The following is a 72089-nucleotide window of genomic DNA, read 5'->3' as shown; positions in this document are numbered from 1 at the left end:
TAAAAACAACAAACAGAAAAAACTAATTATATTTATTATCTAACCTCTATTAGGCAAGCAGTACTATAAACAAGATAAGTAGAATAAGTTTGATCATTTTTACCGGCCCCCGAACATCAATTAATAAGTAGGTTTTCATATTATCGCGTGAACTGCAATTCACACAAAACTCCATGAAACACAAAAGGATTTTTAACGGCCCCCGAAAGGGGAAAAGACGCTATTAGTTTTGTGCGAAATGTCTGTCCGTCTGTCCGTCCGCCCCGTTTAGATCTCGTAAACTAGAAAAGAAAAAATCCGACATCACAATATTTTAGACCATTCAAAGTTCTGATGCAACTGCTACTTTTTTTTTTCTGAAAGCGAAAAATCTAATTTTTAAAATCAGTTATCCAAGCAGTTTTTTAAAGAGAAAAAGCTAATTAGAATGCATTATAAGTTAGACCTAATTTAAAACGAATAGTAATCTTGTAAACTTCATTTTCCCGAATTTTTTTCTTACACGATAGTGTTACGGATAAAAGATTGGACATTTTCAAAACAATTATATCAATTATAATACATCAGTTAGGCCAGGGGAGGCGCGGTGGCTGAGCGGTAAAGCGCTTGGCTTCTGAACCGGTGGTCCTGGGTTCGAAACCTGGTGAAGACTGGGATTTTCAACTTTGGAATCCTTGGGCGCCTCTAAGTCCACTCAGCTCTAATGGGTACCTGACATTAGTTGGGGAAAAGTAAAGGCGGTTGGTCGTTGTGCTGGCTACATGACACCCTCGTTAACCGTAGGCCATAAAAACAAATGAACTTTACATCTGCCCTATAGACCACAAGGTCTATAAAAGGGGAACTAGTTAGGCCAGGTTCACATCTAACTTTACATTCACTTTCATCTATCCTTTGATGTGCGCGAAAGTCGGGGCACTACACAAGATCTGTCAACCTTCTTTCTCCATTCTTATCTCTCATTTGTCTTTGACATAATTTCATTCGGATGTTCTTTCTGAAAACATTGAAGCCTGCCTGGGTGGGCCACTTCGGGGGCCGATTTTGAGTTTGTGTTTCCACACAAACTGTCTTTTGTAACCTTGTTGATTATGCGATCTCGTTGGAGTTTCGGATAACTTTAATTCCACATAAGTATTCCATAATGATACGAACAGTGATTTCTAGCGCCCCCCAAAAGAGGAAATGACGCTATTAGTTTTGTTTGGTCTGTCTGTTTGTCCGTCCCGTTTAGATATAAGAAACTAGAAGAAAAAATGAAAATTGGACATCATGATATTTTAAAACATTCAAAGTTCTGATGCAAAGGCTACTTTTTTTCTAACAGTGATCAATTTAATTTAAAAAAAATTATCTATGCAAGCAGATTTTTCAACAAAAAAAATACACCACTTTTAAATGAAAAACTTCATTTAAAAAAAAAAAAAAGTCACAGACTTCTTCATTAATAACTCAGACTTCATTCATAGATTCGCGCATTGGTACAAAAAAATTGCATCTAGATCACAATGGAAAAAGTATCAATGGATTATTCAAAAATACATTTTCGATTTATTAACTAACTCATGTTGTGAAATACTGATTGAAATATTGTTTCAAAAAACGAATTTAGATACCAACTTCGCTTTAGTTGTAAGTTAAAAAAACGAGCTACTTTTATAGCGAGCAGTTTTGACATATCCTCATTATACACTTGACAAATTTTAATTATCAAGGCAATAGTTTATCTTCTGACAGCGTAGAGTGTAGATTTATTTATTATGTAAACAGAAGTATCACATTAAGAAATGAATCTTATTCGAATAGCATAGTGCACTAGAACCCACTAGTAGGCATTTTTAAAGCATTTTGTAAACTTCATTAGGGCTTTAAGTCCGGCACTATTGTGTAAGAACAGATCAAAGAAAGAACAAGATTACAAAGAGAGTTTGTTTTATCACACTAACTGAGAGGCGGCCCCCGTCAAAAACATATCTGATCCGCTTATTTGCAAGCAATATTCAAGACTTTTCTTTTGTGATTTTGTTTTGATTGTCAAAAGTAATAATGTTATACTAAAACATTTGGCGTTGTAAAAATGTAGTTGTTTTTGCTGTAAAATATTTTACATGTTTCGGATGTTTCTTTAAAGTTAAAGATAATTTTTCGTAGTCCAAACCTCCCGCTGGACGACGGGAGATGGCAGCGAACAGCTATGAGCCCTGGACCGTCGAGATAATCAGTCTAATCGCAAACCGCACGACCAGGCATTGTTGTTAACTTAATAACAAACTAATAGCCAAAAGACCCTTCCTTTATGCTCTCTCTCCATGTGGATCTATCCAGTCACATTCCAGTGCCACTTTTTCCCAGCTGATAGTGTCGATTTTGAAGAGTTTCATGTCGCGTTTGCACATCCGTATAGTGGGCGAACAGCGGCTCTCCTGCCTTCTATTAGATCGCCATACAGAATGTCTTGTGGAAGTCGACCTACTGGCATTCTACGAACGTGGCCAAGCCTGCAAAGGCATCTGCTGCTGATAACAGAGTGGATGTCCTGGCACTCTGCTCTTCGTAGCACTTTCTCATTGGTTATTTTATCTTCCCATATTATTTTAAAGATCTGCCTTAGGCATCGGAGGTGGAAGACATTCAGCTTTTTTACTGACCTAAGTAGGTTGACCATATTTCACTTCCTTATAGCAAAGTGCTCATCACACAGGTCCGGTAGACTCATACTTTAGTATTATTAGTCAGCAATATCAATATATTGTCCCACACTATTTTCTGCAACCGTGACATGGTGCCCATTGCTTTGGCTATCTTGTTGCTAATGTCTTTATCCAGTAGAGCATTGTTGGATATGATGGAGCCAAGATAGCAAAAGTGATCAACAATTTCTAGTGGTTGGTCTTTAATGTTTACTTGAGGTGCATTATTTGTGTTCTGATCTAGTATCTTAGTCTTGCTTTGACTAATAGTTACGCCGAACCTCTGGCAAGCAGCAGATAGTTTGTCAACCAGGGACTGAAGCTGAATATCAGAATCATCCACAATAGCTGCATCATCAGCATACCGGAGTTCCCTGATAAGTATCTTCCTAACCTTGGTTTTTCGCTCGCAGACTTGATATATTAAATATTTTTCCAGATGATCTTGTATGGAGAAATACATCTTCGTTGATGTAGTTATACGCATAACAGGAGAAGAGTAGGTTCGAGAACACATCCCTGCTTGACACCACTTCTAACCTCAAAAGGTGCTGATTGGGCTCCATTGAATTTTACAGTACATTTCGTTTCCTCATGAAAGCACTCAATGAACTTCAGTAGTTTTGGAGAGCAACCTATTTTCCTCAGGAGTTTGAAAAGTCCACTTCTGCTGACCATGTCAAAGGCTTTAGTCAGATCAACAAAAAGGGTTTGTCTGTCTAGTCTATATTAGTCTACATAACTCTAAATTGGAACTAGAAATTCTACATCTAGAATCTACAATGACTTTTATTAGAATATAAATTTAGATCTAAGGTAAACAATCTAGATCTAATGTGAAAAATCTAGATCTAATGTAAAAAAATCTAGATTAGATCTAAATCTAGCTAATGTCTTTTTTTAAATAGATTAGCTTGGCGAGGTTTATTAAACATTGATGCATCGAGTTATAGTAGCTTTCCTTTAAAGAATTCATTACATATGACGTCAAAGAAAAAAATCGTTTACGTCACACGGCCTAGATACTAAAAATGTGCACCGAGTTTTTAGAGCATTTCATTTAAAGATATACCACACATCGCAAAAGATTATATATTAAGATAAAAGCCGCATTTTTTTTTTTTTTGCATTTTGTCCGTCAGTCTGTCTGTCCCTCATGTTAATAGCGAAAAAAATTCGTTGGCATCGATTTGTTTTTCACAAAAGCATCCGGGATTATCAATTATATATACTTAAAACTATTGCAATGTTTCATAAGGAACATTATTGGTTAAATCAGGTTTTCAATAGCTTTTAGTTTATATCTTAACGTAACGGACAGGTCGACCAACAAGACTAAACGCACAAAAACAAGCATCTTTTATCCTGATGGGGGCACTAAACAAAAAATAAATAACATCTGATTATTTAAAACTTTTTGAGGGAACTAGTTTGGTACCATGTCTTGCCACTGTTTGTCACGCTACTGCACGAAAGTAGCTGCATAAAAAGTCCATTAAAAATTGTGCGTGCATTCTTTGCCTTTATAAAGAAACATAAATGTTTTCTTTTAATTTTAACAGCTAGTTGACCACAAAAAAAAACACCTTTAACTAATATTTATATTTGTTGTTAACATTTGTTTGTACAATTTATAAATATATTTGACTTAGTGATACTGAAAATACACAAAAGATTGTCTGTCTTTGTTAACTTATTGAAACATTACCTCCCATACATTTATGTAAATTTTTTAGAATTGGTGTATTTTAATGAAAAATTCGCTTGCATAATTAATTTTATAAACTAAACGGTTTGCTTTTAGAAAACGAAAAGAAGCCGTTGCACCTAAACTTTGCAAGCCGCATCGCATGGTGAAATAATAGTTGTCATTTTTCTTCTAGTTTTCGAGATCTGAGTGTGACAAACGGACATTTTGCACAAACCTAATAGCGGCTTTTCCCCTTTACGGGGCATGCTAAAAAAGACACACAAACAATTGAAGTCTTGTTTTTATTATACATATAAAAACAAAATGTCAATGTTCCAATATTAGTACATGTTATACTTTGTGTAAGATACATATTTATACAGGTTAAAGTGACTGATATCTTTGTACTGAATATTTGTGTACTGACTACATCAGTGTCTTTGATAAATCTTGATACAGCATACATCTGTGTGAGAAATAAATTAAAACCAAAATAAATACGTTTCTTGCAGTCTTGCAGTAATATCCTCAATATTTTAGCTTGTAATTTGTTTGGTAAATATAGTAATAAATCATGTCTTCTAATGTATAATATAAACTCAGTCGCCATTTTGCCCTGATTGGCATAGAGGAAAGTAAATGGCTGTTAGAGAGCTTTCACAAAAGCCGCGGGACACACATTTGAGATCCAAATTAAAGTTCTTGTAGAAGAAGGGTGAGACGACGAACATAAGACTTACATAGACCCCCAGCTGACAACGGCTTTGCATCACCTGTGGAAAAACTGAGTCTGCATAGTCATGTGAAACACTGGACTCATCCACAATATTTGAAATCAAAGACATTGCCAATATAATTGATACTATCAAACCTAGTAGCTGTAAGCAATATATTTAACTAAATTTCCACACAAAAAAATTATCGAAAAGCGTCTCTGTAGAGCTGAACAAAACAAACATCAGCAATTCAATTAGGTTTGAAAGTTCAGATCGAAAAAGACGATTAGAAAAATTTGCTCTTTAAGTAAAATAAATGTCGGATACAGATCAACATCTTTCAAAATATTTCAATATTTAAACTTGAAATTTAATATGAGACGAAGTATATATATAGTTCGTCCATCGTGGTTCGATGATGACCACTTTTGTCACTTTTGGACTTTTGAACAGGTAAAGGTACTTATTTCAGACCTTGAAATCTATTTATATGGCTGTCTGTTAACTGAATAGCCATGTGACAGCAAATGTCAGGTACCCGTTAGAGTTGGGTAGACTCAATCAGAAACTCAAAATCTTAGTCTTCACCGGGATTCAAACTCGAGGTCCCTCGGTTCGTAAGCCATGCGCTTCACCACTCGGCCATCCTCTATCTCAAGTGAAAAGAATAAATAAATTGTGAATGAGTTTTATCACATCAGAGTTGGAACATCTCTCGAGACAAAGTATTCTTGTTCTCGAGATATGTATTTATATATTTATTACCAAAATATTGTATTAATATTTGTTTTTACCATGCCTATACAGTGGGTGACTGTGGCCTAGTATTTAATAGACTTTATTGCCGTTATTGTCTTTGCGTGTCTGGTAACCATTACCGCTGCTGCTACCTTGATAGTTGTTGTTGTAAGGATTGCCCTGATAACCATTGGTGTAACTGTAGCCTGGGTAGCCGCCGTTACCTTGACAACCATTAATGTTACCGTAACCATTGTTGTTGCCTTAGCCATTTTTGCCTTTATGAAAATTATATTCTGTATCGATTGTCGTTCTTATGTTTACATGTGCTTGTAACTCGTCCGTGAGAATGTGTTCACGAAATGTGTGTTGTGTAGTCATTCAGTGTATTATAGCCATACTATACAGACATGGTTTTTGGACTCTCTTATCTTTATGTTCATAACAATTTAATACCAATTCTTCAATTTAATACACTGAATCCAAAACTGTGAAGTTGTTAGAATTTCGAAATGGATAGGATATTTCGCCCAGAGAAGTTTGACATCGAGCCCACAGCACCTCAAGCAGCAGAGCATTGGCAGCACTGGTATGAAACGTTTAAAAATTGTATATCGGTAGTATCAGTAGACAATCTTGATACTAAGAAACTACTGATAAACTATATCTCTCCTGCTGTATATCAAATGATACTTGATAAAGAGACATTTGATGAAGCTATCCAGACTCTAAATGGCATCTACATTCAACCAAAGAATGAGGTGTTTGCTAGGCACAGGTTAACTACTTACCATTATAGATGAATTCTCTAGATTCCCATTTGCATTTGCATGTCCCGATATGTCTTCCTCTACGGTCGTTAAATGTCTCAATGAACTATTTGCCCTATTCGGATTTCCAGCGTACGTCCACATTGACAGGGGAACTTCGTTTATGTCTACAGAGGTGCAGCATTTCCTCCACGAGAGAGGAATTGCAACCAGTAGAACGACCCCTTACAGCCAGGGAGGGAACGGACAAATAGAGAAACTTAACGGGACTTTATGGAAAGCCATCACCTTGGCTCTACATTCTATGGAATTGGACGTAGCTAAATGGGAACTAGTACTAAATGATGCTCTGCAATCCATCCGGTCATTACTATGCACTGCAACTAACAGGACACCACATGAACGACTTCTTGGGTTCAACCGAAGAAGTGGTTCCGGGACATCCTTGCCAACATGGTTGACCAGTCCAGGTCCTGTCCTGCTGAAGAAGAACGTTAGATCATCTAAATACGATCCCATAACAGAGAGAGTAGATTTGGTAACATGCAACCCTCAGTACGCTGTTATCCGAACACCAAACGGTCGAGAGGAAACTGTCTCATTACGAATGTTAGCCCCTAGGGAGGAACAAAAAGTTATAGAAAATGATAATCAGAGTAGAACAGAGCTTGATATTGGCTGCCCCGTCCAAAGCTCACCTCCCAGGAATCAACCGACTGATTCTATCATGCCTGAAGAAACCACCAGCACCACCGAAGACATAGCCAGACCGTCCGTAACTCAAGCAGGTGAAACTACACATACATACAATCTTAGAGTAAGGAGAACTAGGCCCAACTACAAAGTGTAAAAGCTCATCAGCTTACTAGAGCTCTTACTTTGACATTTAGTTTTGTCTCCAAAATGACATTTGTTTATTTCATTACTTTCATTTGGTTTTGTTGACTTGACTTTAATGTGATATTTGATCTATCATGATATATTTTAATAAGCTATTTGATTTACCATGTTATATAACATATTACATTATGTCATGCTATTCTACATTGTTTGTTTACTTGAATCTCTATTATTACTCTACACTTACTTATATTAACATGTTACATTATGACGTCCTATTCTACATTGTTTGTTTACTTGAATCTCTATTATTACTCTACACTTACTTATATTAACATGTTACATTATGACGTCCTATTCTACATTGTTTGTTTACTTGAATCTCTATTATTACTCTACACTTACTTATATTAACATGTTACATTATGTCATGCTATTCTACATTGTTTGTTTACTTGAATCTCTATTATTACTCTACACTTACTTATATTAACATGTTACATTATGACGTTCTATTCTACATTGTTTGTTTACTTAAATCTCTATTATTACTCTACACTTACTTATATCAACATGTTACATTGTTTCATGCTATTCTACATTGTTTGTTTACTTGAATCTCTATTATTATTCTACACTTACTTAATTCTTTCATTGTTGATAATACTAGTTAGCATTATTTGAACCGGGGGTGAATGTTATGAAAATTATATTCTGTATCGGTTGTCGTTCTTATGTTTACATGTGCTTGTAACTCGTCCGTGAGAATGTGTTCACGAAATGTGTGTTGTGTAGTCATTCAGTTTATTATAGCCATACTATACAGACATGGTTTTTGGACTCTCTTATCTTTATGTTCATAACACCATTGTTGTTACCTTAGTTACTGCTGTCTTTGTTGCTTGAGTAGCCATTGTTGCATTGGCAATGGCGTAACTAGGGATTTGGGGGCCCGGGGGGATTAACCTCTTTAGGGGCCCCTTGCATTTTGACAATCGATATATGAAATGAGATAATGTACTCTAAAATATATCAGTAAACTTAACAAAAAATATTCATTAAGACTCTTTTAATGAATAATACCGTTGTTTATTAGTTAAATAATGCACAAGTGACAAATCTCAATTAATATCGCTTCACGTCATGAATTATGTGCAGCAAAGAAATCTATAACATCATCTACATCGATACTTTCTAGTATTTGTGACTTCACTGACATTAAAGCCGTGATAAGCCTTTCTTGCGTCATTGTGCTCCTGATATAGTTTTTGATGAACTTGAGCTTTTAGAATGATCTCTCACATGACGTAATGGAAGTGGCCTGAGGTAGCGGTATTCGGAGGAGGTTGCAAAGTTTGAGCACACGTAATTCCCATATGAAGCCTGTTTCCTCAATATGTCTATTGGTGATTGTATTACTGGTTTGTTGATGAAAAGTGCTCGTGCATCAATGACAACATTGAAAAAGCGATTTGCCATTTATTTCATCATATAAACAGGAAAAGTAGCACAGTTTGTCATAAGCGTGTATTCATCCATCAGGTGTCTTGGTTCAAGAAGAAACCCAAAGGTATCCATTTTCTTTCCAGCCTTTGGAATCTGCCCTTCATCTCCATATGAAATCTGTCCAGCACTTCTGTCGCGTTTGAATTGCAGTTCTATTGACAGTCCTACATTAGAACTCAACTTACCATCAAGTCTTTTCTTTCTTCTAGTTGTTTTGATTACAGGGTTTCCATAGTATTAACTACATTCTTTTGCTATTTCGATGGATTGGGTTTTTGTTAGTTTCTCATCATTTTGCAGAAAGCAGGAAAGGGTACTAATTTCTTTAGCAGCTTCCCGTATATGAAGTCCAGACTTTCTTCTGAACTATATTAATTGGGAGCAGGAGCTTTGACCAGAATTCCAAATAGGCAAAAATTCTTAATTTTCCACCTCATGAAAAAGATTCTGTGCTATTATTATATGATATTACGTCAGTGTTGGTTGTTAATGTTTTGTGCGAAAGCAAAAGTATTCAAAGCATACAAAAGTGGGAAAGATCCATATCTCGTTATGCTCGAGTATAGAAATACTCCGATAAGCGAACTGTAGTATTCACCATCACAACTGCTGACGAGTAGAAGACTCAGGGAGTCATTCCAGCTGATCCCAAACTATTGAAACCATCGGTAGCTGAAAATGCAGAGACATTACATAACGAACGACAGATAAAAAGCAAAGTGAAATACGATGCAAAACCAAGACTACCTAAAGATTATTCTGTCGGAGAGTTCGTCTAAGTCAAACATGGCAGAAAGCAGTTGTCATAAAAAAAAAACATTTAACACCCAGATCTTACATCATAAAGACAAACGATGGAAAAACATACAGAAGAAATCAACGCTTTTTGAATAAGAGTTTCCATGAAGACATCTCTGGTTACTATGATACCGATGAAGACAATGAACTGCAAATTGTTGGAAAAAAAGGAAACAGACAATTATAGACCAACGTCTAGAGAACTTGTTGTGCCAGACAAGACAACCAGAAGTGGACGAATTGTTAAAGTTCCTAGTAGACAGGGCCGGCCTTAGGCCACTGCAGCCTATGTGGTCGCAGTGGGCCCCGCGCTATCATACGCCCCGCGATAATTCTAAGTGTACATTATTTAATTAAACCATTATAACGTATTGTTATAAACTTGGTGGTGGCACAGATGGGGGTAGTGGTGTGAGTGTAGTCAGCCGACGCAATTCGCCCCAGGCCAGCTCTAGACGAGCGGTCAACCGTGACGAGCTCCGACGGTCAACCGAGTCGAGTATCAACAGGACGGTTCGGGAAGGATCGCCGTCGTGAACAGAGCTCATGAGCGTCACGAGAGTTCTAGTCATATGACCACCTAGAAACGTCGAGCGGCGTTCTGTCCGGTTCGAGAAGGCCAGTAGGGACCCTATATAAAGAGCGGAGGTGTCGCAGTCAAGACAGTCGAGAAAAGAGGCTCAATACAGCAAGGTTCACGGCAGGGGTTCAGAGCCCGGTTCACTACAGTCCGGTCGACTACAGCACAGTTCAGCGGTGTGGTTCTGTACGGAGCATTACGACGGTTCAGTGCGGAGTACTATCAAGTACAGTTGAGACGAACGGCGTCTTGATCTTGGTCTGTGATCGAGTCCGACACAACGAGCCTAGTGTGTGAAGTCAGTCCTGAACTGTTGAACCCAGTGAAAGCCCGGAACGAGACGGAGAGGCCAGTGCAAGAGTTGATACGGCGGAACGGTGTTATCGAAGAGGTATTTGTACGGTCTTGTGTTACGTGCTGCCAATTGTACAGTATTGGCTGTTATTTCTTCAACTATTAAAGTGTTACGTTACTTTGGAGCCCTGAGTTGTCAAGTTCTTTAAGTTGGTGGTGTATGGTGCAGTTTGCAGAGAGCCTGGATAGTGAGATTCGTAACAGTATATAAAATAGCATGGTTTTCGTGACCTCCTGATTTTCCAGGGCCTCCAGGAAATCTCATGAAAATATACGATAAAGTCCTGAACTTTTTTTTGAATTTATTCAAATCTCCTGAAGAATAGACAAAATTGACATTTTGGTTTGCTAATAAATAAAAAGTGGCATTGCGAGCTTTCATTTGATAAAAATTTATTGCAAAGACGAAAGTAGGCCTATTTTCTAATTCAAAAAAATAATTTTGACATTATGCTTATCCCTACCCAGACTAGGCCCCGCGCGATCCGTTTCGCAAAGGGCCCCGCAAATGCTAGGGCCGGCCCTGCTAATAGATATCACTCTTAATAACTTCAAAAGGAAGGTTGTGTTAATATTATATGATGTTACGTCATTGTTTTTTGTGTATGTTTTGTGCGAAAGCAAAAGGATTAGACGGATAAAAAGAGAGTTTCCATTGGATTGGGGAAAGATTAATAGAGGGGTAATAACTCGAGTGTGAAGTTTAATTCTGAAATTATAGACGCCAAACCCGAATAATGGACTATTCTAGCATTATTAACAATAACTTTTAGATCTGTTATACTCGATTCTTAAAATTTTGCTTCAAGGTTAGTTAGTGTAGCCATAAAATACTCGCCATTTAGATCTATTATTAGTAAAGGTAACAAGATACCTGGAATTCGCTGTATATCATGCAGTTTTATTCGTGGCAACAAAGTTTAAAATGTAAAACCAACTTAAAAAAAAAATTTGATCTCTGTGGGAAAAAATATTTTTAAAATGTCAACAAAGTCAACTTACTGATAGACCTAGATCTAGGTTTAGCCCTTGTGATAATTTTAATCCTTAAATGTTGAAAAAAAAAAGACACCCGTTGACAGTATTTGTCAATCAAATATATTAATTTATGTATTTAAAAATAAATTTCGGACACCCATTTGGGTCCCCCCCCCAGGTGGGGGCCCGGGGGGATTTTAAAATTCTCCCCCCCCCTTAGGTACGCCACTGTGCATTGGTAACCATTGTTGTTACCGTAGCCATCGCTGCCCTTGTTACTGTTTCTGTTGCTATATCCTGAGTAGCCATTGTTGCCTTGGTAACCATAGCTTGGCTGCTGGCCGCTGTAGTGGTTGTTGTACTTGCTAGTCTGGTAGTTAGGATAACTTGCTTGTTCATAGTTCTAAATGAAACGTCAAAAAGACAAAGTCTCACTAAAGAATGAACGTGATAATATTTGTGTTTCATGTCTTAAAAAAAAAAGATCAAGCCTTAGTTTACAACATGGTACAATAACAGCGCAGACTACAAGGGCGTGTTGGCTGAATGGCGAGGCAATTAATATGTCTTTGTTTTTAAGTTAGAAGAGGGCTGTGATGTGTAATTTACAACACGTCCAAGAGCTGTGCTTCCTATCTGGTTTCTTTTTCAAGAAGACCAAGGCGTTGTAAAGACGCCAAGAGCTGTTGAAAATAATTGATAAAATAACCTTTTTTTTAAATTTGTAACTTATTTTTTCTAATTTTTATTAAGCTGACTACGTTATTTTTACGTAATTAAAATCTTATAGGAACCGGTTTATTTTCTTGAATGTCTGCTAACTAGATATTGGGGTCTTAATTTGCATATCACTTATATAGTCAATGATATAGTGTATTAGAAACAAGTAAACTGCAATCCTAATGTTATAAATAAAGCGAATGCGTGAATTTATAAAAACTTAATAGATGAAGCTAATAATAGCTAATCCTAAATCCAATTTTTTAAATCAAAATATTTCCTTGTAATATTTAGACAAAGTGGAAGGTTGACATGATTGAAATATGAAACAAATGGTCTATATTCTGTATGTTCATGTTCATAGTTAAAACTATCTTTGCGAATCTATCATCTTAGAATTAGAGTTAGATCTAAACCCATGCTTCGAGAGATTTTCTGTCCCTTCATGCGTGACCTAAAGTAAAAAAAAACTATCTTTGCAAAGTGTAGTTTTATAGGCCAACTGAGTTAGGGATATTTTTAGCAGCCCACTTAGGAAAAAGACGCTACTGTTTTTGTGCCGTCTCTGTCAAATTGAGAGTTCCAAAAATATTAAGAATTGAAAATTCGTCATGCTTGAAATACAGTAGAACGTCCATAATCCGGAACTGGGAACAGGGTCTGTCTGAATAATCGCTCGCCCGGATAACCGAAAGCGGAATATTATATATGCGCTGATCTTTCGATGCACATTAGCAAGACCACTGAGATACCTTACAGTAAAAAAAAGCAGCTTGGATATTTGACGTTCCGGATAACTGATGTCCGGATAAAAAGCTTTTACTGTGGGTGCAATGTCTAATATTAATTTTTTTAAACATGTATATTGCATAATTGTATGCATATGCATTAAGATTATTTTATAAACAAGATTAATGGTAATTTCCGAGGTCATTTCTTCCAAATATTTTGTCTTCGAATAGAGAAACATCAATGAAAAAGACATAAATTATCTTAGTAGGTCTTATGACATTTAAAACTTGAAAATACAAGATATACACTTGTCAACTAAAAGAGACTTACTTAAAAGGAATTTACAAGATTCAGTTTGACATTTGCTTCATGGTCCAATCTTGCAGCCTCAGGCTGTAAAACAATCAATTATAATCCGTCATGCTTGGGTTCACATTGTCGTCTGCTTACCAGGTAGCCAGTGTTTACTGATAAAAACATTATACGATTTCTAATGTCTATAATATTCATCTATGTTTCGATTTTTATTTTTTTCTTACATAAAAAGTAAGTGTCTATTTAGGCTACAAAGTAAAACGGGAAAACAAAGTAATCTGTAGATATAAAAACTGTGTCAATGCAAATAATCTCAAGACGAAATAATTGTAAAGTGAGTTTCCGGGAGGTCATTGGTTCTTGTGGGAGATAATATCCAAGAGGTCGAGTTGCTCTTGTGGGAGATGATATCCAGGAGGTCGAGTGGTTCTTGTGGTACATAATGTCCAGGAGGTCGAGTGGTTCTTGTGGTAGATGATGTCCAGGAGGTCGAGTTGTTATTGTGGTAGATGATGTCCAGGAGATCGAGTAGTTATTGTGGTAGATGATGTCCAGGAGATCGAGTAGTTCTTGTGGTAGATGATGTCCAGGAGGTCGAGTTGTTCTAGTGGTAGATGATGTCCAGGAGATGGAGTAGTTCTTGTGGTAGATGATGTCCAGGAGGTCAAGTGGTCCTTGTGGACATGTATCGCTCCCACCCCACTCTCCAGGATAAGCTAATGCTAGTATCACATTCACTATTTAGTCATGAGGAGACGCTTTAAGAAGAACCGACCCCTCCACTATATAGTGACTATAATTTACGAAATGTTTAATCTTTTATTGGCCTTCTAGACATGATTACTTCAATACAAGTGGTGGAGGAAGCTGCTATAATAAATTCAAATATTAAAAAGAAGCATACATTAATTAAGTTGCTAATTATTTACACAATTTCTATATAAATGTGTGATGAGGCAGAGGCCCATCCATCATACTTCCCTTTCCTACTGATACGCCTTTGTAAATATCCTAAATCAGTTCGATTGAAACAAACATTTTATTTAATTGTAATAGTTTTAAACTCCACTTTGGGTTTCTCCTGTTTTAAACAAATGACTCTAACAATAGCCGTAAGATAGAACTTCTAAGTTGTCTGTTTCTCTAATTTCACTAGCAAGATAATTCGCTGTCCGTTTTACTAATTGCACTATCAAAGTAATAAGATGTCTGTTTCATTCATTTAACTATCAAAGATCAGCCAGGTAATTATAGACAGACATATTTTTATTGATTTCCTTTGGATGAGAAAACTGTGTTTCATTGTTTGTTTAGTTCAATACACTTCCACTAAACCTCTAGGCTGTGTGTTTAAACAGTATTTATGCTGCCTGTTTATTCTGTATAAATTATTTTTTCCCCAAATAAATGCCGGACAACTGATCACAGCTCAGACAGTTTCTACGTGAGTACTCCCAGATTTAGTTCCACTCTCAAAGGACAGTCTTTATTTGTTTTGTTCTATGCTACACATTACATTATTAATACCCAGAATTCCTTGAAGCAAAGCACGCAGCGATGGAATGTACATATTCGGTCTATACATGTATAATTATAAAGACATAGAGCCCTAGGCTAAATGAAAGTATTGAGTGACATCACAGGGCAAGATTGATAAATCATTAATCGTTAAATGACACGCAATATAAAGCTACTGCAACAAATGATGGTTCAGGTCTCGTTCTAGTAATCTAAGAGAAGAAATTGTTTTCCAATAGACAGCTCCTACTACTAATTATTTGCTTTTATATTTTAAAAATGAATTCAAAATCTTATCAAGAGTTTATGTTTATAAAACTCAAATTTAGATTTTTTTTTCCTACATAAGATGTGTGATATAGTGTTGGGTATTGGTCATCTTATGAAAATACATGTACTTTAAATCTTTTGGGAAAAAGTTTATCAGAATGTCAAATATGTGCTTTCATTTGGTTCAAATCATTTTATTCTTCATAGGAGTTGTCAACTATTCAGCGCCCTATGAAGCGTACAACGTAACAAATGCAAGAGACAGTACCAAAGAAGTGACTCAAAGTGCTTCAGAAACTTTGGTGTCCAAAGAAGTGACTCAAAGTGCTTCAGAAACTTTGGTGTCCAAAGAAGTGACTCAAAGTGCTTCAGAAACTTTGGTGTCCAAAGACGTCATCCGAACAGAGTTAGTTCAACAGAATGCTACGGACTGTAACGAGAGTTTTCCAGCTTTGAACAAGCCAGAAACTGCCACAACCTTGTCAAAAGTATCAGCAACATTCTCATCAGGGGTCAAAACTAATTTACCCATTAAAAACCTCACGACCTTAACGGTTGTTATGACGTCATCACAACACACATACGATATTACAACGGCTTTTCTCATGACGCCACCAGCAGAGGTCCCCCCAACGTTAACCATGACCTCTGGCAAGTACACCTTCACCTGGGACAAGACTACTATGTCACCAAGAGTCTATCAGAACAGTTGGTGCCCCAGAAGATGTCTCAACGGAAAGATTGTCTATATCAACAACTTAGAAAAACTTTGTATCAGCCCGCGTTGTTTTCCCTGCGAATGCAGAAGACCAGCTTGTGCAATTTTCGGCATTTGCTGTCCCGACTTGACCAGCCAAACGTACCCACCCCAACACATTAGTGTTAAAGTTGGACTCTACTCCGAGGAGGAAGTTATGACCTCCAAATCTTTGAAACACATGCCAGAAATATTCCAATTCTTCAACAAACATTTTAACAAAACATCTGACCAAGTCTCGACATACATCGTGCACAGGCCGACATTAGGCTGTGATATAAAGTCTTCATTCATGAAGTTTTTGTATATTCGATCCTGTCCACCGGACTATTTAGGACATGAGAAAACAATGTGTGAGATCGAGCTAGAGTTAGAGAATATAACCATGTCTTGGTATACACGAGTTATCGATAGTGCGACAGGTGTGGCCTATAAAAACATTTATTGTGCAACATGTAATGGAGTAAACAAGGTATCGCTCATTTTCTTTCTTTCTTTCTCTCTCTCTCTCTCTCTCTCTCTCTCTCTCTATATATATATATATATATATATATATATATATATATATATATATATATATATATATATATATATTCTTGTTCTTCTAGAATAAAAGAAAACAAAAAAAGATTAATTTAATTTTTTCCTAATTTTTACATTTTCTTGATTTGTTGGAAGATAGCTATAGACACATCAATAAATCAATGAATTGTGAAATGAATTGTGCATAAATGAGCCACTGTCATCGTAGTAGTAAACATGTATCTAGAAACATTGATCCAAACAATATTTAATATTAAAATGTACATTTTAAAACCTCAACGATTACACAAACCTCATGGCAGAGGCGTATTGAGGGTGGAGCAAGAGGGGCATGATACCTAGGGCGTGACCCTCAGGGGGGTTACCACACGCTGCCTAAATTTGTATGTAATGTTCATGTAAAATGGGGGGGGGCGCCAATAATGTACCTTGCCCTGGGCGCGCGTTTAGCTCACTAAGCCTTTTAAGTATTTTTGAATATTTTTCATGATATTGTTAAATTTATTGTTGCTTTTTTTTTAAGCTGGTAAAAGAATATTTTTTAGTTTAACTTAAAAAGAGCTAAAAAAAACAACAACCTACATATTTATTGTTCATTTCAAAGTTTTAACAAAGACACCTTCCTAATTAAAAATATTCCAACTTGTTTATCTGCCAACTAAAGCAGACTTGGGAAACAATTGGACTAGTAGAAAGTACAAGAGTAAATATCGAACAAAACTCACATTCTACAGATCAATGTTCTGTTGTTTTTAAATGATAAAATATTTAATGGACTTTTTTCTTTAATTGAACGATATCAATTTATAGCAGAAAATCAGAAAGGTAAAATTAATTTGTGTCCACGCCACAGTAAGTCTTTATCTTTATAAAATATACAGTAGCAAAAGACCTAAAGTATTACTACTCCATAGATTAGGCATTTCATACACTGCGTTCGCGGGCCGCATCCGGCCCGCCGCCACTTTGTCACTTTGATTTAATAATCAGATTTTGGAAAAAAAAAATACTTTTGGAAAATTTATTTTAATCATATCCTAAATAAGCCAATATGTCAGGCCATAGTAAGTTTTTATGTGGTCCATACACCTTAATGAGTTTGACATGCCTGCCTATATTATTTGATGAAGATGGTAAACTTAAAAAGACTTCGTAATGAAATGCACAGTTTTCCAGTAACATGAAGATCGTAACTACACTCTTTCTTATTCTGTGACTTTCCTGGGTTTTTTTCATGGACTGTATAAACACTTTAAAATCAGTTTCGTAATTTATAAAAGATATTTGGTAAAGAAAGTTTGCAGTAATTTCCTAGAAATGTCGAGGTTTTAACAGCTAATTGCATTGTAATTATTAATTTCATTTATTAGTTCTTTCTATCGGGTTTTTAGCTGGTCGTGACAGTCTGTTCACATGGTAGATATAGTTATTCAGTGGCGTCTTTTGGGGTGGTGCGGGTGGGCACCGCACCATGAAATATTCAATTTAATTTTTTTTTAAACGCTCACATTTTCTTTTTATAAAAAAAAAAATAGATTGATATAGATTTGCTGTGATGCTAGTATAGTATTAGCCAAATGAATTGTAATATACACAAGAGATTATTGCATGATTAACACTAGAAAGGAAACATTTCATTCTTTGACGTACTTTTTTAACATAAGTATTTCTTCCACAACTTCAACTGTAAATGTATCTGTCATCTTTCAGAAATTGAATTCTAACCCATTAGCCTAGTTATATGATAACTATTGATTCTATTTTCAGACTTTGGAGATGTCTATTACAATACAATGTACAACTTATATGTATGTCTACAATGCCCTTGATTCTACACACTTTCTAAAACTGGCCCTGATGGATAACTCTACATGTGTCGTGAAGCAAGATTTCCCGACTAATATATCCTTACTTACTTGCAACGAGAAATTTTTCCCGTAAATATTTGCTTTCTAACACTATTTCATTCTGAATTTTGTTTCTAGGATGTAAGAAATATTTAAGTTTATAATTTCAGAAATGTAACAAACATTTGTGAGTTAGAGAACATAAAATGACAGCTTTTGAAAGTCTTACAATAAGAGAAAAGTAAGTAGAATACAAGTAGAAAATATACAATAAAATCACCCCAGCATTTGAGTTCATTTTCAAACGATCAAATTATAACAGTCAAACTAGAGCAGCGGCTCTCAATCTTTTTAGTTGTGCGACCCTCTAATATGATTTCCCACCGTAATTTATTTGTTTACAAATAAATGTGAGTTTGCTAATTTAACAAAATCGTAACAGTATATGATTTATACGTTAGAATCTACCGAAAAAAAAAGAAAAAAAAAGATCAACAGACGAAATACCCACATTTTTTGAGGTCTTTGGCGGCCCCTAGCAATTAGTCATTTGATCGCCAAGGGGGTCGCGAACAACATGTTGAGAACCCCTGAACTAGAGTAATGCCAATGTATCTAAATATCTAGTAGTTTATTTCTTAAAGATATAAATCATTTGTCAAATTTCTAGGATAATCTTTGGAGAGGTTTTCGAGAACCGTGTCCAGGCTTCTTTGGTTTCCAAATTTTGCTGATGAATGTGCAATCTGAATAGAGGAATTAAAAACAACAAAGCCATAATCTTTAGTTTATTTTGACTTAAAACTCTAACCTTAACCTTATCTATGTGTGTTTGTATTTTTGTTTTGCTTATATTGTTTGTAGGTCCATTTATATCCTTTGGTTTGAGGTTGTTATGCCTGAAGTGTACATGGTACTTCAACCGAGTTTCCACCTGCTCGGATCAAAACATTTATCTCATATTCTTATATCTAATCTTGTCAGTCACTCTTTTTTGCTTGCTTTTATTCAGTACAATAACTTCTAAATCCAGAAGATTTTTTTGTTTAATTTAACGTAACAGATTTATGATATTCAACATAGATTCCTCTTGAGACCTGGCTCATAGAAATGTCAATCTATAATAGTGATGGGAACTAAACTAAATTTTTTTAGTTAAACTATAACTAAGTTTGAACTAAAAAAAAGTAATTAAACTATTAGTTAATCACAAATTGAAAAAATTAGTTAAACTAAACTAAGAAACTTTAGTTAAACTTTTACTAACTAATTTGACTTTTTTTTAAGGACGAAACAGCCAAACATGAAAAATATAAAGCACAACCAATCTCTTTAGCAAAATGTAATAAACATTTATTTGTGCACATGAAACAAGATTTAAATGTCTTTATGGCATAGATGTAGATCTTAATAGAATCACTAGAATGATACTATTATAGAAAGAAATTAGAAGTAATTATCCAAGTTCTAATATGTTACCTTTAGAAGTAATGATAAAATTGCATGTTGACTCTAACTCTAGATTCTAGAATATTCTGGATCTAATATCTTCTACAAACGAAATGATCAGAAATATAATCTAGATCTAGAATTAGATCTAGCTACTAGACCTAGATCAAATAATTAAAATTTTAATCTAAAAATAATCTAAGAAATACTAGTTACTACTACTAGATCTAAAATCTAGATAGTCTAGTAGATATCTTAGTAACTCTAGATTTAGAGATTTTAGATTATTATAAGTATGATTATAACTAGATATGGGTCAATATGGGTACTTAGATCTATATACTCTAGTAGATAATACTAGATCTAGATCTAATAGATCTAGATATTAGGTATAGCCTAAGTATAATTATAATAGAAGTAGGCTAGATGTAGATCTAGTCTAGATTTAGTTAATTTAGTATTAGACGACTATTATTAGTATTATAGTCATTATACTTATAGATCTATCATCTATCTATGCATCTTAGGTCTTAGTATAATAAATAATCTAGATATATCTAGATATATCTAGATCTAATCTACTTATCTAGACTCTAATTCTAGAATAGAAGAATCTCTAAACTAATAGATCTAGTCTAATAAAGTAAAGTGAAAAGTAATATATATAGTAAAGTCACTATTGCGGAACAGTTTGCAGCTACTTTTAGTTTTGAATTTTTTGCTCCGTAATTGTTAGACCTATGGAAAAACTAAAAGTACCTAAGCGTTTTCCGATCAAATGGACACATTGTTTAGTTTTTCAACACATATTTAAATTTTAAAAATTCAACTCGACTGAGATATGGTCAGTCACAATTACGGAACAGGATTTTTTAAGAAGTCACAATTGCGGAACACGGTAAAAATGTCGGAACAAAGCCTATATAAAGTCTTATATAATACTTGAACTCCTTACTCTTTACATTTTTTTTAAATTAAAGCTAAAGACACACATTATATCTAAGACTCACATTTTAGATTCTTTACCTCTTCTTTAATTGTAATTGACGTCACACTACTCTGATTTTCCTTATAAGGTTTATTTTCCACATTCTTTTTTGTTATATTAATATTATATAGGTCTATATGATATTTGATATTATGATTTGTCTACTTTTTTCTGGACGTCTGGTTATCATAAATTCTATATTATATCTAATATTTTTCACTAAATGTTTCTAAATTTATGTATACTAATGCAAACTCATATTTAAATTCCGAAAATCCAAATCACTATGTAAATATTAAGCTAAATGCACAGGTCAAATGAATAACATCTATAGTGTTCCACAATTGTGACTATCTTTAAAAAGGTAAAACCTGGGTAAACACCTCCCAATTTTTTTAAAAATTGAATTCCAGGAGAACAGCTATGAAATTACGTTTTTTCACATCCATTTATAAACCGAAAATTAGGTGTATCATGCAGGTGATGGGTCATTATCATTTTTTAAAAGCCTTAAGCCTTGACCTATGCGGTTCTCCTGGTACGTGAAAAATAATGGACGATTCCACACCTGTCAACTTTAACCTGGAGTCAAAATTAATTTTTTGCTGTTAAAGGAAAACCTGTATATCGAAAATGTAGAGAAATGGACCATGCGCAGTACCGTTACAGTAGTTTAGCAGAAAGTTTCAAAATAAAGTAGATTTTAACTAATTTCGACGAGCTGTTCCGCAAACATGCCTGTTCCGCAATAGTGACTCTACTATAATTCAATTAATAGTTAATAATACATCTAGATCTATATTATTGACTTATAATTTTAAATTTACATCTAGATCTAAGAATAAGACTACTAAGAGTTAGACTCTACTTAAGACTAAGAGACTAAATAATTAAATATCTATAGACAATTATGACTATAGATCTAATAGTAGTAATAGACTAACACTAATAGACTAGTCACTAGACGTCACTGACACTAGACTCTAGATCTATCTAGTAAAAAGTTTTAAAATAAAAAGAGTCGACATTTCTTTTAGATCTATAGTAAAGCTAAATTCTTTGCCAGCAGCTATACAGGAACACACTCATGACACTGGTGTTTAATAAAAAAGCAGCAAAATGTAGATCTATAGAAAAAAGGAATTATCAGGATTTATCAAGCCTTGAAACTTGCTAGAAATATAGATCTAAAGCTATGTAAGACGTGTGCGGCTCTGTGAAAGAGAAATGTGTACGACTCGATGCAAGTTAACTAGGGTAGAGTTAACTGGAGTGGACTACTGTCGTTAAAGTCTATACAGCGAACTACAGTGGACTTGAGCCGTTACAGTCGATACAGTCGATGTAAGACGTGTGCGGCTCTGATTCGGTAGACTTGAGTACGACTTGGTTCAGCTTTGGGAGACCTGGAGCGACACTGGGAAGTGTGTCGTTGATCTGTTCTGTGGAATACGGCTCGATGCAAGTTGAGAAGAGAGGAATTGCAACGAAGTGAAAAGATGCAGTGCAACGAAGTATAGCTAACTGTAAACTGACAGATATTGTACAGTCTTCTACGCTACATGTTACAGTAATGTTAGAGTTAATAGTCATTAAAGTTATATGAAACTGAAAGTTTAGTCGTCAAGTTCTTTACAGTGTTTTTATTTGTGTGCCAACTAATACATCTAGCCAGAAGATTCAGAAATACGTAACAATTGGTGTCAGAAGTGGGATATTTCTGGCTAGAATGTGTTCCATTAAACTTCTTATTGAACTTGACATGAAAGAACTTAGACAAGAGCTTCGAGAAAGAGGTCTACAGCTTAACGGAAATAAGGAAACGCTAACAGCACGTCTCAGACAAGCCCTCTTGGAGGAAGATGAGAATCCAAACACTTGTCAATTTGAAATGAAACCTAATATGAGGGAGCTCCTGAGAAATTTGCAATACAAAATGAACTCGGTGAAAGAAAGCATTAAGAAGATAGAATCAGAAATCAACACCAGATTTTCTTCATTTAACCAGTTGATCAAAGTCATGAATGAGAATGAACAAATAGCTACCACGCCCAACAAGACAGAAGAACAAATAAATGATCAAACGAGAATCATGATTAATGAGCTGCTGAACACCCAACATTATCAGATTGAGTCGACAGATGAAAGAGCTACACCATTGATGAACAGCGAACAATTGTCCAACCAAGGATGTGGCGATACATACAATTACGATAGGCATGTTGGTGATAATTGTGCTGTCTGTGACTGTGATAGCAAACCCAATGAATGTGGCCCACAAGAAATGAAAAGAGACGATAGCTGTTATTGTTTCAACGAGAAGCTGAATGAGACAGTTGAAGAAACAAGAGAAGAGACCTATAGTTCAACCGAAGATTTTGCTAGAGATATACCCGATATGAGTACCTCAACCAGCCAGACAGAACAAGACAACGTTGGGTCTGCGTCCAAGCCTGTTGCTGTGGGCCTTAAAGACTTCTGTCTTCTATCTGCCAGTGTCTACGAGAGGAACTCGAAGTTTGATTACTGCACTCATGCGTTTGACAAGAACTGTACGTACGTAGCTATGCAAGAAGACTGTGAATGCTTAGAAATACACCAACAAGCTCTAGACTTAACAGAAGCTTGTACAGCTGTCAAGGTAGGCGTGAGAAGCCCTGGTGATAGTCAAGGAATTACAATAGAATCTGATGCTGAAGTTGATGGACCTTTGCACGTTGAATGTTATCAACCTGCCCCACAGTCGAGTCATCCAGACTCGGATAAAGGTGCTGACGTGTTTGACAACTTGCCTTCAAGTGGACTTGCAGCTCATTCGCAAAGCATCCATCGAAGAATAATGCTGAAGCAACTTGTTAGATCAACAGTCTTGATGACTACAGCTGTGAAATGCAATACCTTTCTATGTGCTAAGAGGCTGCCATCAGCATTGATCGACAAGAAAGCAAGACAACGACATCAACGCAACCAAAGAAATATCAAATGGAGGAGGCGGAGAAAGCGACACATGCAGAGTGCAACGTGGATGGCTCCGACAAGATCAAGATACAAACCCACCCCTTCTCCCACTGATAGACCCCCACCTGCATTTATGAAATTCCATAGCCCATGTTGTTAGAAAACAAGCCCACCACTTCTCCCACTGATAAACCCCCACCTGCACTAATGAAACTCCATAGCTCATGTTGTTAGAAAGATTCTGTCCAGAACCATCAGACCAAAGAAGAAAGCCTTACGAATCAGTTGAAAGTGTGAAGCCACTAATGAATAATCTAAGAACATTCCTCATGAGAATAGGTTTGATGAAGTATAACAGAGGTTTTAGAAGAACGCTAATCAAGTCAGAAGCAAGAAGGACAGAAAAGAAGTAGTTTAAGATGTCAGAACTGTAGTGAGTAACCATCTGTGACAGAACTGTACAAGAAGATCAACCCAACATCGTACAAACCGAAAGTCAGTTGCTGTTGTAAGAAGAACATGTGAATATTGCTGTACTGTAATGAACCTGGTCATCTCTGAAGAAGCTCTGGAAAAAGATGCTTGAAAATGTAAAACTCAGCCAGTGAGGCACGAACTCGTTAGAATGCTGATGAATTTTCTCGACAAGAGTGCCCAATGTCGTCATCTGAAAGTCGATGTTTCCATACCAAGATTGATGAAAACATTTGTGAGGAACTGCTGAAAAATGAGGATTTGGCTCCCATTCTTCTATGGAAAGAAGATGGACAACTGCCAGATTGAAAGAACATCTCTGAGAAGGGGGCAACCACCAAAGCTTCCTACTTGATCGTCGATCGATTTCATCAGTATCGTGGTGAAGTAGAATCTGTTCGGGACGAACAGATCTAAGAAGGGGGCAGTGTTACAAATGACAGTGATAGGTAGAGGTCAACGTATGACCCCGGCGAGATAAAACAGCAGCGGGTTTTCTCCGGAATGTACATGTATCAACAAAGACAGGATGTGACGTGTCCTTACGTGTTATTCCAGAAGGTACTAGCAATGTCCAGTGACAGATAGAGGTCACAACTTGTGACCCTGGCAAGATGACACTGCAGCCGATGTTTTCTGGAATCTACATGTGCAAACAAAGACAGGATGTGACGTTTCCTCACGTGTTATTCCAGAGGATACTAGCCGTGTTTGTGCAACTTTGGACAAGCGATTAGGGACTCTATATAAGCCAGAGAGTTAATGTGAAAGTCAGTCGGATGGAGTCGTGAGTGAGCCGTTACAGTCGATACAGACTATGTAAGACGTGTGCGGCTCTGTGAAAGAGAAATGTGTACGACTCGATGCAAGTTAACTAGGGTAGAGTTAACTGGAGTGGACTACTGTCGTTAAAGTCTATACAGCGAACTACAGTGGACTTGAGCCGTTACAGTCGATACAGTCGATGTAAGACGTGTGCGGCTCTGATTCGGTAGACTTGAGTACGACTTGGTTCAGCTTTGGGAGACCTGGAGCAACACTGGGAAGTGTGTCGTTGGTCTGTTCTGTGGAATACGGCTCGATGCAAGTTGAGAAGAGAGGAATTGCAACGAAGTGAAGAGATGCAGTGCAACGAAGTATAGCTAACTGTAAACTGACAGATATTGTACAGTCTTCTACGCTACGTGTTACAGTAATGTTAGAGTTAATAGTCATTAAAGTTATATGAAACTGAAAGTTTAGTCGTCAAGTTCTTTACAGTGTTTTTATTTGTGTGCCAACTAATACATCTAGCCAGAAGATTCAGAAATACGTAACAGTATGTATGTTAAAAAAGTTTGTAAAATTTGTAATTAAACTTTTTAGTTTGTAACTAAAAAAAATAATTAAACTAGGATTTTAACTAAACTTATTTTTTAAATTAAACTTTGGCCTTAACTATTTTTTTTAGTTAAACTAAAAGTTATCAACTTTTTAGTTAACTTTTGCCCATCACTAATCTATAAGGCCAGTTGTTGACGGCGGAAGCAGGGGGGAGATCACGAATAAAGACCCAATGGTGTCCTCTAACAAATGTTAGGTATTGGTTCAATACCAATGTTCATGTTTGGAACAAAAGGAATGCGTTTTACTTGATCTACCATCTTCAGTTCTAGAGATAACTACACTGTCAGGGTTATTACAATTCCTCTATCAGCTTGCAAATTTTGGGGCTTAAAAGCTTAGGAGGATGGACACGATTCTAGAAAACAGCCCTAAGAATTTTCCCCTAAATTTGACAGTTGATGTGTAGCTTTGAGAAAAAAATTGCTAGCTTTTCGGCCACATTTGGAAAACTCTTGTTTGACTGTTAACAATGTGAAACAAAATGAAATTGGGCTAGAGAGAAAATCTTTATCTTGAACAGATTTACGTTTTGAGGCATTTAGTCATGTACGCCTTCTTCATTCCAGAGTTTAATATAATACATTAATTGACGACCAGGAACATTTTAGGCACCGTTACCTAATTCTGGATCTACCGGCTTGTCATTAGCACTGGATTTATTCTAGTAGTTTGACTCGCTAAGCCAGGAGATTTGTTCTCGCCGTTTGGGGGAGGAGGGGGGAAATGAAGAGGGGAAAATGTTCTAATTGTTTTTAAAAATAACTCTAATCAAGTCACGACTTCATGGAATCTGGGTAGAGGGTGTAACCTGGAACCCGGACACGGATCTCAAAAACCGCTCTAACGATTTTCCTAGAAATTTAATAGTTGGTGTATATCCATGAGAAAATAATTACTAGCTCGTTGGCCACAAAGGAAAACTCTAGTTAATATTTTTTTCAAAGCTGGTTTGCGAACTAATTGTAGATCTAGATCCAACATCGGTTTTGAAAAGACTATCGCGTTCGGGAATTTCCGAGTTTAAGGCATTATTGTTTCAAGAGATTAATAAATAAATGTTCAGGAAAATTTTTCGCATCGTCTTCTAAGTGTAGATCTAATGTACTATCATTGGACTATTCTAAAGTGTAGTAGATATAGTTGGCCTTCTTCAGTCAAAGAACGACTATGGTTCATCTTGAACACTTTTTCATGTGACTGTGGAGCCTTATTTTGGAGAGACACTCCCGTCCACAAATATCGCAGGTTAAGGCGGCTTTCGCTTTGGTGGTAGAGGAGCTGGCCATTTTTCGTATGGCACGCTTTTCTGCCAGACCTGAGGCCCATGTTTTTTTGTTGTTTTTTTTTTGCTGTCCATAGCTTTCTTGGTCACCGTCTCTCTCCATCTAGTGCGTTCTAAGGCTATGTCTTCCAAATGGTCAGTATCAACGTTATATGTTTTAAGGTCACGTTTTATTACAACCACGTTACGGAGGTTAGGACGACCAGTTTTTCTTGAGCCAGACGCAAATTGCCCGTAGATATATACATTAGTTTAATTAGGATTCTTTCTTGGGGGTAAGGGGGCAGGGATAAAAAAGTGTTCCATTGTTTTTTAATCTAACATTCATTTTCATTAAGAGAAAAACAATGACTCTATATGATGTATAATCATAGATTATATATATATATATATATATATATATATATATATATATATATATATATATATATATATATATATATATATAGTCTATGTGTATAATGGAACTATTGTCTTTTTAAAAGAGTATTTTCGGTGTTTTTCTTGTTACAACCTAGTGTTATCTACATATGTGTATAATAATTGCTTTATGATAGGTATAAAGGAGGAATAATTTTTTTTAAGTAATTTGTTTAAAGCATTTCTTTTTTATGTTACTTGGTTATCAAACAAGTTTTGTCGTGTAGTAATTTTTATTCACACACACAAATTAAATAGCACAGATACACATTTCACACAGTTACACATTATACACATAATATAGCTTCAGGTCCTTAAACTGACAATAAATTCATACGACCACGATACATATGATTTTCACTATAAGCTCTTCGTGTGATTGAAATTATATCTATCTAGTGATATTTTTAATATTAATAACATGTTAGTTTATTTATCATTTCTGTTTATTTATTATTTCTATTTGTTTGAAGTAGCAACTGGTATCTATTCCCACAGAGACAACGTAATCTCGTCTTGCCCTAATGATGACAGCGACACAGACCAGGATGTCAAATACTCTTGTGAAAATCTAGTTGAGACAAGCAATCGAGTGTTGATTAGCCCTGCAGTATATACCAACATATTTTGTTCCATTTGTGCTACAGTAAGTGTAGTTATGTTTTTAACTTTGATGTTAATGAACGCTTCTTGCTAGAACAATGGGCTATGTTGCTCCTAATAAACATTGTATATATGTCAGTCGCAAATAATCCAATATTTTTAGTAAAAGAAGTTAGGAAAGTAAATTTTCTTTTAAAGAAATTACGAATGTTATATAACATAAAACGACTGACCAGGATATACTATAATACAGAGATTTCATTTCTATATAAAATGTATCTAGGTAGGTGCTGTTTTATTATTACACACCAAGTATCGGAATAAAAAAAAAACCACAGGTTCCTGTCTGTGTACTTCATTTATAAAATATAATGTACTAAAAAAATCTTTATAATGCAACAATGTATCACCGAATAAATTACATCTATAGTTATATAATACAACAGATCTAGATCTAGCCATGCGGAATGCGTTTTTCTTGCTTATATAAGAAATATAATACATGTATTATAATTGTTACATATCAAAGACAAGGTGAGATCAGTGACATAGATTTAGTATCAGATTAAGGGGAGGTATCCCTGAAAATCCTATTTTTGTTATTTCTAAAGCTAGGCCTTTGAAATTTGTTATGGTAACATATAATGATATTCTAAAATAAATAATACTAAAAAAAAAGTTTTTTTGAATGATGGTTGCCATGGTAACGGCGGCCATCTTATTTATTGTATACAAATTAAAACTCGGAATTTTGTAAAAACTATTCATCAAAAATACATGAAATTGAATTAAAAGATAAGAAAAAAAGATCCTATAAATTGGTAGAACATCAGGATTAAAGATTTAAGTATGTTAAATTTTTTACAAATTTTTGAATTTTTAGTATATTTTAGACCTAAAAAACAGTATAAATATTAAATAAAATTGCTTTAAAAACAAAAGTAAATAAAATATTGAAAAAAAATCACTGTACGAGTAAAGTAAATGATGTCTTTAAGAAGTGTTACAAATTTCATTAAAATCTATAAAGTAGTATAGGAGAAATTCCTAGTAAGGCATAATGACATGTGCAAAATTAACATTTTGAGAAAAATGAGTTTAAAGTATAAATTTTATTAAGATTTTATCTCATAACCTTTACAAAAACATTTAAAAAACATGTTTTAGACACAGATTTAAGCAATAAAAATGATTGTAATGTAATGAAAAATGATTGATATTCTTAATTATGTTATTAGTTAAAAATCGATATCCTAGACCCAAAAAAATTTCTCTAGGGATACCTAGACACAGACAAATTCAACAACCCGCCATATACAGCTAATTTTCAGCCGACATACTAGCATAAGTAAAGTAAAGTAGGTCAATCCACCATGGGCATAATGGCATCGCGCTGTAAAAACTGATGCAGAAAATGCAAAGGACTAGACAGCAGCTCTGTCATAAGAAAAGTTGCATCATAACATTATGTCATTATTACAAATACCTCTATTCAAGCCAGAACTGCATAGAAGTTGGAGCGTGGAGCTTGATTGCTGATCTAAAAAAACGGCTCTAATGATTTCTCTATAAATTCAACAGTTGATGTATATCACTGAGAATAGAATGACTAGCTCGTTAGCCACACTGTCAAAACTCGAGTTGGACCGTTATAATTTTTCTAACGAAAAAAAAAAAGGAAATACATTTAAATTTGGCAACAAATTTCAGTTAACGAAAAAGCAGCGTAAAGTTGTTTGTTAAATGTAATAGTGCTTAAAGCTTCTTGATAAATTATCTAAGCTTTGCTTTTAGTTTTACGTAAATGTTATATAGAGATTCTAGATATAAAAGTATATGTTTGTTTATAATGTTTTACATGTTTCGGATGTTCCTTCAGAGTTGAAGATAATTACTTCCTAGTCCAAACCTCCCGCAGGACGACGGGGGATGGGAGCGGGCAGGGTTTGAACCTGGGACCATCGATAAATCTGTACGACAGTCCAGCGTGCAAACCGCACGACCAGGTTGCCATCCTAGATTTGGACTAGATCTTAAAGAGTTCTAAATCAGAAGTCTAGGTCTAGTTCTAAATGTCTATAAAGTACTTATTAATAATGACTCAGTTCTACAATGGCCACTGTCCTAATGGGAACATCGTTCCTTAAAGGAGCTGACGTTGTTAAACTCACGAGTTTGGGCTAATTTTAATTTTATTTAATTTTATTTTTGCTTGTAAAATGGAGGCATTCTTTAGCAAATTTTTTTTTGTTTATTCCAAATGTACAGATGAGATTTCCTTACATCAATAAGTGCGGAATCTCTGGAGGTAGCACAGGCTTAAATTTCAGGTCACCATTTGACTTCATTCTTAGTTCTGACGAAGACATTACAGAAGAAAGTCAATCATACGTCAGTCTAAGTCCAGTGTGTCAGTCGTTTGAATGGTCATCTCCCAAGGTGTGTAAAATAATTAGTCTACATTACATTTGTATTCAATGTTTTGTTTTTAGTGTACTTGACTGATGTGGTGGTATACGTTGAATTAGTCAACTTCATACTTTGTAGAGAGAAATAAAGTTTGAAACTAATGATATCTATAAAACCTTCTTTTTTCATAAGCAGTTTGCTGGCACAGTGTATAGTGTGTTGTCTTGAAGAGGCTTGAGCCCTCGAGTTCGAATTCAGGTCTTTCATCTTTTTTTTTTATAATAAATGCATTTAAAAAGCGATCATGGCAACATACACACCGTTATCTCTTTCCTCCACCTCCCTTGACCAACTAGTTCTGCAAAGTGATAGAATAATACCATGAAATTGCGCTAAACAAAACAATTGTTACAAATATTTCTATCATTGTTAATCTCGAATCTAGATCTATGACAAATTTAATGTAATGACTGATCAGAAGTATTTGAGAAAACTACGCTTCATATAAGTTGTATTTTTTTGTTTTTCATATTAATGCAATAAAAATAAGGAAAGTGTTAATGTGGTGAAGGGAAGAATTTATAGAGTAACATTTACGCACTTATTTACTAAGTCTCTTTTTAGCTTGCAAATTCATGGAAACTGGTTTGAAAAAATGATACAGATCTCGAAAAAAATTTATAAAAAATTTTTCCAAAAATTTTCCTAGGAATTCAACAGTTGATGTATATCTTTGAGAAAAGAATTACTAGCTAATTGGCTTCATTGCAACAATTCTTGTTTGACCGTTATATTTTTTAAAAAAATATTTTCTAACATTAAGTTTGATCTTGAAAATCTTTTTCTTGAACAGACAACCGTCAGCGGGTTTTCCCGCTTGTAGGCCCTATTCATAAACCCTTACGGTGCGTGAGATAGTTTTGCCTCAACATCAAAATTGTAATTTCATTTTGTATGCATTTACTATAAAACAGCTCAGAATTTTAAGGTTTAAAGTATTAAATACACAAATAGATTTTCAGGAAGATAGTAATTCTAGATCTATAGGTATATCATTAGAAGTTTATATACTCTGATTGAATTTATACATTCGCTTTGTTGGGTAAATGTTGAGGGCTTACTATATGTTGTGTATCTTTTGTTTATCATTTGTTAATTATTAAGAGTAAAAATAATCGCCCCTGTGAAAGGTCATCAGATTCTTGGAGGAATAGTCTGTAAAGCAAAACCTTTATTTTTAAAATTACTTGTTTATTTGTGCAAAGTATCGCACATTAGAGATCGCGAATTAGCTTGATCAGGAGCAACATTTCACTATAGTAAATAACTGTATTAAACGTGAGGGATATACAATGCATTAGGTCTGATGTTGATTTAATTCTCTATTTTTATCACTATGCTCTCATGTGTAAAAGCCTATTTGTTATCGATGTGGATAATCATATGTTTTAAAGACTATTTCTTATTGATGCCAGCAAAACATCCTAACGAATTTACTCACAAATATATTCTACACCTTATATTATTAGGTACTATTGAGGGAAAGGCATTGCATAAGTCTCAGAAAGCTTGAGGCAACCAAACTAACAAGAGTTGTTAAATAGTTGAACCAAAAGCTGAATACCAAAAGCTAAATCTTAAATGTTATCATTTTTTTTAATTTTTTTTTTGCAAATTAAAATTGTATTACCATTACTAATTCTAGGGAAAATGCCTACCGCTATTCTGTTCCGAAGGGAAACTACTCGGTAACACAAGTTGTAAAACAGCAATATCCCAGATTACTGGACTTGAATATACAATTCATATTCTTTTACTACCTAAAGACACTATGGACTCGGAGGACATGTCAGGAAATAAAACAATTTCCACAGAAGAACTATTTTATGGAGTAGAAGCTGAGGTAGTACGCTTGTTTGAAGTGACAAACTTGTATTGACTTTTATTAAATAATATAAAATAGTTTTAACACTTTATAAAGAAGGGCAATTTGAGAACAGTTGTCTTTCCGCTGAGAACAAAGTTACCATAGGGTTTTATGTTTTAAGAAGTTTGACTTATTCTATTATCAGCCAAATGAGATTCTTTGAGTCAGAAACGCTCTGAAATTTCAGGCCAATAAGCATTTCGCGTATTTAGTTATGTTTGATGAAGCTCTAGAGATTAAAACGATAAAAAAAAATTGACACCAAATGTTCAGAGAGATGCTGCCATTATTTTAAATGTATTTGTTACTAGATTCTTTTGTAATTAATTATTATATGATATAGTAAACTGAGGGATTCATTATACATTGATAGGGTTTAATTAGTTGTTCATTTTGTCTGCAGGTTACAATTGTGTTCAAAGATTTGATCGAAAGCGCCTGGTTAAATATTGGTCTTGTGATGGAAACAAAAAGTAGAACCAATCAAATTAAATTTCTCTGGATTGACGGAACAATATTATCCACCAAAAATATTTCACGGGATGAGTTTGAAATTGTTACACTTGAACGACTTTCATCTTTCAATATAAAAAACTTCAGCATTGTACTAAATATGAAGAACATTTATGGATACGTTGATGGTGAGACGTACTGTCACAAAATGAAATCTACATTTATAAATCTGGATTGCCAGATATATCAGTTTTCTCTGGTGGCATCATCCTATGTGGGAGTCTATCAGTCGTCAAGGACTCACCTTGAGTTAAATCGTATCCTTACTTGTAGATATGTGAAATTTGATCCATCAAATTATACTCTCCACATTGATGAAACATTTGCTCCGCCCCTGGTTACTATCGTTCTTGATCTTGAAGTTATACAACTAAAATTTACGTCCCCTGAAGACTTCAACATGTTATTTATAGACCAAGAAAGTCAAGGGAAGTTACTGGTGTGTAAAGAGTTACTGGACACTGTTAGATTTAGACTGAGTGCGACAAGGACTACACCTATACATATGGTTATTGATGATGTAACTAGAGCTGCTCAGTATTATTTATCCTGTGTCTGTTTTGGGATCTCCATACTGTGTTTAACTCTAACTATCCTGACCTACTCTCTGTTCTCATCACTGCGAACTCTGGCTGGACAAAATAACATGTGTTTAAGTGTGACGCTCTTGCTGGCCCAAACCCTATCCATCGTTAATAGAGCAGTGTAAGTTTGTGTAGGTCTATCCATCGTTAATAGTGCAGTGTAAGTTTGTGTAGGTCTATCCATCGTTAATAGTGCAGTGTAAGTTTGTGTAGGTCTATCCATCGTTAATAGTGCAGTGTAAGTTTGTGTAGGTCTATCCATCGTTAATAGTGCAGTGTAAGTTTGTGTAGGTCTATCCATCGTTAATAGTGCAGTGTAAGTTTGTGTAGGTCTATCCATCGTTAATAGAGCAGTGTAAGTTTGTGTAGGTATATCCATCGTTAATAGAGCAGTGTAAGTTTGTGTAGGTATATCCATCGTTAATAGAGCAGTGTAAGTTTGTGTAGGTCTATCCATCGTTAATAATGCAGTGTAAGTTTGTGTAGGTCTATCCATCGTTAATAGTGCAGTGTAAGTTTGTGTAGGTCTATCCATCGTTAATAGTGCAGTGTAAGTTTGTGTAGGTCTATCCATCGTTAATAGTGCAGTGTAAGTTTGTGTAGGTCTATCCATCGTTAATAGTGCAGTGTAAGTTTGTGTAGGTCTATCCATCGTTAATAGAGCAGTGTAAGTTTGTGTAGGTCTATCCATCGTTAATAGAGCAGTGTAAGTTTGTGTAGGTCTAGATTAGGACTAGAAGACAGGACAAGGGGGCGCGGTGGCTGAGTGGTTAGACTCTCGGCTTCCGAACCTGTGCGCAAAATGTTCCAGAACATTAATTTATTAAACTCATGAATGAATAATGCCTACTAACGAAATTACCCGAAGACTCAGCGTCTGTTCAATATAAAGTTTTTCTAGTTCTCTATCCACATTTAAATTATTTTCTTTTTATACTTTCAAAAGATATAACAGTCAAACAAGTTTTTCTAGTGTGGCCAACGAGCTAGTAATTCTTTTACCAACGGTGTTGAATTTCTAGGGAAATCGCGAGAGCCGTTTTCAAGAATCGTATTACTCACCCTTTGTCCATTTCTAATGTGTGACTTAAACAATGGTATTCAGGAGCGTTCTAGATGTCAAAATCGGCCCGGGTATTTTTATACCATCAGATCTATAGCTCATATATCATATCATGGGCATCAAAGTCTAGGTCCACCTGTTCTCAAAATCATTTTGTTAAATTTGATAATATATCGATAACTGTGCGCATGCATACGGTGAACCCTAAATTTGTATAAGCAACAGAGGCCTTATGCTGCTTTTTAATCGCTAAGTGTTTAGGCCCTTTTAGAATGAGCCTACTAGTACCGTTGTTGACTATTACATTATTTCGGACAATGTGTTAAATTAGCATGTCACTGCAGACTTTGTCAACGATTTTTTTTAGACACGACGTTTTTACAATAGAATACTTTAACTTAATACGTTTGTGACAAGTCAAAAACTCGCTGTCAGAGTCACTCAAAATCATCACAGCATTAATTATCATTTTTCATTATTTATTTATTTTATTTTAATTATTTCCCCATTCTACCCCTAAATTCTTCACCCGCAACACCGTTTCCTCTCCAGGCTAGACTTAGTTGACCACATTGGAGATAGCTAGGCCACGTCTTTCGATTTATCTTCCCTTGACCGGAGGCAAAGACACACACAGACTCTTTGATCTTATCGGCAGGATGTCTGACAGCCGCAGTGGACACCACCTTGTGTGAAACGCAAGTCACTCTCCCCCCCCCCCCTTCTCCCACGTCTCTCTTTGATCTAAGAGATTACTCTGGTTAACACACCGCGTGATACTCCAAGGTGCGACTCTTGTCGAACTTCACCCACGTGTAAGATAATCCTTAAGCCTAGGACATTTCCTGTTTCCGCTCACATTTCCCAGGCATATATAAAGTAAATCAAATCAAGCCAGACTCTCTTTCATTTCTCCTTCGAGCTGAGCTATCGAGTCTGGACTATATCATTTATTCTTACTCCTAGAGGAATACCTGGTGGTAAGCCGAACTTAATCACAAGTTCCATCTTAATTACTCTGTGTATATTTCCATTGGATATTATCATGTGTATTTTATTATTTCATTTATATTTAATTAGTGCATGTGTATTTCTCACTGTCGTAAGTAGAAAACATAAACATGGCCAATGTATATTTTATGTATTGCATTAATCTATTAATGCTACGTTGCTCAATTGATCATTGATGCAACCATGTATATATTTGTACACCTTATTTTATTTCCTTTATCTCGGTTGACAGCCTTGATAATTTTACTATCGCACTAATACTGCGCTTAGAAAGGAGATATGAGTTATCTCCCCTGTATTGAATTATCTCCCCTGTGGCCATTTCACTCTAACGAGAGTTGCGCCGCTTGAACGGACACCCTCTCCATTCAAGCGCGCTCCATTGTTCTCGATCGACGGTCATATGTAAACATAGCGTCAGGGTCGCTGACCACCGCCCAATTCAACCCCCCCTTTTCTTTCTCTATCCACCTGTGTTGTTTATTTGAGATTATTATTTCCCCTTCTATGTACATTTTATATTATTACTTTCCCTTTTATGTACATTTTTATATTGCTACAATCTGCCATCTATTTTTCCAAATCCCATTTGTCATCATCTCCTCATTGTGCTCTAAAGCAATTCCACCAATCTGACGAATGCACCTCAGTCGAGGGTATCGATAAGATGCATGAGAGACATGTCCTAACTTGTCTTTATTTATCCGCAGCCTCCCTCAGGTGTCTGCCTATTTATTGGATCAACGATCTATTTGCCTGCCTACTTATTTGCTATCGAGAATCACCTATTTATGTGCTTAGTGCTATTCAGCACTGCACTTGCCTACTGAGATCTACTCAACTCTACCACTTGGCGCTATCGGCATTGCCCGCCTATTCGACAGCCCACCTGTCAAGCTATTAGGTGCGACGTCCCTATAGATTCAGATCTGTGTGAGACGTCATAGCTACGCCAACCCTCTGCAACTCACTGGACATATCCTGTCAACTACGCTGCCCACGGCAGATCCGCTCTGCCCGCAGTAACCTTGTGCCCACGGTAGCCGGCCACCCGCCCTACTGTGCCCACTACAGATATTAGATTTTGGGGATTGAGACTCCACAAGAACTATATCACCGGCGTCCCTCTATCCGCTAGAGCGCCACCTCCAGCTGCAGAACCTCAAGCCAGGACACAGCCAGCTGCGACATCAACAGGAATACCAGCTAAGTCGGAGGACAAAGTGACATACTCTCTTATTAGGTGCAAGAGTGATGATTAAATCTAGTATTATTCAGAGATAGATGCAAATCCTCCCCCTTTTTATTCTTATATGTATATTTATGTAAATAAATATTCTTTTATTTTAACTTTTGTATCTATCTTTCATTGCTTGTCTCGTTGCGTGCCTGCTCCCGATTTATATGCTGATAGGTTGGTGTGTGATAGCTTTAAAAATAATCATCCCCTAGACATAAAACGCGCCAAACACACATCACATTTCCCTACCTGTCACAACGTTCCATAGTGGCGTTCATGAGGCCATTTTGGGTACACGGCCCATATAGCAAGTACACCCCTGGAGGGATTGTAAATATTAATGTCAGAGAAACCTTACTAACTTTGGAGTTATTTCAACAAAATCTAACTCACTACAACAACACGTCATTGCACCCTGCGACTCTGATCAGTCCTTCTTTCAACTAACGTCCACGTGACTTCATACAATAAATTATGACAGACCAGTCCATGGTTTCCTCATTCTATACCATCAAAAACAAGGTTACACAGACAGTTTGTGTGGAAACACAAACTTAAAATCGGCTACCAAAGTGGTCCATCCAGGCAGGAAAAGGCAGGTTTCAATATAAATGAGGTAAATGACAAACAAGAATGGAGAAAGAAGGTTGACAGATCCTGTGTGGTGCCCCAAAGATCCAGCAGACCAAGGGATAGGTGTAAGTGAATGTGAACTTAGATGTGAACCTGACCTAACTGATGTCTTATAATGAGTATCTAATTGATCTAATTGTTTTGTAAAGGGTCAATCTCTTAGTCAAAGCCTCAAGAAAAAAACATTTCCGTAAAAAAAAAAATCATTTTGTGTTTCATGGAGTTTTGTGTGAATTGCAGTTCACGCGATAATATGAAAACCTACTTATTAATTGTTGTTTTAAATTATGTCCAACTTATTTGTATAGTAAATAGATTTTTTCTCTTTATCTCCTTCTTCTTGGAATTGTCAGGTAGAGTTGAGCCTTCGGCTCTTGGAGCTCTAGGCCAGCAAAAATGAACAAGAGCTCCCTTTCACCGGCCTGAAATGAGAACAGTGTACACTGTTCTGTCTGGCAGGGTGTCAGACTCGCGGCCAGAGACCGCACGCACCGAGACCCCTGCCATTTTCTTTTTCTATACCAAGCTAAACGTGCAGATAACACGCCATTTATATAACGGCCCCTTTAAAAAATGGCGCCTGGATTGTGACAAGGTTGTCGGACCTTTTTTTTTTACAACTCGCACAGTGCAATGAGGATGCTCTCACACCCCTTAGGCACCCCCACGGGAGTCTTGTTTTGCTACCCTTTACCCTAATCGTTTCCTCCTACGATCGTTTCCAATCGGGCGCCACTATGAGGCAGGGTAGAAAAATTAACATTTTTTTTTGTAATTGTAGTATTTAGTATGACATCAGAACTTTGAAGGATCTAAAATATGATATCCGATATTCCTTTTCTCTTCTAAGTTCTGAGATCTAAAGGGGACGGACGGACGGACAAACAAGCAACACAAAACTAATAGCATATTTTCCCCTTTCGGGGGCCACTAAAAACCCACTCCCTTTCGTCGTCGTTACTTTGGAAATACATACACACACTCCACAAGATGGAGGACAACTCTGAATTCAAAGCTCTGCTGGCTTGTAGCTAGACCTAAACATGGGAAATGCTTCGGGAGTCAACACTGAAGAAAAAACAGAAGCCGGCGACACGTAGGCTACTTGTAGTAAATACAGCTTGACCAAGACAAGAGCCTGCGACGCTGTTGACCCCAAACTATATCGACACTTGTAGCTCTTTTTGGCACAGCATCAACGTAGAGAAGGGGAACTGCTGTGCTGGGGACCAGGGCTAATACCCGGGCATTTGTCACATTTCTATGCCATGATAAAGAGTCGCTACGAGACTGGGGGAGGCCATAAACTGAATGAACAAACTGGTCATCTTTTATACACGATTCACAATTATTGCCTGCATGTTTCACTCTCTATTCAGTGTCATTGTTGATGCCATTCGTGGTAAATATGTTGTTAACATAACGAAAATAGAATTTAATTTTTAAAAATTGATAACTTACTGGATCTAAAAAAGAAATAGAATGTCTAAATGGAATTGCAAATAAAAAAATAAAATAAATATAAGGTAACAAATTTGAATTTTATTTTAGTTTAAGTTTCCGTTCTTCACCATAGCTATTGCCTCGCTTTTAATTATCATTTCTATTTTTGCTTTTCTTTTTACCATAACAACTTATTTCAATGTGCCAAGGCTATTTATAATTTATAATTTATGAATTTGAGTCAAGTGAAACCCTGCACTCATCCTTAATGTACAGAGACATGCACAATGCAATGGTTAGTATGTTAGTGTGCTAAAATATTTAAATAGTTACGGTACCATAAGTTAATTAGTCTTTTTATTTCATTGTAGGTCAGCACCTAGCCCACTGTGTACAGCTCTAGGTCTTATGTTTCATTTCGCCTGGCTGTGGACTTTCACGTGGACATTCATTTGCAGTTTTCGCATGTTCAGAGTGTTTACGGCCAAGAATAGGACAGTGTCCAGCAACGGGGCAGTTAGTTTGTTGAAGCGAGTGTTCTTGTCCATCATCTTCCCTTCCATCGTCGTGACCAGTGTGGTTATTTCCAACTACTTTGTGTCCAGTGCTAGGACAATAGGATATGGGCTTTACAGGTGTTATTTGGATACAACATTTTTAATAGGTGAGAACAACAAAATATTTACCACTACACATTGACTCAATTTCAGTCATCTAAATTTCTGTTGTTACAAATATTTTTTGTGTCCGTATGTCGTCGTCACTAATAAATGTTTTTTTTTCTTTGTGTTTACGTCTCGTTTAATTAGTGTGTTGCTCCATGGCTTGTTGATCGAATATATTTTAATATTCGTGGTGCCCATGCACATGCGTTCTCGGAATGAAATATATTTGGTGACAGCGCCTACCCACTCTTCATGTTTGAAGTGTTCTTTCAATATATTCCAATAGAAGCCGTGTAGACTACCCTGAATTTTGTTGATGTTTTCTTGAGATCTTAAAAGTAATTTTAGACCTGGCTATCTATAGGGCAGATGATGTAAAGGTCATCTGTTTCTGTGGCCCACGGTTAACGAGGGTGTCTTAAAGTCAGCACAACGACCAACCGCCTTTACTTTTCCCCAACTAATGTCAGGTACCCATTAGAGCTGGGTGTATTCAAAATATGCTGAAAATAAAATTCCCGTCTTCACCAGGACCTCGATTCGGAAGCCAAGCGCTTTACCACTCAGCCACCTCGCCTTCTTTCTTGAGATCTAGTAGCATATAAATTACTAGTCGACCGGCATACGCTGCTATTTCGCAGGGCGGCCTTAGGCCACTGCAACTTATGCGACCGCAGTGGGCCCCGCACTTTCATAGGATTTTATAACTTTTAATAGATTTTCCGCTGCCTCCTGTCGATTTACCAGGAGCTCCTGGAAATCTCCTGAATTTGAAAAATATAAGAAATACTCCTGGAAATATCCTGAAATTATTAAAATCTTTAGAAAACTCATACAAATTCCTAAAATATATAGACAAAAATTGTCATTTTGGGCTGTCATTCAATATGGAAAACGCCAATCCCACGCGCATAAAAAAAAACGGCATTATGCAATACCCGTAATTGTGGAATCTAGTGAAAGAAGCTAATGAAGAATACTTGAGGTCAACAATTCTCGTAGATAGAAACATTTTGTAATTCTTGCTATTGAGCGTGATCTATGTAGGAAACAATTCTTATGATATACTGTATGACTTCGATACACACAAGGATCGTAAAGTAATTCTGTACGTAGTGAAGAATGAATAAAATGTAAAGACGAAAATATTTTCTAATACAAATTCTTAAATTTCACTTATCATCCGTATCATAAACCAAAATTGGCCCCGCGTAATACGTTTCGCATAGGGCCCCAAAATGGTTAAATTCGGCCGTGCTATTTAGTGACGGATGAATACAGACTAGATTACTTGTTCTATTTCCCTGACTTCTTGGTCACAATGGTTAAGTGCGACCCTGCTATTTAGTGACGGGTGAATACTACTTGTTCTCCCCCTCTCCTTTTTTTTTTCGCCTCTAAAATGTCTTCCAATTGAGCCGAGAAAGTGCGGCATTTTACTTTGTTACGAAATACTTGAAAATACATGCTTTGTACGCTAAAAATGTGGCAACATTTATCGTAGAAGAGATGAAAGCTTAAAATTTCGCACCTAACGAAGATCGAGAACAAAATCTTTGCATAAATGTTTCTAGATTTCACGCAGGAACTTAAGTGATAGAAGCCTAAACATAATCATGAGGGTGCGCGACGTTTTGGCACTGGCTGTTTAGGTGCAGCCAATTTAGCGCGAAAGGTTCTAATGTTAATTATAAAATATGGTGTTTTTCCACTCTATTCAGGGGCGGACTGGCTATATGGGCAAACGGGCAAATGCCCGGTGGGCCGGTACCAAATGGGCCGGTCTGGTCGCGACCAAAGAAAAAAAAATTAAATGCAGAAAACTTAAAAAAAAAGTGACAGCAGCAAGACACAAAGGCCCGAACACGTTATCTTCTTGTTTTTTTTTTTTTTTTTTTTTTTGTTGTTTTTAATTATTATTACCATTAATTTTGTTTGAAATTCAACAAGAATAAAATTTAAGAATTACACTATACACTGTACGTGTTATCATTTGTAAAACGTTAGACCGTACTTTCTGCTATGCATGAGCGGCATGGCCTTCAGCACTACTTTGATGTCTTCAAGACTGTTTGGCCTGATCATTTTGCTGGTCGACATGGGCCTTTGATGGCACTCCTATTTTTGTTTTACTCCTTCCCTCACCCGTTTTTTTTTATGGTTCCATTGAAAGTTAACGAAAAAGAGGTTAAGTTAGAAAACATTGATATAATGAGTCAAAAGGGGAGACTATTAGCTAGTTAACAAAACTTAATAGAAGTTAACTTAAACACATACACACAGCCGCGAAATAGCAAACCACTCAACTTATTCATTGCTCAATATGGGTATAACCGTATAAAGTTCTACTTTCTGCCATTTGAAAAGAAAAAAAGTAAGTTTCTTGTTGTTTATTTGTAATAACATAGATCTAAAAATACTACACTTAAGGCTTACAAAAAAAATTATTAGATTAAAACATAAATCTAGATCGAAATATATACTTCTACCGTTATGATTATATGATTAATGGCAAACTTATGCTTAGTATGAAGTCATTGATGATGAAAATTATTACAATAATTTATATAGCGCTGTCACATCCGATATTTAATGAAAGGAGATTTAGAATCATTTATATTTTAAATAATATATTCATATACAAATCGCGTTTTTGAGAATGTACTAGGACGAAGCAAGAGCTTTTCACATTTAGAAGTACCTCTCTAACCGTTCTGCTTTCTCTTATCTTGTAAAGGAATTTATATAGTTCGTCCATCGTAGTTCGATTATGACCACTTTGTCATCCAGGGGGCTGAGGGCTTTGCACTGGGGTTTTATGTCTCCTCGTGTGGCTGGTGAGACCTATGTGAGCCCGGAATGTTCGGCCGCACACTAGGCAGGTTATTCCAGCTGGAGCTAGTGTCATTGGCCTTGCTTTTCTTCTATGGCGTTTTTCTTCTGCCAGCTTTGTTCTCTTTTCCTCAGCAACCTGTGCGCCGGTTTTCACAGCGCGACGTCATGATGCTCTGTCATGTGCCTCTGTCTCCCAGGTGGCTGGGTCTATGCTGAACCCCTTCAGAGAAGCTTTGAGGGTGTCCCTGAAGCGCTTTCTTTGACCACCTTGCGAGCGCTTTCCTTCGCTAAGTTAAACATACAAGAGTCGTTTAGGGATACGGTGGTCTTCCATTCTGCATACGTGTCCTGCCCATCGCATCTGGGACTGCATCAGGATTGTGTGGATGCTTTGCAGACCCGCTCTTTGAAGGACTTCATTATCTGGTATTTTGTCTTGCCATTTGACATTCAGTATTTTTCACAGACATGTCGTGGTAGTGATTCAGTTTCTTTGCATGTTAACTGTACACTATCCATGTTTCTGAGTCATAGAGCAATGTAGGGAGGACGACGGCTCGATAGACCCCTAGTTTTGTATTTGTGGTGATATCACTTTAAAGGAATGGGTTGCCTGAGTCAGCCAGGAAAACCAATGACTTAGCATATTTTAAGTCACAGATCAACATGCATGACTAGATTGACACATGAAATGCGTAGGACCTAATTATTTTTATTTTTTTGAAGAAACGTCTGTAATCTATAAGTAATATCAAAATGTTTGAAACTCATTAAGGCTGCTATTGTAGTGTTTATAGTTTTCAGACTACATACATGTATAAATAAAATACATTATGTAAGCCTATGAAAGCATACATCCAGTTTTCGATGCGTTATCAAACTTTATATATTTTGAATAGAATTAGGCTTACACCTATGTTAAAACACATGGGCGTAGCCGAGAGGGGAGGAGTTCAAACCATCACCGGCCTCAGATCTCATTGTCTGAAAGAGAAACTTTACTTACTTCCCCATTGCAGTCAACTCAAGCAAACTACAGACACCAAATTTCATGAGCGTAGACAAAAGGGATTTTGTGGTTCCCCCCCCCCCCCCAATTCCAATACAAAAACTAAAGCATTTTACCTTTTTCTACCAGTCGCTGGACTCCACTGAATAGAAGATTTAGTTTTTGATTTTTTTAGCGGAACAATAGCAGGCTAATTGCACTGTAGATACCTCAAAATATGCATTTTTTAAAACTTAAAATAACGTAAATAATGCTTACAGCGCTCCCCCAGATTCCCTAGCTGTCCCTTGGCGGTGTATACTGCCTTTCACTAATTATAGGGAGTATTCTAGGGTAGAAAAAACGTTTGAAAGAATGAAAGATAAGAATGTAATGAAGATTAATTACATATAGACACACACTAATATATATATAAATTGCGGAGATGTTTAAAATCCCCCCACACACACCGAAAATATATGACATGACAATTGTGGGCCGGTTTATATGGTAATGCCCGGGCCCGTTTTGATACCCAGTCCGCCCCTGACTCTATTCTATTATATTTCATATATAATAAACATTTTCCCCGCATCCCGCCACCCTGTAAAAATTGTCTTCTATTTCATGAACGTATTTGGCGAACTTGATGGGGCTGTCTGGTCGTGTGGCCACGAATCTCAAAATCGGCTCTAACGTTTTTCCTAGACATTCAACAGTTGATGAAAATTGCTGAGAAAACAAAGAGTAGCTCCTTGGCCACACTGAGTAGCTCGTTGGCCACACTGAGAAAACAAATAGTAGCTCCTTGGCCACACTGAGTAGCTCGTTGGCCACACTGAGAAAACAAATAGTAGCTGCTTGGCCACACTGAGTAGCTCGTTGGCCACACTGAGAAAACAAATAGTAGCTCCTTGGCCACACTGAGTAGCTCGTTGGCCACACTGAGAAAACAAATAGTAGCTCCTTGGCCACACTGAGTAGCTCGTTGGCCACACTGAGAAAACAAATAGTAGCTCCTTGGCCACACTGAGTAGCTCGTTGGCCACACTGAGAAAACAAATAGTAGCTCCTTGGCCACACTGAGAAAACAAATAGTAGCTCCTTGGCCACACTGAGAAAACAAATAGTAGCTCCTTGGCCACACTGAGAAAACAAATAGTAGCTCCTTGGCCACACTGAGAAAACAAATAGTAGCTCGTTGGCCACACTGAGAAAACAAATAGTAGCTCCTTGGCCACACTGAGAAAACAAATAGTAGCTCGTTGGCCACACTGAGAAAACAAATAGTAGCTCGTTGGCCACATTGAGAAAACAAATAGTAGCTCCTTGGCCACACTGAGAAAACAAATAGTAACTCGTTGACCACACTGAGAAAACAAATAGTAGCTCGTTGGCCACACTGAGAAAACAAATAGTAGCTCCTTGGCCACACTGAGAAAACAAATAGTAGCTCGTTGACCACATTGAGAAAACAAAGAGTAGCTCGTTGACCACACTGAGAAAACAAATAGTAGCTCGTTGACCACACTGAGAAAACAAAGAGTAGCTCCTTGACCACACTGAGAAAACAAATAGTAGCTCGTTGGCCACACTGAGAAAACAAAGAGTAGCTCGTTGACCACACTGACAAAACTTTAGTTTGTTGTAAGTTTTAAAAAAGAAAAAAAAAAGAAATCTATTTGTTCTAAATCTAGAGCCAACATCGGTTTTGAAAAGACTATCGCGTTCGGGAATTTCCGAATGTAAGGCATTATTGCTTCAAGAGTGGAATAAATTAATGTTCATGAAAATTGTGCACATTGTCTTCTTAGTCTAAATGTAAATGTCTATCATTGGACTATTATAATAAGTAGTAGACCTATGCATTCACTTACCCAGGACTCTTTCTCTTGTTCGGGGGTGGGGAGAGTGGACGATGTTCCATTGTTTTTTAATTTAACATTCATTAGTTGTTGTTTTTTTAAATTGCTCTTTAACTTCTACAATGGAGGTATTGTCTTTTAAAATAGTAATTTTAATTTTTGTTTGTCTCGTGTTGAAAAAGTTATTAATTTGGTCTAGCTAGGTCGTATGACGTACTGGAAAGTTGCATTTTTTTGGGTGCTTTGAAGTTATTCGGACTGATTTCTTTAAATGAAATGCTATAAGAACTCGTACGCCAATGTGTATCAACCCTCGTCAATTCTTGTTAGTGTAACTAAGCGAGACCCATTGTTCTAGAAGGCCTAGACACTGACATGCAACATAGCAAACTGTGGGTAGTGGAGACCAATAGCGTGGCAACGAAGTATACGTCTCCACTGTCCACAGGTTGCCACGTTGCATGTCAGTGTCTAGGCCTAGTGCAATGAATGGTCTCAAGCTGGGCTGTGTGAAAAAGTTAAAAGTTCTTTTTTCCTTTGACTTTATTTTTAATGTTTTTTTAAAATGAAATGCTATAAGAATTTTTTTGCGACAGACTATTTAACCTCATTAACAAAAATGTAGTCTAACTAGGCCATGTGACGTAGTTGGAAGTTTTTTTTCCCCATTTGTTATTTTTCGAGAGGATTTCATTAAATGAAATGCCATAAGACTTCATTAGCAGACATTCGCAGATGTTTAATAACCCTCGTCAACTCTCTCGTGCTGAGTCAATTTTTTAGTCTTAGGCCGTGTGACGAAGTGGAATTTTTCCTATTAATATCCAATGAATGATTTCATCTATAAATGTACATTGACTCCTCCTCGGCTAGATGATTTGCAAATATCCACTAGTACTGATGTGACACTGATGTCTGTCACGAATTGCTCGTATTTGAGTATAGGATTCTACACTTACAATTGCTAGTAACGAGTATAGGATATATACACCCATATTTATTAGAATCTTATTCGCCTTATTAAATATGTATGTCTGTTTTCATTTCGTTTTGACTTAATTATTTCTTATCTATGGTCATTCATATGATTCATTAGTTATAGAAAGATATAGAAAGCAAAGAAGAAGCTCTTTCAAAGACTCATCAGTTTCATAAAGAATTATTTATTTATGCCACTTTTTATAAATATTTGTATAATTTTTCATTTATTAAAAAACAACAATAAATTTTCCATATATTTATTTATTTACTTAAATGAACCAAATGTTAAAACTTATTCTGCAGGCTTGGCCATGGTTGGACCTTCATCCCTGATTATCTTCTGTAACATAATTTGCTTTACCCTAACCGTAGTACAAGTACGTAGAGTTGGTCAACTGGTTTCCAAGGACGCCTTGAGGAAGGAAGGTCATGAGAATATTGACGTCTATATTAAACTTTCAAGCATGACTGGATCATTTTGGCTTTTGGACATATTAGCTGTAGCCATTAATCAAGACTTTTTGAGGTAACTGCCAAATTAATTTTTTTTTTGAGGACTAAAATAATTTATTTTATTTGAACTTTTTTTTTTATGGAGGCCATCATTTATAACAGGTTTTACAGCTACACGTTTGCTGTTTTTTATATGTCCAGTTTAGCCAAATTTATTCAGATTATCAGAAACCTGTCTTATGACGCATATATTTGTTAAGAAATGGGTATACCACAAAAATCTACACATACCAAACGGAGACACGCACGTAATTTGCTAAACTATCTCTTCTGGGTCATTTTTCTTTTGTTGCTTTCTTTTACTATTCAACATCTCATCAAACCAAGGGAAACAAGCAAAGGACAAAAATTAATGTTATAAAATATTTTCGACAGGTTTATGAATAAATCATTGAGTAGATATAGAAAAAAGGAGGAAGCGAATAGCCAATGTAAGGGAAACAATTTCAAAATAACCTTTATAAAAGCAACTAAAGGTAGCGAATCTTGTATCTCGGTTTGCTGATGTTTTAAATGTGAGTGAACATATTTTTATTTCTGTATAACCTTGCACGTTGTCTGGTCGCTTCTTATCTTACTGTCATTATCACTGCTAGGTATACAATGACTTGTTCACTGTTCACAACGCTGGTCCATTGATGCACCAGATGCTAAGTTTTGTTTGCAGAGTATCTTAGTATTCATCGTAAGACTCGGAGTCCTGGCGAGTTACGAGATTGACCATTGACTTTGACTTTTCAAGCGACCCGAAGTTTGACTCATACTTGTTTACCCCATGCGGATCATGTGTACTTAATATGTTGTCTGTTTCATGTATGTGTGTCTTTTTAATGTAGAATCACATCTATATTACATTTATAATGGCTAGATTTGAGTCCAGTCACAGTCACACTTAAAGGTTGGTAGACATTCTGTGAATACAGATAAAACATAAACAAAAAGAACGAATTTTGTTTTTAACTATACAGAAAGTTACATAGATTTAGCTTTGAATAAGTTGTCTTATTGGCTACTACACCTTGTTCTAATAAACTTTGTCAAATGATCTCCTAATTTTTGACTCTGAACTACATATCCATGTTTTGTATACCAATAACTCTTCTCCTTCTTCTAGTGTGACACTATCGTGGATCTGATCAAATACAGCTAGAAAAACAAACAACGGGAGTCGTCCGAGTTAATGTAAAACGTCTTCAGCACTGCACAATAGGATTAGAGCTAGCCACCACTTCAATAGTTTCAATGACAAAGTTTTGTAGAACAGTGTGGTGCATACCGCTGGTACATAGTTGGAGCTATGGTTTAACGTTTTGCTGGGGATGTTAATTATGACGTAACGTTTTGGAAATTTTGATCGAATTTTTATCTAAAATATTTGTATCAAAAATATTATGTATGTAAAGGTTTATATAATGTTAAGACGAGTTCGAAAATTAATGAGGAACGCAGTATTTCCCGTGAATATGCACCCCCAGCCTCGACCAATATACTACATCCAGTAATAGATTTAGATTCTGTTTTCGCCGTGTATGTCTGTTTTCGGCACATAATTTTATTTTTGCCCCAAAAGTGTACTCCGCGACCTTGGTTTGTGACTTCCAGCTGTCTCATTCCGAAGACGCCTGCAGTCAAGTGCTCTCTTCTATGTCAGTTAAAGCAAGTTGGCGCCTAAGCTGGTCCTTATAGGTTTTCGTGGGGCACCTCTGTTACGTCAACCGCATTTCAAATTTCAACTCACCAAAAAGGACTGCTTTTGGCATACGCTCGACCCCATAAGATCTATATTTTAAATGTAGATAAACACAGGTGGGTGTCACCCGGGACTGTCTACCCTCTGCAGCAATTTAGTAACATCTCTGGGTATAATGTCAGGCAAAAGACTGACATTCAACGGGAATAAAAAGCTAAGAGTAAAAGAAAAGTTAAGTTCACATATCTTCTGGCATGGGCAAACGTAGTTCTACTAGGACATTACAACAAGTGATAGATAGTCACATTGACAAACATCCAAGTACGTCAATAGTCGGAATATAAATGACGATAGTTTAATGAACAATCGTCTTGCCGATGCGGCAATGGTAGTAATGAGTTCACATTTTAAAAATTGTGTTCATTGTTGTTCCAGGTTTGTGTCTATCATTTTAAATGGCCTCCAAGGATTGTTCATCTTCTTGTCCTACACTGCCAATAGCAAGGTTCTCAAATTATATCGTGGCTTACGGAACAAAGGGGACATCATCGCCACGTCTGCCAAAACTCAGTCAGAGAGAACAAACCCAAGTAGTCGGCAAATAAAATGACTGCTTCTTGCCAAGAATAACTAAATGAAGACATGACGAACTCGTGTAATATTTAATGAGATTCATTTTTGTTTATGACGACTACATTTTTACAATCCAAACAAGATTACAAAAGGAATCAACACAAAGCCAGTATTGTTCATTCTCGCGCTATTGTACATGAGGTAGCAATGTACTCCTGAATTTGAATGTAACACTATTATAGTAAGATGACACCCAGGTGACATGACTTCGATTATGTATTATTAGATATTTTAAATGTCTAGGTCAGAGGTGTAGTGAGAAAAACGTGCACCCTGGGCAAGGTACTTTATTGGCGCCCCAAGCGTTTTTTTCATGACCATCACAAAGAAATAAAGGCTTATAAATAGAATGTATTTAATACTACAGTGATGCAAATAACCTTAGAATCTATTTAGCTAACTCAAATATCTACAGTACTTTCACTTCTACAAAACACTCGCGACTATTTTACTTGCTCAAAAGAACTAGGATACTCCGTGGTGTTTCTTTTTTCTTAAATCGATGTTTCTAAAATTCAATCATGAAGCGGTATCAAGAATGTATTGTAATTAATATAAACCTGTAGGAAGTCTATGATTACACAAAATCCTCCTCTACATGGGTGTAAAATAGAATGTAAAACTCCTCAAGTTGGTAGGTGTAATATACTAAGTCAATTCATAACCTTAGAAACAAGGCTTTATTTCAATAAAACACGACTGATACACACAATAACACAGTACAGACTGGTCACGATTCACAGACTACGATAATGCGAACACGATTACAAATACTAGCACGATTACAAGCACGGGTAACACACAAGTTCATTTAACGATCACTCCATTCACCCCTCCTTTATTTCTTTCTGGGTCTTAGGTTATAACCATGCGTATGAAGGGAAGGATCCGGAGGTATCTCTGGCGTAGACTTTTCTCCTTGCAAGTCGTAACTGTCCTGTACGGGACTCGAGTCAATATTGGCCTCTGGCATTGGGTGGCTCCCCTGTGAGTCACTGATGACTTCTGGCTGGTTGTACATCATTGGGGTGGGACTCTGTGAATTACTGATAGTTTCAGGCACGTAGCGACTCCCTGGTGAGAGATCCAAAGAGTCACCGACCTCTTGAGGCAGAATACCGTTCTCTGGTTCGAAATAGTCGTTCGTGGAACTTTCCTTTGGCGCCAGGTGCCTAAGCGACACTGTCTCCTCCCGGCCGTTTGGAAATCGTATATGGGCGTACTGTGGGTTGCAGCTAATAAGTTCAACCTCTTGTACCAATGGGTCAAATTTTGAAGATCTTACAGGGGATTTTAGTAATACTTTGCCTGGGTTCTGTAGCCAAGTAGGCAAGGATGTTCCCGTTGGCGATCTTCTGTTGAATTTGAAGATCCGTTCGTGTGGAGTTTCATTAGTAGAAGTACACAGTAATGATCGAATTGAGTGAAGTGCCTGGGGCAACACAGATTCCCACTGTGATAGTTCCAACTTCCCTGAGTCCAATGCTAATAAAATAGCCTGCCACAATGTTTTATTCAACTTTTCAATTTGCCCATTTCCTTTGGCATTATAGGGCGTTGTCCTGCTAGTGGCTATGCCCTTAGAATGTAGATATTCTGTAGTTTCTGTGGACATAAATGATGTGCCACGATCAGAGTGGATGTAACTGGGTGTTCCAAAGAGGAAAAATAACTGGTCGAAGCACTTTATTACTGTCTTAGAAGTCATATCAGGACAGGGAAAAGCGAATGGAAACCGAGAATATTCGTCAATCATTGTTAACAAATACTTGTTGCGAGTAGCTGATGGCAAAGGACCTTTAAAGTCAACACTTATTCTTTCAAACGGCTGTGTGGCCTTGATGAGCGTACCTGCAAATTCCTTATAGAATTGCGGTTTAATTCTATTGCAGGTTCTGCATTGTTGAATGGTCTGTCTGACCTCTTCAACCGAGAAGGGTAAGTTCTTTGACCTGACATAATGTAGAAGTCTAGTGACACCTGGATGACACAGGTAGTCATGGTACGTCTTCAGGCTACTTTGTTTCGTCATGGTTGCACAGTGCCCTCTAGACAAGGTGTCTGCTGCTGTGTTGGCGTTCCCAGGTCTATACTGTATATCAAACTTGAAGTTTGCCAGTTCCAATTTCCACCTTTGTATCTTATCGTTTTTAATTTTCTTGTCATGAGTGTCTTTAAATATGTATGAAATAGACCGCTGGTCCGTAATAAGCGTAAAATGATTGCCACACAAATAATGCTTCCATTTGCGTATGGCTTCAATTATTGCAGTGGCTTCTTTCTCTATGGCAGACTGATGCCTTTCAGTAGGTGAAAGAGTTCTAGAGAAGAATGCAATAGGTCTTCCCTCCTGATTTAAAGTGGCAGCTACTGCGATGTCAGAAGCGTCAGTTTCCACAATTAGAGGATGGTCATACTTTATGGTGAAAATTGCTGCTTTCTGCAATTCTTCTTTCAAGTCTTCCAACGCTGTTTTTACTTCTGTAGGTACAGGAAAAATTTGATTTTTCATTATAGGATACATTTTGTCGGAGAAATTTGGTATCCAGTGAGCATAATATGCCAAAAGTCCTACAATCCTTTTCTGAGACTTCAGATCTTTTGGAGGTGGCAAATCTCGCAGAGCTTGAAATCTATCAGGGTCCGGCTTTAAATGCCCTTTGGATATTTCATATCCAAGAAGCTTTACCTTCTTAGTAGCAAATACACTTTTACTTTCGTTGAAAGTTATTCCGTATTCCAGAGCTACCTTCTGAAAATGCAACAGATTTTTGTTATGGGAGTCTACATCTGTACCACATATTGTTACATTGTCGACATAGGCAAACGTGTCAGACAACTTTTCTTTTGCTATAATAGTGTCTATGGTTTTCTGGAAGCAAGCTACACCGTTAGTGACCCCAAAGGGTATTCTGCAAAACTGGTAGAGTTTACCACAAGCTTCGAAGGCTGTGTATTTTTTTTCGCTCTGTTGGATAGGTATTTGGTGATAAGCACTCTCCAGATCCAATGTGCTAAAGATTTCATACCTGGAAATTTTCTCCACCATTTCATCCACTCTAGGCATGGGGTAAGCGTCCAGGTAAGTAAATCTATTTATAGTTTGGCTATAATCAACGACCATTCGCTTTTTGTGCCGCTCATTGGTCGTGACAAGGACTTGAGCTCTCCAAGGTGATTTGGAAGGTTCAATGATACCGTTTCGTATCAATTTCTCAACTTCAGCTTTAATAAATTGTGTGTCTTGGAAGGAGTAACGACGAGATTTAGTAGCTATAGGTCTGCAATCAGGGGATAAATTTGCAAACAATTGTGGTGCCTCTACCTTAACAGCATTGAGCGAGCAGACATGAAATGCAGGTCGACCACCGTTGAATGGAATTATCAGTTCTTTGTGTAATGCAAGGAAATCTAACCCAAGCACTACATCAGTGCAAAGTTCATCTAGTAACGAAAGTTTGAATTGATTGTAAACTTCCCCTTTGTATTTTAGCGATGCAAACGTGTGGCCTCTTGTGACGCTTGACAGTTGAGATGACGCCATAGAAATTTTGTGCTTTGAACGTGTCACTGACCAATCGTACTCTCTTGGTATGTTTGAAGAAATGTAGCTTTCCCCGCTACCTGTATCAATTAGGGCTTTTAGGTTCACGCCATTTACAGAGATGTGTACTGTTGATTTAGTTAAACCAGGTACAGACGAAGTAGCAATTAGTGATGTTAGATGTGTAGAGTCCTTAATGCAGCTACAATCTTTACAAGATTGTCTTTTAATCTCGTGGCTAGGAGATGTTTTGACTTTTGTTTTGGTTATAGGAGTGTTGTGAGACCTGCAAACCTTCGATAAATGTCCATTTTTCCCGCACGAATGACACATGCAGTCTTTGGCAGGGCATTTCGCTCTGAGATGCCGACTACCTCCGCAAAAGAAACATTTAGTATTCACTGTTGCGATTGTTTCTGAGTCCACCATTTCTTCGGTTGAGATTGCCAATGACGAAAGGGATGACTCTACCAATTGAGACGGAGTACTAAACGAACTGGATTCTTTTTGGGCCATGTCGAGAGTCTTGGCAATATCTAAAGCCATTTTCAAGTCAAGGGATCTTTTCTCAAGTAGCCTCTGTCTAATTACACTCGAACGCATGCCGCTAACAAAGGCATCGCGAATGGCGTCCTCTTCATTTTTGTCAGCACTGACAGCTCGGAACTGACAATCTCTGGCCATCACTCTCAGCTTGTGTACAAATTGATCAAGACTTTGATCGACTTCTTGTTTGCAAGTTGCAAGCAAATGTCTGGCCAATGTTTCATTAGGGGCCTTCACAAATAAATTCTCAAGAATAGATTTTGCTTCTGAGTATTTAGAACAGGTAGAAATGTACTGATATAAGGATGGAGACACAAAGTTGCATAGCAGGTCAAACTGTTCGCTTTCACTAGCCCCTACCTTCGTTGCGAATCTGTCAAAACAAGAAATCCAATGTTTCCATGTAACTGAAGCATTAGTTGAACTAGGATCAGCATCCAGTCTATTGGGACGCAAAAACTTGTCCATTTAAGAATGGTTTTATTGAAATAAATTGTAATATACTAAGTCAATTCATAACCTTAGAAACAAGGCTTTATTTCAATAAAACACGACTGATACACACAATAACACAGTACAGACTGGTCACGATTCACAGACTACGATAATGCGAACACGATTACAAATACTAGCACGATTACAAGCACGGGTAACACACAAGTTCATTTAACGATCACTCCAGTAGGCTTTATAAATGTGTGAAAAAAACAAACGTTTAGGCCTATCGTTATTTAAAATGTGTCTCTTCTATCAAATCATTTTATAATGACATGGTAAAGCCAAGAACTAATCAACCTATAACCACGTTTTTGAAATAGGATCCACATAGAAAATCAACTATTAAGTGCCACAAAATGAATAAAATGAGGAACTGAAATTGACTCGACCTGTGTTATCACTCATCGAGAGCAAAGTTTTTAATATCAAGGAATCGTTCTGGGGGACGTCTTGAACTTCACGCTTCAGATTTAACCTGACCGATAAAAGTGGAGGAATTGGGTTCATCGAATGTCACAGCAACCCTGCGGTGAACGTCAAGGGACAGAGGATGACGTCTTCATAGTCCGAACCTATAGACCTATCATTAGAATTGTATCAAGTGGATTTATACATTCGGTTAGCCAGATTTTTTGGTGGGATGGGGGGGGGGCAATAAGATCGGTATCAAAAATGTTACTATTTTTAAATCTAGCGTTCATTACTAAGAGGAAAAAAAATCGCACTTCCAAAGATTGGTCAGCTTTATAATAAAGGAATTACCTTTTCGTTTATTATTTACACTTTTAATTATAATTTTTCTATTGTTACGATACCTCTAGTCAAGTCATAACTTCATTGAGGGCGAAACCTGGATACTGATCTTAAAAACGGCTCTAACGAATTTTCTACACATTTTAACACTTGATGTATATCACTTAAAAAATAATGACTAGCTCGTTGGACATAAGGGGAAAACGTTAGTTTGACCGTCATAATCTTCAAAGTAATAATAATAAATGTAGATTTGGCTCAAGAACTAGACTTAGATCTAGAGCTAACATCGGTTTTGAAAGGACTACCGCGATTGGGAATTTTTGTAGGCCTATCATTGGAATTATTCAATGAAAAAAAACTTGTAATCAGAAGTAGTTTACCGATAACTGAGTAATTTACTACATTTAAAATTGCTTTAAGTTTATTGTTTAAAGTAAATCGTATACAAATTACATCTAGGTTTAAGATCAAGAAGTAGATCTAGGTCTAAACTAGATCTTAAGAGTTCTAAATGAGAAATGAACAATTAAAAACTTCAATTTTCCTTCTAGAACATACGCCAATATTCCATGACATTCACAAAGCACGGTAAAATAGCAAGTGGTTTAAAAACAAAAGAGGCGGTGCTAAACATAATTATTAAAAGTTCTAATAAATGTACAATGACGGTGAACACTCGAAAACGATGGCTCCTGTCAATGGTTTAGATCAAGTGTCAGCAAAACAATTTTGGTGGCATCGATACAATTATGTGCAGCTGTTCATCTGTCATGACTGCAGCTAATTATTTGTTCTGCTAATGTTATAGTCTGGGAGTTAATGACCTGACAAATGAGGGACTCATTACATATATATATACCTCCTCCTTGGTCCTCGAAGATGAGCACATCTCTCATTCCCAATGAATTAGAAAATGACTGTAACGTCCAATCCTCGCATGGGTAAGTTGCGTCTACTTCAGATAGACCCGCTTCTCATTACAACAGATACACAAAAAGGCCCAAGCAGGAATCTCTCTTTAGTTTTATCTCATGGAACTTTTTAAAAATAAAACATTTGTAAGTTTTATAGAAGAATCGATTTCATGCTTTGATTTATTTCTATACAAATATTGCATTATGGTATGTATCAATAAATCAATGTATTTGTCATTTCTTGAAGTTTACGTTTGGACTTTAATTGCATGACCATTGTATTGTTTTATTGTGTCATTAAATTTAAGTCACACATGAATGACATCCCAATTACTAGACATTCTTATCGGTTATTGTAGCTACAACGATCGCACAGTTTCAACTTTACTGACCACGAATTAGGAGAACAAACTTTTATGAACTAATAAGAATCATGAATAGGAATAAATTAGAAAAATAAAATAAAAATAAGTAGCGTCGCGTCTCCATTAAAAGTGTCTTAATATAGTTCAGTCTGTGATATTCTCATTTTCATACACTAGTTTCTTTTTTTTTTTTAGTCAATTATTTTTAATTATTTTCAGTTGAGTTATTCGAAATTTCGGCTCTCGTTCTAGATGGCGGAATCTCTGACATGAGATTTAACACAAGGTTATTTTTCAGCATTTTTGGTAGGCTTCTTTTGGTAGAAACGCGAAATATATTAGCAGACGATGTGTCAAGCGCCTAGACAGACCTAAAACCGAAACTGAATCTGATAAACTTTCAAAACCAGACATCCATGCTTAACAAATTTGAAGCGATGTAGGTAATAGGACTTTACTTGACGCGGGGTCCCGGGTTCGAATCCTAGTGAAGACTGGGATTTTTAATTTCGGGATCTTCGGGCGCCTTTGAGTCCACCCAGGTCTATAGGGTACATGACATTAGTTGAGGAAAAGTAAATGCGGTTGGTCGTTGTACTGGCCACATGACACCCTCGTCAACTGTGGGCCACAGAAACAGATGATCTTTTTCTCATCCGATCACAAGGACTGACAGGGGAACTACTAGACTCAGACTATTGGTTTCTATGCTTTACACAAACGTATCAAATCTTCAAAAAATAGTGTTATCTTTGATCACGATAACATAACAAGTAATTTTGTGTTTTCAGTAGAGATGGGACTCGAGCCTAACGTTTATAGTTCGGGTTCGATTCGGTCAGATTTAAGTTAGAGTTTAGATTGGTTTAATGACGAGTATAGTTCGGGTTCAGTTTGGTTCAATCAGTTCTAAAGCTATTATACGCGTCGCGGGCCACATAACAGAAAAGAAACAAACAAAAAACATCAAATAAAGAATAATGCTTTTTTATTAGAAACCCGTGGATTACTTACACCAATTCATAAGATTTAGGAAGTTTATCCGAAACTAACTTCTGAAAGTCATAAATGTAAATGTTAGTCTGCTAGGCAATTACGCCACATTGTTTTCGCCCCTTTTCACCTGTTAAATGAAGAGTTTCTATTTTGTTTAGAAGGCGCTTACTTTTGTTGTTACGCTCATTTAGATGTCACATTAAAAAGCCAAATCCCACAACCAAGATGGGTCTATTGGATGTTTATTAAATTCAAGTTGCATAATTAAATCACAATTTGAAATGTATTTCTAGGCATGCAAAACGGTAAGCCTGCAGTCGTTGATACAGTGAGCAAACTTTATTGCTACAAAAATATTGTTGCAACAGTATTTGCTAACAAGCCAACATCATTACAAATGTTGAAAGTGTTTCTGATTCCCAGTTGAGGAATCCTAGGGACAGACTTTGCAAGATTTCAACGATAGTCATCTTCAGCATCAGTCTTTCATTCAGTCTATTTCTGAATTTAGACTTTATAATTAGCAAACTGTTTCGCAACGAAATGTTGTTGGAAATGGAAGAAGAAGGCACAAAACAATCTCAGATAGAACGGGAGATGTCAGCACGCACTTGATTCAGAATTGTAAATAATTTTCAGCTGCATCGCTATTGATCTAATGCTGGTGGTAGTTTTATTTTAGCTAATACATATTTTCTATTAATAGTCTCAAGACGAGCTCAAATCTTCACCATTGAAATAATGTTCGATTCCGCAATGGAGTTTAGCAAAGCATTTGAAAAAAGAAGTAACTACCAATGGAAAAATATGTCAACCTTCAAGCGATGATATTACACTCCATAAAGGTTCCCTCTGTATCGTCTGGTAATAAGTTCGTGTCTTTAAATATGTCTCCCCCAATTTTTATTTCATTTAATAGACGCTTCACAATCGTTTATGGAGTTATTGTATATAAACCTAATCTGAGAAATATCCCTTTACTTTCTACTTTAGATTGTACTTGAATACCATCAATGATACAAATGTCTTTGTTTCGATTTGTAGGATATGACCAAAAAAAAATAATTTAAATGTAAAATTGTAATGTAAAATTAAAGAAAAACCTAAATTTCCGATGGTCTCAGGCGACCCCTGGCAAATGGTCATTCGACCCCCAATGGGGTCGCGACCCACAGGCTGAGAACCACTGGCGGATCCAGAATTTTGGATTGGGGGGGGGCGATTTTTTTCCAAACCCTAACCCTAACGCCCAGTAAACCCTAACTCTATGCATAAACGTGCGTACAGCATACATATATATATATATATATATATATATATATATATATATATATATATATATATATATATATATACCGATATATATATTATATGAGGGTAAGATATGACGGTTTCTCAAGCTTCGGCGAAAAAAAAAAAACAGTCATGTTGAGGCCTTTCTCTTGCAGGCTTGGGGGTCTGGGAGAGCGCTGTAAGCTTCCTCAGTGGAGTTCGGGGCACCCAAAAGCATTTTCTTGCATTTTTCACAGCAGAGACGCATTCCCCTGATATCTACAGCTCATTATTTATCAGTGGGGTTCGGGGCAAAGCCCCGACGCTAAAAGCGTTTTCTTGCATTTTTCACGGCTGAAACGCATTCTCCTGATATCTACAGCATATTATTTATTAGTGGGGTTCGGGGCGACGCCCCGACTCCAAAAGCGTTTTCTTGCATTCTTCATTGTAGAAACGCATTCTCCTGACATCTACAGCTTATTATTCATCAGTGAGGTTCGGGGCGACGCTAAAAGCGTTTTCTGGCATTCTTCAATGCAGTAACGCATTCTCCTGACCTACAGCTCATTATTCTTTCTATTATAAAGTGCCTTTTGAATAATGTTGAAAAATATTCTAATATAAATGTATAGTCCCTTAATACATTTCAAATAAAACCGATTTGTTCGTTTGAATTATAACTTTTCCAAAGCAAAGTCTTTCTTAAAATAGTTATGATAAATTCATGTGAAATTACACAAACTCTGTCTGGAAAGGGGAATGGTGGTAAAATAAAAACGATTAATCCTCGCTCCTTTTTATAATTTCTGCTATTGATTGCATTTTGCATTAAAGAATAGGGGTTTTGCGACTCGATATAGGAATTTACTTTATAGCATATATAAATTATATTAGTGACAGATGTTTTAATTTTGCAATTTCTTACTATAATACAAAAAGAAAAAGTATTGGTTGTCCGATGGGGGGAAGGTGATTGCATATATCGCACTTCCACCTGTTTATATTATATAGATATTCGACTTATTTTGTTCACATACTATGATTTCTCCATAAAAGTAGGACCGCTCCCCCCCCCCCACTCAAAGGGTTTAGATGGGAAGGGCAGTAGAGGTATTCGCTCCACCGCTTCCAATCGGCCAACAGGTAAACGATATAATATAAAGACCGGTTAAAATACCAATAACAAGTTTTAATCATATAGATATTTAATTGATTCTGTAAGCAATCTGTGATTTCTACAAATAAATTGGACCGCCCTCCCCACTCGAAAGTTTATGGTGATGGTGGTGGGGGGGGGGGCGGATTGATGCCATCGCCCCCTCCCGACCCTACCAAATCGGCCAAAATACTAGAAGGGGGGGGGGCGAAATATTCTAAAAATAGGTTGATGCCTAAGCTGGTCTTTGAAGCGTTTCCGTGGGGCGCCTCTGTTTCGTCGACCACCTTTTAGCTCACCAAAAAAAGACTGCCTTTGGCATACGTTCGTCTCCCATACGGGACACGTGCCCTATCCAGTGCAACTGTCGGACCATAAGAAGTCCCTCTATACTGTCCATACCGGCGTTGGCAAGGACATCGCTGTTTGTAGTGCGATCCTGCCACCGTATATCCATGATTAAGCGCAAGCATCTTTGGTGAAAGCACTCAAGAAGTCTTTAATTGTTTTCTGTAAAGTGTAAAATATCTCAAAGCCATAATGAATCTATTAATTGCAATATTAAGTGTCAAAAAGTAACCATTTTTGAAGTTACACTGCAAAGACTTTCTTCCAAGCCTATACTAGCGTAATAGTTTTACGCGAAAGAAGCAATGTAAAACGTTAAGACGTGAGCTGTGGTTTTCTATAGGCCTACTGTTGGGGGGGACTTTCTATTCTAATCGCCATGTACAATTACAATGAGAACAAACAGAACGAAAAAGTAACTCTTCGGATTGATAGTCTTTACCCGATCGTTGTTTTTCGTAATTACATTAATATTCCCAAAATGACTTCGGGTATATAATCTTCTTTAACAAAATATTCATCCGAGCGAGGCTCGGTCACCTGATATTGCATACTAAATAGACTATTACAATGCATACTAAATAGACTATTACAATGCATACTAAATAGACTATTACAATGCATACTAAATAGACTATTACATTGCATATCACGTTCATCAATGGTGCCTGATGTCACAATCTATCAATTGTGGATGTCAGATGTCAAGATCTTTGAAGATGCGATAATGGATGTCACGTTGTAGATTATCTTGATCTGTATCACACCATCAATGATCGTGATTGCCGAGGATTCTAAAATTGTCAGTTGATAAGATGATCATTTAGAAGTTGCTAGTTGATTGGAAGATCATCTAGAAGTTGCCAGTTGATAAGAGAATCATCTAGATCTAGGAGTTACTATTTGACAATACGAAGTATTTTTTGTATTCAATAAAGAAACTTCTCTTCGTCTAAAAAACAATTACTTTAATTCGGAACTTGAAAAAGCTATTCACAAATAATTACAATGTACTTGAATATAATAACTGATCTACACAATAATATAACTGAGTCCTAATACAAAAGTTCTCTATTTTACGTTACATACAAGATTGATGTTATCACTAACACGTTCCAAAACAAGACTGATGTGATTTTGGATCTTGCCCGGGTACTAGAGCATAATCACGTGATCAACAACTCTACTCTGCAAGACCAACCAATAAATGCAGCTTAATGTACAACAAATAATATTTCAAAGCCAATCATACCCACTCTGAACACGTAGCCCTCCGAGTGATACAGCGTGAAGGAATTACCCGAGATCGTTGACGAGCTAAATATAGATACTGTGTACGTGACAGCATACTAAATAGATTATTAGAATGCATACTCAATAGACTATTAGAATGTATACTCAATAGACTATTAGAAGACATACTCAATAGACTATTAGAATGTATACTAAATAGACTATTAGAAGGCATACTCAATAGACTATTAGAAGACATACTCAAAAGACTATTAGAAGACATACTCAATAGACTATTAGAAGACATACTAAATAGACTATTAAAATGTATACTAAATAGACTATTAGAAGGCATACTCAATAGACTATTAGAAGACATACTCAATAGACTATTAGAAGACATACTCAATAGACTATTAGAAGGCATACTCAATAAACTATTAGAAGACATACTAAATAGACTATTAGAAGACATAATTAATCATCACACTTTAAATCAATGCAACTTCAAAAATAACCTAACATACACATCCATAACATTAAAGAAGATTACCCAACATAAATGGAAGTTCTCAATCAGACACAGCAGAAATAAATACGTATCACTGGTAATATTAATAGCAGGAGATGTACAGTCAAATTGAGGGCCTAGATCTAAAGATAGATGCAACATCTGCAAAAAAGTATGCACCATGAAACAGAAAGCCATTCAATGTAACACCTGCGATAAATGGCACCATGCATCATGTCTCCATATGAATACACCTGTGTATTATGCCTTAGGCAACAAAGACGCATCATGGCACTGTCTACCGTGTGGGTTACCTCAGTTTACATCAGGACTGTTTGAATCCTTTGATGCAGACACTTCTAACCCATACAACATCCTAAACACCATCCCAAACCAAACTCACCAACCACTAGCCAGATCCACTCCTGTCAAACCTAAATCTACTAAAATTAATGCAACAACCTCACTAAAAAACCTACTAAAGAGGTAATACCAAAATACCTTAAAACCTTATTAATAAATTTTCAAAGCATTAGGAACAAAACAGCAGACTTAGAAGTTTTATTAGAATGTGAGAAACCAGACATAATTGCAGGAACAGAAACTTGGCTACATCCTGAAATTTATAATGCAGGAATTTTCAATAGTAATTATGAAATTTTTATTAGAATGTGAGAAACCAGACATAATTGCAGGAACAGAAACTTGGCTACATCCTGAAATTTATAATGCAGGAATTTTCAATAGTAATTATGAAATTTTTAGAAAAGTTAAAGCTGATAATCATGGAGGAGTTCTTTTAGCAATAAAAAAAACACTCTTATAGCAGAAGAAATTACCTTACCTAACTCAAAAAATATAGAATCAACATTTTGTAAAATTAATACCACCCCAACATCCCTAATAATAGGCAGAATTTACAGACCACCTAATTCTAGTTTAGAATACATGCAGGAACTATGTAATCAGATTACTACACTTAAAGAGACAAATAAAAATGCAGTTTTTTGGATTATGGGTGATTTACACCTACCTGATATAAATTGGAAAACACTAACCATAGAAAAACACCAAAACCTTAAGGACATAAATGAGCTTTTCATAGAAACTTTACACAAACTAAGTTTAGATCAAATCATTAAAAAGCCAACTAGATTAAACAACACATTAGATCTCTTCTTAACCAACAGACCTGGATTAGTAGTTGATTATGATATTATTCCTAGTCTATCAGACCATGAGATCATAAAAATACACAGTCAAATAAAAGCAGTAGCCAATACAAAACCCAAAAGAAAAATGTTACTCTAGAATAAATGTAACCTAACAAAACTACACCAAGCTGCATTAAACTTTCAACAAACATTCTTACTAGAAATAGACATTAACCAACCAGTCGATGACCTCTGGAATTTCATTAAAAACCATCTTAAAAGCATTATAGAAAATCATATACCAACTAAATACACATCAAACAAAATAAATAAATGCTGGTTTAATAATAGACTAAAGAAGCTTTGTAAACAGAAGGAAAACCTATATAGAAAATTTAAAGAAACTAATGCAGAAAGAGTTTACAAAAATATATAAAAATTAAACACTTAACCCAAAAACTAAGCAGACAGCTGCAGAGTGAATACATAAACAGTGTAATATCTAAAAATAACAACAAAAACCTATGGTCATACATTAAGTCTAAGAAAATGGAAACAACAGGCATAGCGCCATTAAAAGATGAACATAACATAATACATAATGATAATGAAACTAAAGCAAACATCCTAAACAAATACTTTGCATCAGCATTCTCAGCCCCAGGAGACAAAGACATATTACTGAATTTGAACAAAGTAGACAACATAGAAGATATAGTAGTACAAGAAAATGGAATTTAAAAACTATTAGCCAACACCAAACCAAATAAGCATCTGGACCTGATGGTATTCCAGCTAGATTACTCAAAGAACTAAGCAATGAGCTAGCCCCAGTGCTCAAAATACTCTTTCAGGCTTCCATTGACCAGGGCAGAGTACCAAAGGACTGGAAAGAAGTTAATGTCACCCCACTATTTAAAAAAGGAGAAAAATCTGACCCAGGACACTACAGACCAGTATCACTTACCAGCATCACATGTAAAATCCTAGAACACATAATATGTAGCAACATCATAAACCACTTAGACAAACATAATGTCCTCACACCATACCAACATGGCTTTAGGAAATATAGATCATGTGAAACTCAACTAATAGGACTAATTGATGATTTTTCAAAAGGTTTAGAAAAAAGTGAACAAATAGATGCTATCTTACTAGATTTTTCCAAGGCTTTTGACAAAGTTTACCACCATAGTTTGATTAAAAAATTAAAATATTTTGGCATTAATGGTCCATTGTATCAATGGATTGAAGATTTTATGCTAGGGAGAGAAAAAACTGTAATAATAAATGGCTCTAAATTAACACCGATAACAGTAAACTCAGGTGTACCTCAAGGAACAGTCTTAGGCCCACTACTATTTTTAATTTACATAAATGATTTACCGAATTGCAGTACTTCAGGAATAAAAGTCAGATTATTTGCAGACGACTACATAATATTAAGAACAATAAAAACAACACAAGACACAGATATTTTACAAAGAGAATTAGATGAATTACAGAAATGGGAATCAAATTGGAGCATGTCTTTCCACCCACAAAAAATGTCAGTTGTTAAGAGTAACAAAAAAACTAAAACAAATTAATTATTAATTATTCATGGTAAACCAGTAACACAGACTATAAACGCAAAATACCTAGGTGTTATAATAAATGAAAACTTTCATGGAATCCACATATTGATGAAACTATAAAAAAAAATCAAACAAAGCATTAGGGATAATTAAAAGAACTGTCTATAAATCAAATAATAACATAAAACTAAAATGTTATTTAACCTTAATTAGGCCAATAATAGAATATGCATCCTCCGTTTCGGACCCCTCAACTCAAGAAAACATTAAGAAACTGCAACAGACACAAAATAGAGCAGTGAGATTCATAACAAACGAATATTCACATTTGACTAGAGTAACACCTTTAGTAAAATCACTAAATTTAGAAAATCTTCAGGACAGAAGACTCAAAAGTAAAGTAGCAATTATACATAAGACACTGAACCATAATCTTCAAATACAAAAACAAAATTTAATCAAATATTCTGAAAGACACAAAGATAAAGGCAAATTCCTTTTTCCATATGCTAGGACAAATTTGTACAAATACTCCTTCTTCCCTAGTGCTATTAGAGCATGGAATGGGTTGCCTGAGCTAGCCAGAAAAACAATTGACTTGGAAGAATTTAACTCATTGGTTAATAGGCATGACTAAATGCATGACGCGTAATACGTAATCATCTTCTTTTTTGAAGTAACGTATGAATTATATAAGATAAGATTATATAAGATAAATACCAAAACAAAATTTAATAAAATACTTTGAAAGACACAAAGATAAAGGCACATTCATCGTCTAATATGCCTGGACAAATTTGTACAAATACTCCTTCTTCCCTAGTGCCATTAGAGCATGGAATGGGTTGCCTGAGCTAGCCAGGCAAACCAGTGACTTGGCAGAATTTAAGTTATTGGTTAATATTCATGACTAAATGCATGACGCGTAGGACGTATCATCTTCGTTTCTGAAGTAACGTCTGCATTATATAAGATAAGATCCGCTTTACTGCCTTCCTAACCGCTCTAGCAAAAGTTTTGGAATCCAGAATTTTTTTTCGGCTTACCTAAGGTTTGTCTAGCCTTCGCTCTTGCTATCCTGAATAGGTTTAGATTTTCCTAGGAAGGATTCTATATAAAGTTAGTCAGTGTTTTTTATTCCTATTGCCAATAGCACTTTTGCAAGCTTTATCAATCATGGTTTGCTAGCTCGTTTTGGATTTACGGAGGTTAAGGGGTACAGCCTTTCTTGCAATATCAAATAGCTTTATAGGAAATGTATCAGCTGAACTCAGTTCATTAAGGATATTTTTTGTGAAATTCTCGGAGCATCTTTTTTTTTTCAATTGTTATCTATTGGCTTTGCTTACTGACCATTTAAAATCCTCCCTAAGTCCGGGGACGCAAACGGTGAGGATAATACACTTGAGGGATCCAATTCTTGGATGCAAGTAGGTCGGTGATGCATCGTTAATTATGCATAAATCATGTTCGAGGAAAATATCCTCCAGCATACAACCTCTTGATTCAGTATTGTTGGGTCCCCACATAGTGTTATGGGCATTGAAATTCCCAAGGATTATATAGGGCCGAGGTAGTTGTTTTATGAGGTTCTCCATGTCTGTTGGGTTCAATGGAGCGTCTGGTGGTAGATACAGGCTGCAGCAAGGGATAACCGTGTGTAGTGTTATCCTAGCTGCTACGGCATGTAGTGTGGTCTGTATCTCTATCCTCACATGGTGGACGCTGTCCTTCTCTTGGATACAGACTCTACCTGATGTTTTCCACGCATCCTTAACGGTCCTGCTGTACGTGCTGTAGCTTCCAAAACTGATGTTATTATCTTTCAGAAATGTTCCCTGTAAGCAGACAGCTTCACGATTCACCGAGTGTATCAGTAGATGTATTTCCTAATAGTGGCCTTGAGGCCACTACACTTTCACTGAACAATCCTGGAATCCATGGTTTATTCTAAGTAACCTACTTGGAGCTATTAGGGTTTGGATGGCCCCGGAAGGGTTCCCCTTTATTCCAGTCACTTTGGTATTTTTGAACTTGGGTTCGGAAGGAGAGGAGGACACCCCTTTTGGGAGAAGTCTTTTTCTCTGCAGAGTGGAGATCCTTATGTTAGAACGGAGGCAATTTCTTCCTCCCTCACTTCAGGTATCTTCTTTGACTCTTTCAAGTACATATGGAGCTCACAATATTCATCTTGCAGACTATCTATAACCCTGGAACTTAAAGCGCCTCATGGGATTAGGTATGTAGGGCCTCAATGGAAATCGTAGGTATCCTGCCTTCACATACTCTGGCGGTGTCCTAGTTCCGAATGTAAGGATAATACCATCCCTCCTACTGGCAATATGTCGGGCATTGGTGACTCCTTCAATTCCCTCAATTATTTCCTTCTTGGAACATTCCAGCTGGTCTCTAGAGCTGATTATACCTCTGCTGGTGTTCAGGCTCGTGTAGCATGACTTCCACTTGGAGATCACAGATACTTCTGCATCTTAGAAGCCCATCAGAGTGTATCTTACTATTAATTTAGTTGAAAGTGTGGTCAGGAAGCTAAGTGCACTTAAACTTGGCTTAGTTTGGCTATCTATGAAGGGAGCTCAGGGCTCGATACCGGACTCGGGCATTGTTGTGTTTACTAAGCGCATAAAGGCAGCACCGAAAAACCTTCTTCTAGATACCCCCTCCCCCACTTGCGGATCGAGAACTTTGGAGTGGGGTAGGGAGATTTTTTTTCCAAACCCTAACTCTAAGCATAAACGTGCGTACAGCATATATATATATATATATATATATATATATATATATATATATATATATATATATATATATATATATATATATATATATATGATAATAAAATAGAGCAGTGTTTTTCAACCTTCGGCGAAAAAATAAAAAAAGTCATGTTGAGGTCTTTCTCTTGCAAGCTTGGGTGTCTGGGGAAGCGCTGTAAGATTCCCTAGTGGGGTTTCTTGCATTCTTCGCCCCAACAGCCCCCCACGGGATCCGCCAATGCCCTCCCCCCACTTGTCCACAAATGAGATTGGACCAAAGTGCCCTGAGCATGCTATAAGCATGAAAGTAGCGCTATATAAAAGCCATAATATAATTTAAAAAAATAATTCTACGAGAAGTTCCGATGACTAATGCAGCTTAGATACACTTTTTGGGCTCTCCCACTAGTGACTTAGTGAGAAAAGGGCTCATCTTTGTCAGGCTTTTCCCCTCTTCTGTGCACCTGACCACCAAATATGATGGCCAAGTAGTATTGCGTCTTGTGGCCTCCTTTTTTTTTTGCATTAATTCGTCGTCTCTTGCCTAGACACAAATCTCCGGCAAGTAGTTTTTTTTTCTCCATGTACATTTGTTGTTATTCGGCACCTGTGCTCCCCACCCGCCATCGAGTCCAACAAGGGTACGAGCCATTCGGATGTCCAGAATGAGCCTACCAGGGATACACAGGTGTTATACTCAGTCAGCTGCTAAATCGGGCATGTGACCGATACAGCTGTTCCCTGAATGACCCTCCAGCAACTGCCTTCCTGCATAGGTCAATGACCTGCGGTAAACGGAAAATGAACTGGTCTAAGACGTAAGGAGATTTTAAAGATGAGACACTTGAGATTACTGTTATTGGTGTTGTTTTAAAGTCTTTAATTAATTACAGTTTGTTCTATCCCTATTAATAGATGTAATGAGCCATAAATGCCAACGTACTTTATATTTTTTAAGATGGCTATGGGGCCGAACTTTGTCAAATGCTTTAGAAAAATTTAATAAAACATTAAACCCATTTGCTCACTATCATCTAATCCTTTTGAATCCTTTTGAAAACTCATTAATTAAAATCCTATTAGCTGAGTTTCTCATTACCTATATTTCTGATATTTTGGTATGTGTAATAGACTAAAACAACACGAGCTTCAATAAACACAATGATTTTATTTGTCCTTATTTATGCTCCCTACTCCAGCCACTTGTTCTCTATACTCTGACTTCCTTTTACACACAGTCCCTGACACACTGCTGTTCACTCAAGCATGTACACTCAAGGTCCACTGGTCATTTCATACATAGGCACACACACTGCACTACCAGCCACGCAAAACACATACACTTACTATCACAGTATGGAGTGAGTGAGGACATTATGTTTATCTAAGTGATTTATGATGTTACTACATATATGTGTTCTTGGATTTAACATGGGATGCTTTTAAGTGATACTAATCTGTAGTTCCCGGTTCAGATTTTCCTATTGTTTTAATAGGGAATCGGCATTAGCTTTTGTCCATTTCATAGGTACCCTGTTTGGATTCAGTGATGCCTGAAAAAGTTTTTTGAACATATACCATTAGGCCCAGAAGCTTTATTTGGTTTTATGCTAGATAATAGTTTTAAATTATTTTTTCTTGTAAATTAATATCTTCTATGTTTTATATTTCATTTAAATTTATTATTATTAGTCGACCGGCTGCGTACCATACGCCGCTATTTTTCAGTGCCGGCCTTAGGCCACTGCTACCTATGTGACCGCAGTGGGCTTTCATAGGACCCGCACTTTCTTAGGTTCCGCGCTAATTCAAGATGTATAAATTATTAAATTAAACCTTTTTAAAACTTAAAAGAGATTTCCCGCGCCGTAATGTCAATTTACCGGGAGCTCCAAGAAATGTCCCGTAATTGCTAAATATACAAAAATGTCCTAAAATATGCGGAAATATATAGACAACAATACAATTGTCATTTTGGGGTGTCGTCTAATATGGAAAACGCCAATCTTACGCGCGATTTATACAAACGGCATTATGCATTAGCCGAAAATGTGTAATGTGGTGAAAGAAGCTTCTAGCGCATAAAACTAATTAAGAATGACTTGAGGTCAACAACTCTCAAAGATATATTGAAACATTTGGTAATTCTTGCTATTGAGCATGATCAATGTAGGAGACAGAATTATTATGATATACTCTATGATTTGCTACACACAAGGCTAGTAAAGTAATTCTGTACGTAGTAAAAATGAATAAAATGCATAGACGAATTTATTTTCTAATACAAACTTTTAAATTTCACTTATTATCCGTATCCCTACCCAAACTTGGCCCCGCGAAATCTGCTTCGCATGAGGCCCCACAATGGCTAAGTCCGGTTTTGCTATTTAGTGACGGGTGAATATACATAGTAGATTAGTTGTTCTCTTTCCATGACTTCTTGGTCACAATGGTTACGTCCGGTGGGTAGGGTTTGAACCCGGGACTATCCATAAATCCAAATGACAGTCCAGCGCGCAAACCGCACGACCAGGCAGCCATCCGTAGTGACGGGTGAATACTACACTATTCGCCGAAATAAAAGAGTGATCTTTCCTTTATTTCGTCTTCTCGTCTAAACTGTTGAGCCATGAAGAGAATTATTTTAAATAATATGTCTTTGTCTCCTGGGCTTGAGAATGCTGATGCAAAATATTTATTAAGAATTTTGGCTTTAATTTCATTATCATTATGTGTTATGTTATCTTGCCTTTTAATGAGAATGCTCCTGTTTTATATTTGATGTATGACCACAAGTTTTATTTTTTATTTTTGTCTTTAGATATGACTTTATTTATGTCTTCACACCTCACCTGTCTGCTCACTTTTTGGGTTAGGTGTTTCATTTTTAGGTACTTTTTATGGACTCTTTTTGTCTTAAATTCTTTAAAATTTTACAAAATAGTTTTTCTTTCTATTTGTAAATTTTCTGTAATTGATTATTAACCAGCATTTTCTTATTTTCTTTGATAAATATTTTGTTCGTATTTGATTTTCTGTAATGTATTTAGAATTGCTTTTAATGAGCTTTCAGAGGTCATAAAATGGTTGTTTAATGTTTTTTTTTCTGATAAGAATGTTTGTGTGTTGCGTCGAACAATTATTATCTTTTTTTTGTGTTTCACCCCTACAACTTTTACTGAACTAGTACAATCTATATGTCAGTCTACATGGCTGAAAACGTCAATGACCTTATTAGACTGAAGTTATTGGATACTACACTGTGTACCAACAGTTTTATTAGGACTCTAACCATTGGCATGTTATCAATGGGAGTTCGGTATCGTACTTATTATTTCACTGTCATCTTTTTAAGGATGTAATACAATTAGTCATTAAGTGGCAGAAGTGAAGGTCTCAAAACGTTAAAAAGAATTGAGCGCTATTATTCTTCCTCAATTCTTTTGTAAAGTTATAGAAAATGTTACCAGAATTAAAATATGAACTATTAATAACTCCAGAAATAATATTTTCTAGTAACCAAAGATAAGTTAAATTTAGAAATGTTGGCAATACAATTTTAACTTGATAAGATTCTAGAACCACATAGATAAAACGAACACTAAAATATCCCCTGTATCCTCTTTAGATACGTCTAGATATACTATATAAGTCTATGGATTGACTATTACAAATTTTATATTTAAATAAAGGAGAAATAATCTGACCTGAAAAAAAAATAAACAAGCGAAAAGTTCCTATAAAGGTAAAGTTTAGAAAACAATTCAATCGAATGTTGTAATCACTTATCTTCAAAAGCCTTTCCATGAGGTAACGTAAACTTAACATAGAGCGCCATCGAAATGTTCCAGGGTATCATAAACTCTCTTTTCAAGATTCATTATTATTTTTCCTTTTAAAATTACAAACTCACTGACTTCCAGCTAGACCTAAAGCATATATAAATGGGAACCTGGGGTAATATTCTAGTTTGTAGTAATTCTTTATTCTGGTAGACTCCACGACTCCATACTGTGTCGAGTGTTGCTAATATATTAAACTTAACTATTAGACTGAATTGAAAATAGCATTGCCAGTGCGACAAGATGATGAGTATAGATATTGTACATACTATTATCTATTTTTGTGAGGTGTCATTATCGTGATTGGAATTAGAAGCAACTGAAAAATATATTGAATTATAAATATATATGTCTATTTAATATGTTCTTTGATAACACAGCGACTTTCAAGTGAGGCAGTGCGACAGAAATGATTCTCGGAAATTGATGAACCCCGATATTGTTACTGCCTGTGATACTCTCAACAGAAATAAATATCAGATTTTGAGTATTGCTAATAACCAATATTATAAAACTATTGTTTGCATGTTTTGCGACTTGGTAAGTACCTATATAAGAGACATGTTTCAAAAATTGCTTAGGTAATAAATCCTATTGTAAGACAAGATATTATATATCATTAGACTGCATATTTAAAACTTATCAAGATTAAACTGAGAGGCTGTGCATTTTAACATAAATTCAGAAATGGTCTCAAAAAAGTCTATAGAGGGATTATCTATTGGTAAACGTGTTGGTTTCAATATTTTCAGTACACATTTCAGAAGTAGACACTATACGAAACAACAACAACAACCATAATAAAACTAATGTATTAGAACATTTCAAAAACAAAAACAAACCAAAAAAAAACAAATATATATAAAGACAGTTTGTGTGGAAATACATAAAAAAATCGGCTCCCAAAAAGGTCCGCTAGGCAGATAAGAAGGCAGGTTTCAATATTTTCAGAAAGAATATCAGAAACTATGAACTACAAACTATCAAGATCTAGAGCTCAATCTTCGTAAATATAAAACGCGTGTATTTACTTAGTTTGACCTACGATTTGATACCACAGGATAAAGAGATTTATTAATGTAAGTATTACATTACATGTTAATATTTATATGTATTAGATGAATTGATAGTTGCCAAAATATAGTTCAATGCAAATTTAATTTGATGTCATTGAATTAATAACTTAATTGATTTATTGTTTTGCAAAGGGACTATCTCTCATTTAATGACTTAACAAAGAAACGTTTCAGATTACTTCAATAAATATTTGGATCTGATATATTTTGCTCACCATACGATAATATGAATTATGTCCTACTGCTTATTAATTGTTTTTTTTAAATTATTATCGACTTATATGTATACTAAATATATTTTTTTCTATTTAAAACTACATTTTGTTTAGAATGTAAGTAGCTAGCAATAAAGAATTAAAAAAAAATATTAATACAATTTTTTTTTATTTTTTTTTAACGAAAAATAGAGAATCTTTTAGATCATCATCATCAGCAGCATCAAACTCCATTAGAGTGAGGGCTTGAGAGGCTCAAATCCTCTCTTGCAAAAGCCCTGGACAGAAACCCTGCTGTCTTACGTAGTGCATAAATGTCTCCATACAGGTCGAGAATTTTGGGTTTCCCAGACCTGTCGAGACGGAGATCAGCAAGTCTGGGGCAGTCAAACAG

The 72089-nt window shown here is 36.2% G+C and overlaps 2 protein-coding genes across 5 annotated transcripts; both read left to right on the top strand.

Annotated features, from left to right (window-relative positions):
• The first annotated feature begins 15167 nt into the window (after nucleotides 1-15167).
• LOC106075854 (uncharacterized) lies at nucleotides 15168-19155 on the top strand. Its single transcript, XM_013236735.2, has 2 exons — nucleotides 15168-16444; nucleotides 18283-19155. The coding sequence occupies exons 1-2, from the start codon at nucleotides 15338-15340 to the stop codon at nucleotides 18454-18456; spliced, it is 1281 nt and encodes a 426-aa protein (XP_013092189.2). The 5' UTR covers nucleotides 15168-15337; the 3' UTR covers nucleotides 18457-19155.
• A 7265-nt stretch (nucleotides 19156-26420) lies between these two features.
• On the top strand, nucleotides 26421-55419 carry LOC106052488 (adhesion G protein-coupled receptor E3-like). 4 transcript variants are annotated; one of them, XR_008776519.1, is made up of 9 exons: nucleotides 26422-26862; nucleotides 27818-27965; nucleotides 30191-30361; nucleotides 32037-32234; nucleotides 32662-33476; nucleotides 39117-39409; nucleotides 46383-46605; nucleotides 48718-49553; nucleotides 53691-55419. XR_008776519.1 is itself a non-coding variant. In XM_056019802.1 (8 exons), exons 1-8 carry the CDS (start codon nucleotides 26717-26719, stop codon nucleotides 47726-47728), a joined length of 2016 nt encoding a protein of 671 aa, XP_055875777.1. In that variant the 5' UTR covers nucleotides 26421-26716; the 3' UTR covers nucleotides 47729-48708. The 4 variants fall into 4 exon arrangements, 2 of the variants coding, with proteins under 2 accessions (XP_055875777.1, XP_055875775.1); XR_008776520.1 differs by having other exon boundaries at nucleotides 26728-27034; XM_056019802.1 differs by lacking the exons at nucleotides 48718-49553; nucleotides 53691-55419 and adding an exon at nucleotides 47707-48708 and having other exon boundaries at nucleotides 26421-26862.
• The last annotated feature ends 16670 nt before the right edge of the window (nucleotides 55420-72089 follow it).

Source organism: Biomphalaria glabrata, chromosome 2 (genome assembly GCF_947242115.1).
Source record: "Biomphalaria glabrata chromosome 2, xgBioGlab47.1, whole genome shotgun sequence".
Classification (NCBI taxonomy): domain Eukaryota; kingdom Metazoa; phylum Mollusca; class Gastropoda; family Planorbidae; genus Biomphalaria; species Biomphalaria glabrata.
This window is presented reverse-complemented; position numbering and strand designations above follow the sequence as displayed.

What these genes read in the sequence shown, in the direction of transcription:
- LOC106052488 (XM_056019800.1), top strand. Translation starts at nt 26,717, where the DNA reads ATGTACTATCATTGGACTATTCTAAAGTGTAGTAGATATAGTTGGCCT. An exon ending in CCCGTCCACAAATATCGCAG is followed by an intron (nt 26,863 to 27,817) that starts GTTAAGGCGGCT and finishes CTATTCCCACAG; the next exon opens with AGACAACGTAATCTCGTCTT. An exon ending in TTGAATGGTCATCTCCCAAG is followed by an intron (nt 30,362 to 32,036) that starts GTGTGTAAAATA and finishes TACTAATTCTAG; the next exon opens with GGAAAATGCCTACCGCTATT.
- LOC106075854 (XM_013236735.2), top strand. Translation starts at nt 15,338, where the DNA reads ATGTACTTTAAATCTTTTGGGAAAAAGTTTATCAGAATGTCAAATATG. An exon ending in CATGTAATGGAGTAAACAAG is followed by an intron (nt 16,445 to 18,282) that starts GTATCGCTCATT and finishes TTCTATTTTCAG; the next exon opens with ACTTTGGAGATGTCTATTAC.